We start from the raw sequence: 72,089 nt of genomic DNA, 5'->3' as shown, positions 1-72,089 counted from the left end.
CTCATGGATTGGAAAAATAAATATTGTCAAAATGTCAATACTACCCAAAGCTATCTACACATTCAATGCAATCCCAATCAAAATTGCACCAGCATTCTTCTCGAAACTAGAACAAGCCATCCTAAAATTCATATGGAACCACAAAAGGCCCCGAATAGCCAAAGGAATTTTGAAGAAGAAGACCAAAGCAGGAGGCATCACAATCCCAGACTTTAGCCTCTACTACAAAGCTGTCATCATCAAGACAGCATGGTATTGGCACCAAAACAGACACATAGACCAATGGAATAGAATAGAAACCCCAGAACTAGACCCACAAATGTATGGCCAACTCATCTTTGACAAAGCAGGAAAGAACATCCAATGGAAAAAAGACAGCCTCTTTAACAAATGGTGCTGGGAGAACTGGACAGCAACATGCAGAAGGTTGAAACTAGACCACTTTCTCACACCATTCACAAAAATAAACTCAAAATGGATAAAGGACCTGAATGTGAGACAGGAAACCATCAAAACCTTAGAGGAGAAAGCAGGAAAAGACCTCTCTGACCTCAGCCGTAGCAATCTCTTACTCGACACATCCCCAAAGGCAAGGGAATTAAAAGCAAAAGTGAATTACTGGGACCTTATGAAGATAAAAAGCTTCTGCACAGCAAAGGAAACAACCAACAAAACTAAAAGGCAACCAACGGAATGGGAAAAGATATTCGCAAATGACATATCGGACAAAGGGCTAGTATCCAAAATCTATAAAGAGCTCACCAAACTCCACACCCGAAAAACAAATAACCCAGTGAAGAAATGGGCAGAAAACATGAATAGACACTTCTCTAAAGAAGACATCCGGATGGCCAACAGGCACATGAAAAGATGTTCAGCGTCGCTCCTTATCAGGGAAATACAAATCAAAACCACACTCAGGTATCACCTCACGCCAGTCAGAGTGGCCAAAATGAACAAATCAGGAGACTATAGATGCTGGCGAGGATGTGGAGAAACGGGAACCCTCTTGCACTGTTTTGGGAATGAAAACTGGTATAGCCGCTCTGGAAAGCAGTGTGGAGGTTCCTCAGAAAATTAAAAATAGACCTACCCTATGACCCAGCAATAGCACTGCTAGGAATTTATCCAAGGGATACAGGAGCACTGATGCATAGGGCCACTTGTACCCCAATGTTCATAGCAGCACTCTCAACAATAGCCAAATTATGGAAAGAGCCTAAATGTCCATCAACTGATGAATGGATAAAGAAATTGTGGTTTATATACACAATGGAATATTACGTGGCAATGAGAAAAAATGAAATATGGCCTTTTGTAGCAACGTGGATGGAACTGGAGAGTGTGATGCTAAGTGAAATAAGCCATACAGAGAAAGACAGATACCATATGGTTTCACTCTTATGTGGATCCTGAGAAACTGAACAGGAACCCATGGGGGAGGGGAAGAAAAAAAAAAAAGAGGTTAGAATGGGAGAGAGCCAAAGCATAAGAGACTGTTAAAAACTGAGAACAAACTGAGGGTTGATGGGGGGTGGGAGGGAGGAGAGGGTGGGTGATGGGTATTGAGGAGGGCACCTTTTGGGATGAGCACTGGGTGTTGTATGGAAACCAATTTGTCAATAAATTTCATTAAAAAAAAAAAAGGAAGCTGGGCACTAAATGGTGAAAAAAAATAAATAAAAGTTAATGATAAAATAAAAAAAAAAACTTGATGAAAACATTGAAGAAACAACTAGAGTGGGACAAAAGGTTTAGGAATATGGTTTGTTGCAATATTTTTTAAGAGTTTTACTGAGATATATTCCCTAAAATGTTTCTGCACAGCAAAGGAAACAACAGAATGATAAGCCAACTGCAGAAATGAAAAAAGATATTTGCAAACCCTTTTTCTGATAAGAGGTTGATCTTCAAACATTCAAAGGACTCCTATAATTCAATAGCCAGGAAAACAACACTCTGATTAATATATGGGGAGAGGAACTGAGAGAATTATGTTTGTGACTCATGGATTTAATTAACCATCTCAGAAGAAACCAGGGATAGAGACGGCATTCCCCAGGAGAGTTCTTTGCAAGAGCATCTTATCTGATGGCTTGGATCCCCATAAACTGCACAGGAGACCAATAAGGATGTATAAAGTTTATTCAGTTCAAGAAGAAACTGTGCTAGCTTGGAAAGAAAAAAAAATGGTGACAGGGCAAAATAAAAGAAGACTGACTTTTAAAATCATATAGACAGAAAATGGGCTTATAAAAGTAATCAGCTATAAGCATGTGTTATTATTTTTCAAGTAAAAGGAATAGTGACTTCCTCTTGGAGGTGGTGTGGAGGTCAACAGGACCACTGAGGGTTCTCCAGTGGCAGGCAGGGATTCAAAAGGATGTGTGTATGAAAAAAAATTCACACACGTATGTGTATATATATTATATATTAATATATATGTGTAATTTACAACACACATATAAAGAAGTGTTTATTTTATGGATGCACCTCATATAATTGTGGGGTCCACCAAGTCTGAAACCTGCTACTAGAACAGGCCAGCCGACTGCAGCTGCAGGAAATTGTTGATATTTTAGCTCCAGTTGTAAAGGAATCTAGGAACAGGATTCCTTCTCCCTCAGGGCTTTTGAATCTTTTTCTCTTAACATCTTCAACTAATTGAATAAGGCCCACTCACATTGAAGGATGTCTGTTTTGCTCACAGTCTACTTATTTAAGTGTTAACCATATCTAAAAAATATTTTACTGACATCTGGACTGGTGTTAGACCAAACAACTGGGTCTAGCTAATTGACACATAAATTAGTCTAATTCACACATAAATTAACCATCACATACGGCTCCCTAACTTACCTGCCTGTGTGAAACCCAGGTCTTCCTTTCCTTGAGATATTCTTTATTGATGAGCATTCTCCTTAGTTCAGTAGCCTGATTTTATCATCTCCTTATTTGTCTGGGGGCGTTTTGTCTTTTACACCTTATTACGTGTTTCCTGAATCAGTAGTGTTGTCAATGAAAATTAAGGGAAAAAAGGGGGTGGATGGCTACTTTAATTCCCTGAGATTCCCTTTTAAAAGTGATTTTTTTCTCAGATATTTCAAAAAATTCTACGTACAGAAAATATATTTTCCTCTCCCAGTATCATAAATAATGTATTCTTTCCAGCATATTTAAGATTTTAAAATATTTAGCCTTTTATTTTGACATCTGCATTTACTTTTTTTAACGTTTATTTATTTATTTTGAGAGAGAGAGAGAGTGAGGGAGTGATCTGGGGAGGGGCAGAGAGACAGGCAGAGAATTCCAAGCAGGATCCACGCTTAGTGCAGAGTCCAACACAAGGCTCAATCTCATAAACATGGGATCAGGACCTGAGCTGAAATTGAGAGTTGGATGCTCAACTGACAGAGCCACCCAGGCGCCCCGGCATCTACAGTTATATTTATGCAAAAAGAAGTTTTTCTATTTATAACCCATTTTTCTACCCAACTCCTTGATTGATTGCCTATTAATTATTTAACAGTTACTTAAATCTTCTATTATCTATAGATTAATTTTCCTAAATTAATTTTTCTGTTACATTTTCCCCTTCTCTTGCAGTTATTACCTTTGGTGAAAAAGTCATATATTGCTATACCGATCATATTCTCAATATTCCATGCCTTATTAACAATTTATTAATTTTATTATTAGTTTTAATATTTTTATTCTGATATGGGTCTTATTAAATGCATGTTTTCTATACTTCATTTAAGGTAAATTTCTGATCTATTAATTATGCATAACATTTCCTGTCCTCTCACTTTGTTCCTAGGCAGATATATTTGGGTATCTGTTGGGGAGGATGTAATTGAGGGTAAATTTTTGGCAAATATGTTTTCTGGATTCTTTAAGCACTTTATTTGTATTCAAAACCTACATATTCTAGTTACTCCACTTATAGTATTAGTTATTATTGTATATTTTCTGAATATTTTATAGGATTCTAGTCTTTCTCCCAAGAGACTGGGTAGATTTTTCAGAAACCTTTGCAACTGTCTGATTTATCTAGAACTCACAGTGAAATCGTGACAGTACCCCTCTACTTTTAACAAAAGCAATGAGAAAGGGCTGAAATGCCTCCTGACCATTCTCCAAACTGGTTTATCAAAAAGCCACTCAAATGAACACATTTCCCAGAGAAACCAAGTTTTTTTATAAGAGCTATCCGGCACTGACATATTATTCAATAAAACTAAGTGCTTCTCAAGGCAACCTATCTAGAGCATTCTTCAAAAGAACTACATTACCAGCTGCTGAGAGAGCCCTGATTCTCAAGATAAACCAATTAAAAAATCAAGAATAGCATTGGGAACATATCTATTGGCACTTTGTTTTAGTGGCAGGATTAAATATAAAACAGGTTAGAAATTGCAAGTACACATTTATGTGTTCAGGTGTATATTATATTATGAGTTAGTTCCAATTGTTTTGTGAGTAGTTTAGGAATATGAACCACCATCGTTCCTACATTTATTCTTCAACTTTTTTCTGCTGCAAATGTTATTTGTTTAACATAATCATCCATTTTAAAATGTGTCTAATATTAATAATATCACTTAAAACAGATAAATAACTTTCTATGAAATGCTTTAAAATAATGTTTTAGACTAATAAAGGTTGATCTTTATTTACAGTTTAAAAAACGATCCCAGTAGTTGCAGTCCATTTTACTAATGGAGAAGAAAATGCATCAATAAATACGAAGTTGTATTTTAAATTTATTTTTGTAAGTCTATTTATTTATTTTGAGAGAGAGAGAAGGAAAAAGCAGAGGAGGGGCAGAGAGAGAAGGAGAGACAGAATCCCAAGCAGGCTCAATGTTGTCAGTGCACAGCCCGACTCAGGGCTCAAACTCATGGACCGTGAGGTCATGACCTGAGCTGAGATCAGGAGTTAGATGCCTAACTGACCAAGTCACCCAGCTGTCCCTAAAATTGTGTTTTAGATTTAGTGAAGAACATGAGTATGTGCAAATGTAATGTAGGCAGAGAATGGAGACAGAAAAGAAGAAAAAGTTGGTTGCAGAACTTAACAAAAACCTCGTGTTATTGATGGCTATTTTTGGTAACAGAATTGTAAATATGATAAACCCTAAAATGATTTCTAAATACTCTCATTGATAAAATGAAGTACTTTCTAGAATATTAATGATACACTGCATGTTCTTCCAAGAACCTGTAATTGAATATAATAGTTTGAATATTTATATTTCATAACTTTAACGTGGCATTAGTAAAATTTGATTTCTGTGGATATGTGTTTTTATATAAAACTCAATGTATCAAGGACTCTTGATGTCATCTAGTTATTTCTGTGTAGATTCTAGAACAGAGGAAAAGAGAGACGCTGTAAAGAGATAGCTTCTTTGATAATTGTTGAGGAAGTGTTTGAAATGGTTGTGCAGGCCCAAGCCACTGCTTCAACAGTACCCTCTCCCTACCAGCCCATCCCAGACCCTTAGTCTCTTCCAGCAGAAGAATAAGAAGAAATCCTCGGGATTATAAATTATCAATATGTGGAGAGTCAAAGGACTGAATTTTTCTTGTGTCTCCATTTTTGGTAAGTTAGGAGAAAGTCTTTCCTTTCCCCCAAACCAATTGAAATGGAGCAACTCCTTGGAAATCATGTGGGACAGCTGGGGGAGGGGGTGCTTTAGGAGAGGTGAGGCTGACTTCTGCCCAGGCAGCTGATGTGCTGGTAAGTGCCTATGCAGGTGTGAGCAGGCAAGAGCCAGGACAGGGATGGTGAACTTCTTGCTTTTTTCTTCATCTTCTTGCAAGTTAACCTGTCATTTCTACCAAATTCTATTCAGATTTATATTACCTTGTGGTAGTGACTTCCAAATTAACCAAAACCATGTATATATGATGATAAAGTATTGGAGCAAATGTGCTTGTCTAGTAATACTGAGATTTATTAAACCAGCCCAAATTATTTTTTTATTAAAAAAATTTTTTTTAACGTTTCTTTATTTTTGAGACAGAGAGAGACAGAGCATGAATGGGGGAGGGTCAGAGAGAGGGAGACACAGAATCTGAAACAGTCTCCAGGCTCTGAGCTGTCAGCACGGAGCCCGACGCAGGGCTCGAACTCATGGACTGCGAGATCATGACCTGAGCCGAAGTTGGCCACTTAACCGACTGAGCCACCCAGGCACCACTGAACCAGCCCAAATTATATAAAACAGATACCAATTAATAAAGCTTCTAAAGTTTAGACTTTCTTCTCTCTGCTCATTACTTGTTTCATTTTTTTGTCTTAAAAACACATTCTCTGAAACAAATATATGTAGAGGAGATGATCCTCAGTCTTCTCTGAATAAAAATATCAAGTGACAGTCCCACTATCAAGATAATTTGTCATCCAATTGTTATAGAATACTTATTAATACACTAATCTAGAACATTAACTTTATGACAAGCTATGGTATTTCCTACTAGAACATTACTAGAAAATATATTTTGAAACAATAATGTCCTAGCTTTCTGACCTTTGACATGAAAGGAATAAGAAGAAAAGGTATCTTTTTACATCCTACTTTTTTCTATTATTTTTTCTGAATGCACATGGTGCAGTCTTTCTCATTTTTTAGGATAGTAACTGAATTAAATATTTTAACATTTTTTTCAATTTAAATTTTATTTAAATAATGGTTAACATACCATGCAATATTTGTTTCAGAACTAGAATTCAGTGATTCATCACTTACCTATAACACCCTATGCTTATCACAATATGTGCCCTCTTTAGTATTCATCACCCATCTAGCCCATCTCCCACCCACCTCCATTGTCAACCCACAATTTGTTCTCTATCATTAAAAGTATCTTTTGTTTTGTTTCCTTTCTTCTCTTTCCACCTCCCTTCCCATAGTTCATCTGCTTTGTTTCTTTAATTCCACATATGAGTGAAATCTTATGGTATTTGTCTTTCTCTGATTGACTTACTTCACTTAGCATAATACATGCTACTTCCATCTATGTCATTGCAAATGGCAAGATTTCATCCTTTTTGATGGCCGAGTAATACTCCACTATATATATATATATATATATATATATATATATATATATACACACACACACACACACACACACCACATCTTCTTTATCCAATCATCAGTCGATGGTCATTGGGCTCTTTCCATACTTTGGCTATTGTTTTTTTTTAAGTTTATTTATTTATTTTGAGAGAAAGACAGAAAGCGAATGGGGGAGGGGAAGAAAGAAAGAAAGAGAGAGAATCCCAAGCAGTCTCCACACTATCAGCACAGAGCCCAATGCAGGGCTCGAACTCATGAACCATAATATCATGACCTGAACCAAAATTAAGAGTCAGATACTTAACCAACTGAACCATCCAGGCACCCCCATAGTTTTGCTGTTGTTCATTATGCTGCTGTAAACATTGGGGTACATGTACCCCTTCAAATCTGTATTTTTGTATCATTTGTGTAAATAACTAATAGTGTGATTGCTGGATCATAGGGTAATTCTATTTTTAGTTTCTTGAGGAACCTCCAAACTGTTCTCCAGAGTGGCTGCACCAGTTTCCATTCCTACTAACAGTACAAAAGGGTTCCCCTTTCTCCACATCCTCGCCAACACCTGTTGTTTCTTGTGTTGTTAATTTTAGCCATTCTGACAGGTGCAAGGTGGTATCTCACTGTGATTTTGATTTGTATTTCCCTAATGATGAGTGATGTTGAGCATCTTTTCATGTGTCTGTTAGGCATCTGTATGTCTTCTTTGGAAAACTATCTATTCATGTCTTCTGCCCATTTCTTAACTGGGTTGTTTGTTTTTTGGGTATTGAATTTGCTAAGTTCTTTATAGATTTCAGATATTAACCCTTTATCCTTCATGTCATTTGCAAATATCGTCTCCCATTCTGTAGGTTTCCTTTTAATTTTATTGATTGTTTTCTTCACTGTGCAAAAGCTTTTAATCTTGATGTGCTCCCAATAGTTCATGTCTGCTTTTGTTTCCCTTGCCTCCCGAAACCTGTCTGGTAAGGAGTTGCTGTGGCTGAGGTCATAGATGTTACTGCCTGTGTTCTCCTTTAGGATTTTGATAGTTTCCTGTCTCAAATTTAAGTCTTTCATTCATTTTGAATTTGTTTTCATGTATGATATAAGAAAGTGGTCCAGGTTCATTCTGCTGCATGTTGCTACCCAATTTTCCTAACACCATTTGTTGTCTTCTTTCCATTGCGTATTCATTCTGGCTTTGTTGAAGATGAGTTGATCATATAGTTGTGGGTTTTCTATTCTGTTGATTATGTGTCCGTTTTTTGTGTGAGTACCATACTGTCTTGATGACTATAGCTCTGTAATATAGATTGAAATCTGGAATCGTGATCCCTCCAGGTTGCTTTTTTTTCTTCTTCTGCTTCTTTAAGATTGCTTTTCCTATTTCAGGGTCTTTTGTGGTTCCATACAAATTGTAGGATTGAGTGAAATAAATTAATTTTGCACTATAATATGTAACTTTTTATCTCATACTTTTGAGATTCCTTTTTTCCCCTCTCAATTTAGGAACATACAACTTGGTATCTGTAAACATTGCTTAATGTGCAGCAGAAGAAATTGATTCCTGTGAATTGTCTCATATGCTTTGGTTTCTCTGGGGAAACTCAAGGTCTTCTCTGTAATTTGATTTTTCTATTGTCTCACAGTAAATATGGTAAGAGAAATGACATGACCCTTGCTGGGTTTGATGTTTTGTGTGTGTGTGTGTGTGTGTGTGCGTGTGTGTGTGTGTGTGTGATGTTTTTTAAAATAACATGTTACTAAACCTGAGAAAAAGCTTTGCCTTTTTCTAAATTTTATTTAACACTAAGCATGCTTTGAAAACACAACAGACAGTATACATCAACTCCTATAAATTGGAATCCTCATGTGGAAACAAGTGGCTAATCAGTATTGTGCATTGTGTGTATTGTTGCTGTAGCTGGTGGAGTCATATATGCTTTAGTTGATGATTATGATTAAGTAGACTTCTAAGTTTAAAAATGAAGTGAGGCTGGGGTGACTGGGTGGCTTAGTTTACTAAGCATCCGAGTCTTGATTTCAGCTCAGGTTATGGTCTCATGGTTCGTTGGATTGAGCCCCATGTAGGGCTTTGTGCTGACAGTGGGGAGCCTGCTCGTGATTCTCTCTCCCTCTCTTTCTGCCCCTCCCCCACTCTCTCGCACGCACTCTCTCTCTCTCTCTCTCAAAATAATTAAACTTAAAAAAATTAAAAAATAGAAATTGAATTAGGCCAAGAAGTATGTTGTGCTTTATAAAACCGTATATAGGACATCCCCTCCAGCATACATTTTACAAATAAGGGAAACAAGGCCCAGAATTTTGAAGCTTTTGCCTATTGTATTGTAGTTAGTGCCTCAGAGAGCCTGTAGGTTTGCCTCCCCATCTTTCACTTTGCTGCTCTGTCAAGTATATAGACATAAAAGCTAAATGGAGAAATAAAAACAAATGTAACCAATAAATTTTGTTTAATTTATATTTCAGAAAGGGCAGTTGGGTTAAAATCTAGACACAAATTATATGGGATTATCTTTCTTCTAATTTTACACAATAACAAAATCATTGGTTGGGAACGTCCTCAAATTTCTCATCAATCAGCTATTGTATCTGCATAATTATTATTCTCTCCTTCCTTTTGGTTAAAGTAGAAGCCGGTAAGCTAGGGCAAAGCAATGTCTTCCACCTATGCTCTGTATCTCACCTACTAGAAAAGAAACTTCCACAGAAAAGAAACTTCCCTGGAACCTCACTCTCCTTCCTGTATAGTATTCACCTTTCTCTGGAAAATTGCCCCTATGATCCTTTAAACATAATCAACCCTCTTTCACCTTATAGGAAGTCTTCTTTAAACAGCCTGCTGTTCACAACCACTGCTTTGACCAGCTCCTCCTCTCCACACTCATCAGGAAAGAATTGACTACATTTGCTATGCCTACATTTTCACCTCTCGCTCACCTCTTAAACTTTTAAAATGTGATTTAGAGTACTTAACTCAAATTGTTCTAAGGCTATCAGTGCCCTCTTGATTCTTATACCTAACAGAATTTGTTAGTACTTACCCCTGCCAAACTGGATCCATCTAGCATCCAACGGTCTTTATCATTTCTTCTTCAAAATTTCCTTTCTCACTGCCATAACTGATTCTGTAATTTTGTTTATCTACTTATTTTAGTTTCTTTTTCAACCTCATTTTTTTATGCTCCACTTCCTAAACATATGTGTGAAATATTGATCTTCAGAATTACTTTAAAAGTTTGTTGTCATCTTACCCTTTTTATGTGTGGTTGTTCATTATCATGGTGGCCTCAATAATCATCTGTACCCTGATGACTTCAAAGCAAATGGCTAGATCAGTGCTGATGTTTAAACCCATGAATCTAGCAACTTTTTGCCTTGTGCAGTTGTTTTACCAATGCCATGAATCATGATTATAAAAATAAATGCAATTTCCCTTTTCAGTGGTGCTTCTTTGCTTGAGTATAATTTTCTATCACTGTCATTCAGGCCAGCTCTTTTCATCACAGCCTATATCAATAAATTACAAAGCCCCACTTATTCACTTACTTACTTCATGTATACATATATTTTTGAAAACAGGCCACTCACTTAAATTCCCTGGATTAACCCAAAGGCTTTCTAATTAATCCCACTATCTCCAGTTTTCCTTCCATCTCAACCACACTTCACACTGACCCCAGATTGATCTTTGTAAATGCAAATGCAACCGTGTAGTTCTGCTCTGTAAAACCTTTGAAATGATTCCCCACTGTGCTTAAGGTAAAAGCTGCAGGTCCTAATAATAATTTGTAAGGTTTCCTCAACCCTTTTAATCTTTCCAGTTTAAGTCTAATCACTACCTACTCTACAAAGTGGAATCATGCAAAATGTTATTCAGATCTCTAAGTGAATTGCTCTTTCTCTCAAGTCCGCCCCATTACTCATGGGTTACTCCTGTCTACAATATCTACATCCCTTACTTTTACAGCCCATGCCCCACCCCCCTGTGTTACCTTAGCCAACTGTATTCCCTCTACTTTAGCAGGAAATGGAACATAGTGTAATTACTGATTTGCCCTTGAACACTAAAATATACAATTAGCTCCATGATATCATGACCATGCCTTTCTTTCCTTTCTTATTTATTTATTTATTTATCTATTTTTTAATCTATTTATTTATTTATTGAGAGAGAGAGAGAGAGAGAGAGAGAGAGCGCACAAGCACATGAGCTAGGGGAGAGAGAGAATCTTAAATAGGCTCCATGCTCAGTACATAGCCCAACATGGGCTCAATCCCATGACCTTCGGATCATGATCTGAGCCAAAATCAAGAGTTGGAAATGCAACCAACTGAGCTACCCTGGTGCCCTTCATGACCATGCCTTTCTTGCTGTTTATTCCTTACCCAAAAACTAGCATAATGTCTGGTTATACTAACAGCTAAGTAATTTTTTTTTTATTAAGACAAGGAATATTTAATCTTTGTATCAGAAGTCAGGTATTTTAATTATATATTTGTTTTTTATTTTATATTGTCTCATTGTCATGGAACGTCCTTGGGAAATGAATCTGTATGAGATCTATTTTCCATACCTCCATGTTTTGTTCTTTCTCCTGAGAAGCAAATAGGGCTACCTGGTTGTTGCTATTGTTTCTAGTCCAAGTGTGCTGGGATCTCTGAGCTCTAGCAAAAAGAAAGTTTACCTCTCTCTTGTGGGTAGAAGGAATGACCAGTACCTAAAGGGCTGGAGTTAAAAGTTTATTTTTATGTAACTATTATATCATGTCAAAAAAATGCTGTTTGTTCCAAGTTTCTCTTTGAACAGTTTACTAACTTCCTTTCTGATAGTAAATTAAGGAACAGCCTACATATAAACAACTGAAAAATGTAAATAAGGATGTGTGTGTGTGTGTGTATGTGTGTGTGTGTGTGTGTGTGTGTGTGTGTGTGTGGTGTCTGGTTACATGTCATGAACCCTTAATTCCCAACTTGAGCAAAACAGTAAAATATGAAAAGTCAATCCCAGACCCAACCTCCAACCTTCAGCTTCTAACAATGCCTGAGGTCACCTTATAGTAAATGGCAGACAAGACCTCTTCTCTGCCTTATCATTGAGTAAATATACCAATTCCAAAATTATGTACTGTTTAGAGATCACAGGTTCCCATTTGAAACAGAAGGCTAAGATTGAATGGAATACAAAGAGTAAAATGACTAACCTCATTTTTTTTCCTTTTTAATTCATTAATTTTTTTAAAGTCAAAAATTATTCTGATCCAGAAAAGAGAGAGAGAGACCCATTTTCATCATATCTCAGAGTGATGACGCAGATCTTCACTTTAAACTATCTTTTAGTTATATATTTCTATATTTCTATATATAGAAAACAATGTGTTTTCCCCAACCCCAATTTTAACCAGAGAAATTCCAGAATGTAACGAGTGCAGCAGTAGTTTAATAGCACACAATGTTATCTTTTTCTTATCGAATACCATTCAGCATATATTTATATAACACTTACCCATTTCCAGACACTATGCTGGACCCTTGTGTTGCCAATATAAAGAGACTATCGTTTGCCATTGTGGGGCATCTAGTATAGGGGAGAATTTGATATTAACAAATTGCAGAATCGCAACTTGAAAAAAAGTCAAGAAATGGTTTGATAATAATGAAAATAGATGCTTGTTGAAATCTTACTAGGCATTTTATAAAGTGTGGTTTCAGCTTTCACTTTCAAATTGTGGCCAGAGGTGGATAGTTATAAAATTCTCAAATATATGGTTCTATAATCACTGTGAATTCATAACCAGAGAAATATGCTTAGATGTGTCCAGTTATATTTCAGTTTGTGAATCAACAAACCAGAATTTTAGCCTGAGAAGATTTGCTTTAAAACCTCTATTAATCATCTAAAGTACTTAATATGTTAACTACTAAATTAATGTTCATCAGATCCCCCTTTTGTCGATAATTTGGAAGTTTTATCTCAAGTCCTGAACTCCCTTTATTTTTTCATCTTTAAATTCCTTTAACATAGCAATAACATTATTACATCATATTTGTCTGCAACAGACTTCCATATAAATTTTGAGATATCAGACAGAAGTATGTTTGTTTTATTTCAATAAGGCAGTCTTATGTCACCTGGGATAAAGAGGCTTCTCAATAAATGTGTGTTGGAAAATGAGTTTTATTTGAAATAGCTTCTTTAATTTTGTTTAAATCATCTTTCCCTATCCTGTTTTTTTTTCTTGCATAACATCAGATGAAATAAAAATAAAGGTAATCCTCTAAATATGAGGATCATTTGATAATGTCTAAAAGGATCTTGGAGTCTGCCAAAAAGAAAGAATAAAGAAAAAATTAAGGAAAAAATGGAGACATGTTGAAAGAGAATGATAGGATCTTTATAAACTCTGAAAATAGGAGTGATTGCTTTAATATTTTGAGTTTTGCAAGACTTCCTATATTGCAGCAACAAATGGATTGATAAAACAGGAACAGCAGAGTCTATTAAAACTACTAGAGGGTATTTTCAGTAAATGAGTAACTGAGAACTAATGTAAATACTTCTAAAATGTATACCCATTCTTTCTCATTGTGTGTGCTTGGTGGGGTGGGGGAAAGTTAATGGAATAGTTTTCATTTCACTAAATGCTAAAGCCTGCAGGAAAAAAGAGTAAAGAAAGTATTAGAAAACAAGGTATTACTGCATCTGTATGTTCTAATGTGTATATATTCAGTTAATTTCTGAACTCTATATACTTCTCTCAGAAGACCATTGATGGTGGAAACCACCCTTCCCAAGGGTAACAGTGAAAATGTGAATGTCTTCTCTTTTTTCTTTCCACATATCTGCTAACCTGATCTGATCTTCTCTTAATACCTATCAATTGCTCAAAATGAAGTCTCTGCTTCTTTTTTTTTTTTTTTTTTTTTTTTTGAGGGAGAGAGCAGGAGAGGGGAGAGGGAAAAGGAGAGAGAGAATCCTAAGCTGGCTCCATGACCAGTGCAGAGCCCCACACGATGCTCCGTCTCATGACCGTGAGATCATGATGTGAGCCAAAATCAAAAGTCAGACGCTCAACTCACTGAGCCATCCAGTTTCCCCACAATGCAGTCTCTGCTTCTTAATTTGCCCAGGACATACAAGAGTCAGGTCCTTCTGGTGAGGATGGATGATATCAGGGAGGAATGGGAAGAATGACATGAAGATACTATCATAGGACAAACTCATCTCTTTACCATCGCTGAGCCCATAATGTGTGTTCTTGGATCTCAGTTTACATGTCAGGTACACTCATTTCTGTTGTGTCTCCTCCCAGAACAGTGTTTTTGCACATAAGAGCCCTGACCACAAAGGACCAGAGTGGTCTTTCTGGAAGACCATGAAATACTCTTCTTTCTTAAAAAAACATCTTTTGTTATTATACAACAGTAGGGGTGTTCTGTGCAATAACTTATCTAACAGGATGTCAGTTAACTAAGCAGAAATGTGTCTCCAGTCCTATCCATAGTCACCAAAGTAAAGTAGAAAAAGGTGGGTTGGAACAAAACAAATAACTCCTCAATTACATGCAGTCTTTCAAAGAAAATATATAGTTCTTATTTTCTTCATTGTTACATTAGCTTATACATTTTTTAGAGAAAGAAAAATACTAGTATGGCCCCATTAAATATCTGGAGCTGTTTGTCATGTTCTCTTTAAAACATTTTGAAGCTTTATTCTGTCCATGACACTCTTGAAGTATTGCAAAAAATGTTCTCTCTCTCTCTCTCTCTTTTTTTTTTTTTTTTGCACATCTCCAGTTGAATAATTGGGGCCTGGTTTTCCATTAATACAAACATAAAAGTATTGATAATAAATACAAACTTAAAAATGAATCACTCACTTCTTATTTTTACCTTAATAATCTAAATTAATTCTCTGCAATGCAGTATATTAAGTAGTGTTATTGTTATTAAATCATTTTTTTAAATGTTTATTTTTGAGAGACAGAGAGAAAGAACAGGGGAGGGGCAGGGAGAGAGGGACAGAGGATCCCAAGCAGTCTCAGTGCCATCAGCACAGAGCCCAGCACAGGGCTTGAACACACAAACTGCAAGATCATCACCTGAGCTGAAATCAAGAGTGCGTGTTCAACCAACTGAGCCACCCAGGTGCCCCAATATTATTACATCATTTATACCCATTGGGCTATGTTTTCTTTTTATAATCATTTTAGAAGCTTTATTTTTTGAATGTATATATTTTGGCATATATACTTCACAGTGTTATAAATCAGTTTGAATATTGTAATAGGTTAGGAAAGCTTGAAGTGTTTTTGGTCAAAGAATTTTGTTTCGGTATCATTGTGATTCCCAGTATAACATTCTTGCTTATCTATGGTTTGGAAACAACAGTATGCATTTATCAATAAATTGATTAATTTAGGAAGATTATGTTCAAATTCACTTCTGTTTTTGCTATGGAGAATTAAATGCCCGTTAGGGACTAGCGATTCCTTTTATATTTATGCAGAGCCTGCATTTTTCATCTATTGTGCACTTGTGAGAATTTTGAACAGATGCAAATAGTGGGGTTTAGTAATTTCTAGGGTTGGTTCAATTATTCAATTAACTATACTTCTGAAGCTTTCTAATACACTGTTCTGGAGATTTGAGACCTTCATTCTGAAAAATTAACCACCTGTTTTAATTAGAGCTTAGCACAGAATGCATACTGTCACAAACAAAGAAATAACTCTAAAGGGAGAAAACAAAATATAGTTTACATTTTAAAGGACACATAAGTTAACAGTGATAAAAAATTTAGTACAAATATGAGTAGTCTTATGTTGACCTGGAACCACAGGAAAGAAATCGAAGCATATAGAAAGTACTTGCCATATGTGAAAAATGATTTCAGCAAGACATCCTTACAAAGATAGGAATATCCATTAACATAGTAAGTAAAAAGATGCACAAGAAGAAACATCATGTGGAGCAAAAAACTAATGAAAATTGAGTGTATGCTAATGACTGCATCAACGCAGCAATTGAAAGACTCATATTCCAAATTAATACTAGAGCCACAATTAGAACTGTTGGTAAATGAACAATTAAATCTGTTTCAAGGAAAATGAGTTGAGAATATATATATACATATATATGTGTGTGTGTGTATATATATATATATATATATATATATATATGATTGAAATGCCAGTTTTAATTGCAAAAGTAATTGGAAGCCCAAAGTAATATGCATAATTTCAAGGTAAGTTAATAAAGTACAATAATAACATATTGTTTTATACTAAGTAACTAAATGCAAACAAATAAGTAAAAGCCTAGCAATCTTCAGCAACAGAAAACAACAAAGAGCATGATCGTATATAAATCTGGCAGAGAAGAAGAGCTACTGCTTGGACCACTCATAATCCTGTCCTCACCACACTCCATGGCTCCCTCCAAAAGGATGCATTTTTTAAGTGGCAAAATTCTGCAAATTAATATGAATGCATTTATATTTGTAGAGAAGCTAAGAGATAAGAAAGCAGTTCAGTATGAAAATTGTAAAAACTCAAAGAGGAGATTTCTCCTCCTTTCAAGCTCATGCCATTTGGACCAATGAAAAATGCAAGGAAAATCGAACTACCCCTAGCAGGAAGGAAAACCTGAGCAAGATGAACCAATGGAAGAACAAAAGAGAAAATAAGAGAGAATCTTAAAGGAAGTAGAAAGTTAGGAAGAAAAAAGACATTGAAATCCCCCTTCCCATAGGTCCCTCTTCTCTGAAGCCAAACAAAAAGTCAGGGACCCAAAGCCACCGATATTAACTTCATGCTTTTCTTTTGAATTTGGGTGAGAATGACCGCTGACATACAAAAGATATTTAAAATCTGAGAAGCAAGAGCTGAAGCTGACACTTTCCCAGAATCCAAAGTCTAATGAGCTTCCCTGTAATAAAAAAAAATACTTCTTATTAGGTTGAATAAACCCTAGACAGTCTATTTAATAAAATTGGAGCTTGAAGAATATATCCCAAGCCCACCAAAGTTAATCTTTTTTAGCTGATTTTTTCTATCTTAACTATGCTTTTAGACTGCCTAACAATAAGTACAACATTTACTCTTTAACCTTCAAGCTATAGTTTTATAGAAAAGATAAACTGCTCTCAAAGTAGTAGGAAAGTCACCCAATGTCAAACAGTTACCCAAAATGAAATACTACTCTACGTAATTCCCTGGTTGAACAAACTGGAGGAAGAAAAAGGAAAAAGAAGGAAATACAGCAACATTAAAAGATAAACTCTGGAGGCGCCAGGGTGGCTTAGTCGGTTAAGCATCCCACTTCAGCTCAGGTCATGATCTCACGGTTTGTGAGTTCAAACCCCTGCATCAGGCTCTTTGCCGATAGCTCAGAGCCTGGAGCCTTCTTCGGATTCTGTGTCTCCCTCTCTCTGCCCCTCCCCCACTCATGCTCTGTCTCCCTCTCTCTCTCAAAAATAAATAAACAGTAAAAAAAAATAAACTTTGCATAGCAAAAGAAAAATAAGGGAAAAAAGAGTAAAACATATGAAGTACAATAAGAATATATTGTGGGAGTAAATTATCACCAGAAATAGAAAACATACACATGGATGCTCCATGCTTAGCTGACAATGAGACCATGAATCCATTCAGTACGTATGTATAATCATTGTGTATCAGTGTTACTACCAATCACACAAACGCACACACACACACGCACACTCAGTGGCAAGAAAATAGTAATCATGTATTTCTCATGTGTCTCCAGGTCATCTGCAGTGGTTTGGGTGATATAAATTGGCATTGGATGCACAGCTCTAGGCTACAGGCAGGGTCCTAGATGGCTTCCAATGCCTCTTTTACTCCTTGAACTACCAGGCTAGCCAGGCATGCTTTTTCATGACAGTGGCAAGAACACAAGAGAGAAGGTCCTAATGTGACCTTTCTTGGCATAATATCTACTAATATTCCACTTGAAAAACCAAATCACATAGCCAGAAAACACCAAGCATTTCAGAGTACACTGTGTGACTGTAAACCTAGAGCAAAGTCGTATAAGAAAAAGGGCTTGGAGACAGAAAGCGGTTAGAGAATTGGAGCCAATAAGTTCATCTACCATAACATCAAAGATAAAATGTTAAATCAAAATTATGAGCACTCAAGTAATAGATACAGGACAAAAATTACCATTACACAAGTAAAGAAATAGGGATAGAAAGAAATCAAATGGAGGATTGAAAGCTAAATTGTAAATAGAATAGCTTAAGATATGGTGAAATAAAAGTAAAAGGACAATGAAATAATTAGGGAAGATGATGTGGAGGAGAAAGATTATCTAACATAGATATAAATGATTTTCATATTGAGTTAAAGAGCAATATGAGGTATTGAGAAGGTATCAAAAGTTATATTAAAAGGAGAAATCCGTTTAATTAAGTAATCACAGAATAATAAATCCTGCAGATTGTAAAGCACCATTGTAAGGAGAAATTAATGCAAAAAATTAACAATAAATTATAATTTAATTTTGAAACTTTAATAATAAATATTTGTGTAGAGAGATTTTTAAAAATTCCTACAAAGAAGGGCACCTGTGTGGCTCAGTTAGTTAAATGTCTGGCTCTTAATTTCGACTCAGGTCATGATCTCACGATGTATGACTTCAAGCCCCACATCGACTCTGCAATGACAGTGCAGAACCTACTTGGGATTCTCTCTCTCTCTGCCTCTCCCCTGCTAGCTCATGCCTCTCTCTCTCTCAAAATAAATAAACAAATGTTAAAAAATTAAAAATTCCTACAAAGAATGCAGCTTGCTTCTAATATCTCAATAAAAACAGGAAATTCCAGAATTTAAAGAAATAACATTTGAAATTTGTGCCTTATTGTAGTGTTTATACATTCTCACTGTCTATTAAAAAAGTAAACTGGGAACTTTGATTCTGACTATGACAAGAAGTCATAGTTAAATTTACCCTTTTGTTAAAAACAAAACAATCTGAATAAGGTTTCCATTTTCAGGTAGATTGTAGAAAGACACAAGGGACTGTCATTCCCTAACTAACAAGAACCAACTGGTTAAACCAAAAAATAATAATTTTTAAAACTGTGCCCATCAGAAAGCTGAAGACACAAAGAAACCTAAGTCAATAAAATTACAGATATGGGAAGTCCAGAAAGGACAGGAAACATTAGTGACAAAGAAATAGAACTCAATCAGGTCACTGAAACTCTATAATATATGATACTTTTAAGTGTTAAATGACAGATTAGACCTCATTAGGTTCCTAAAACCTCTAAAAGTATATCTCAGAATGATTTGCTTAGTTACCAAATGGCCAATATTTTCCTTGTTTACTAAGTTATCATGTGTGTACTGTAACATATTTTTCTTTATAGCCTAAACATACATATTAAAATGTTTATGACAAAAACATGAAACTTCATGTTTTGACAGATGTGTATGTTAATTTTTTATTGGTATTGAATGATTTTAAAAGCATAGTTTTTCAAGACAGGAGATGAAAATAGAATAAAGGCTTTGCAGAATCCACCAAGATGTAAAATTTTCACTTCAATAAGTTAAATAAACAGTAACTTAACAAAGAGAAGCAGACTTAATAAAATTTCGGTAAAGTATATTTCTGGTTAAAGCATCATTACTCTTGCCAAATAAAATAGAATTAATAAAGTGAATTGGGTCTTCCAATCCTGTATTTTGAAATGAATTAGCATATTAAGGTTTTTTTAAGGTAATAATTTGCTGTGTCTTTTGGTTCATGATAGAATAAAACTCATCTCATAATTCTATAATATCATAAAATTAGAAAAACATTAGGTACTTAATGAAATAGCTACCTTTTGTCAAGTTTGAAGATCATTAACTTTTGGGTTAAGCTACAATTTTAATAATATAGACATTAGCTCATTAATCATACACTTGTCATTTCAACATGTTCATTACATCTAAATATCATTATCCATAAAATAGCAATATTTTGAAGGCTTATTTGCTACTTTCCAGTAAAAATGCTACTTTTTTTATTTTAAATAGTTTTTGATATTAAAATAAACTTGCTTATTTCTGTATGGTCTTCCATCCATGTATTGTGTTCTAAGCACCTTAACAATAAATACATGTTTTTCCAAGAACTTCAACTAATTGGAGATTTATAGAAACATATTCACTGATTAATTCCTTCAACTAGTATTGAATCCTTCACACATAGGATGATCTCAGAGACCTTATTTATAAAAGAATATGAATTATAAAAGGCTAATTTAATGATTTCTACCCCATATTTTAAATAAAACATTACAGAGTCAAACATGAATAGTTAATTTTCTGGCAGACAAAGCATATTTTATTCTTTATATTTACTCTTTTATTATGTTAAACCATGTGAAATTGCCATGTCTAGAAGTAAAAATGCTCAATATATCAATATTTTCTTACGGTTCACCCTAATATTTTTTACTGTGTCAATTCTAAGTCTGTAAAAGATAAATAGTATATACGATGTGTGTAAAAATGGGAAGGTAATAGGTAAGAATTTTAGCAATGACTGTGTCATATTATGGAACAAAGGCTAGTTTTTTAAAAATATTTTTACTTTGTGTAATTACCCATGTTTCTGATATAAATACACATTACTTTTGTAATCAGACTATTCACTTTTTACTTATAAAACATACTATTGCGTGTGAATCAAATAATGCAAAATATCACATATGGGTTCTCCCTTCAGCCACTGCTTGCTCTGAATTCGTAATTATTCCAGAACTCAGCATACATTTGAATGTATATTGTTTAGAATTGTGTGTTTATAAGAAATACCACATCATGTTTCCAAACCTCACTTAGCACTGTCTCTGTTACTTTACTTTTCTTCATTGTGGCGAGACTGCTGTTCCAAGAAACCATATTTGTTTTTCTTCCTGAGCATGGACACAGGCTACAGTTCCCAGTCTTATAGCTAGATATGACTATATGTACCAAGTTCTAACTAAAAGGATATTAGTGGAAGTGATATGAGCTTTCATAGGGCTTTTAATATATTTGTTTACTATCTATACATTCTCTTTGTCTATCACCTGCCATAACCTTATGATTATAAAACTCTAAGGGTTGGTAAAGCCATGTGAAGAAAGAAGCCTCAGTAAATGAGACACCACAGAAAGGGGAGTCAGCTGCCAATGAGAATCACCTGACTTAGGCAGTTAAATGATTGAGGAAACAAACTTGTGTTATGTTGGTGTCATTGTTATTACAGACTAGTCTACCCTCTCTGATGCAAACTTTAACCCAACACGTACTAGGGAAGGAAAAGATCTCTTCAGAAAAAGTCAACTATGAAATGTTAAAACATTATAGACACTACTGTGTCCTGAGAGCCCTGTGATTTGTCATATGATATCAAGATTCTCCATTTTGCAGCCAACAGAAGCTTTGAGAACAGTTTATCTTAGCAAATACAAAAGTATAGAGATCTGTGCTATCTTGATTACTCTCTATTATACAAATCCCCATTGTTCACCTCGCTCCCAGTTTGTGGGGCTTTAAATCAACTCTCCCTGTGACTCCTCTTTCTGAGAATGATGAAAAAGCTTTGGGCTGATCAAAACTTGTGATGAAAAAAATGTGAGATGATATAAGCACAAAATGTTCATGTATTATTTGAAGGCATGGGAAAAATGAGGCACAGTCCTCAAGAAAGAAAACCCAAGAGAAAGGACGTGCCAAGGAGAAGACAGTTTCATTTTGCAGCCACACACCCCCAAAAAAGAAACATACAAAGACAACAATAACAACAACAACAACAACAACAACAACAACAACAACTTGCCAGTTCTAGAATAAGGGCATAAGTTTGAGGATCCAGGAAAAAACCATCAGATGGCAACTACCATGAAGCAGAGACCTGTATTGCATTTGCTGGTTCACAGTAATAGATTCAAGAGGTTTGAGTCAATACTACCCAAAGCTATCTACACATTCAATGCAATCCCAATCAAAATTGCACCAGCATTCTTCTCGAAACTAGAACAAGCAATCCTAAAATTCATATGGAACCACAAAAGGCCCCGAATAGCCAAAGGAATTTTGAAGAAGAAGACCAAAGCAGGAGGCATCACAATCCCAGACTTTAGCCTCTACTACAAAGCTGTCATCATCAAGACAGCATGGTATTGGCACCAAAACAGACACATAGACCAATGGAATAGAATAGAAACCCCAGAACTAGACCCACAAACGTATGGCCAACTCATCTTTGACAAAGCAGGAAAGAACATCCAATGGAAAAAAGACAGCCTCTTTAACAAATGGTGCTGGGAGAACTGGACAGCAACATGCAGAAGGTTGAAACTAGACCACTTTCTCACACCATTCACAAAAATAAACTCAAAATGGATAAAGGACCTAAATGTGAGACAGGAAACCATCAAAACCTTAGAGGAGAAGGCAGGAAAAGACCTCTCTGACCTCAGCCGTAGCAATCTCTTACTCGACACATCCCCAAAGGCAAGGGAATTAAAAGCAAAAGTGAATTACTGGGACCTTATGAAGATAAAAAGCTTCTGCAGAGCAAAGGAAACAACCAACAAAACTAAAAGGCAACCAACGGAATGGGAAAAGATATTCGCAAATGACATATCGGACAAAGGGCTAGTATCCAAAATCTATAAAGAGCTCACCAAACTCCACACCCGAAAAACAAATAACCCAGTGAAGAAATGGGCAGAAAACATGAATAGACACTTCTCTAAAGAAGACATCCGGATGGCCAACAGGCACATGAAAAGATGTTCAGCGTCGCTCCTTATCAGGGAAATACAAATCAAAACCACACTCAGGTATCACCTCACGCCAGTCAGAGTGGCCCAAATGAACAAATCAGGAGACTATAGATGCTGGAGAGGATGTGGAGAAACGGGAACCCTCTTGCACTGTTGGTGGGAATGCAAATTGGTGCAGCCGCTCTGGAAAGCAGTGTGGAGGTTCCTCAGAAAATTAAAAATAGACCTACCCTATGACCCAGCAATAGCACTGCTAGGAATTTATCCAAGGGATACAGGAGTACTGATGCATAGGGCCACTTATACCCCAATGTTCATAGCAGCACTCTCAACAATAGCCAAATGATGGAAAGAGCCTAAATGTCCATCAACTGATGAATGGATAAAGAAATTGTGGTTTATATACACAATGGAATATTACGTGGCAATGAGAAAAAATGAAATATGGCCTTTTGTAGCAACGTGGATGGAACTGGAGAGTGTGATGCTAAGTGAAATAAGCCATACAGAGAAAGACAGATACCATATGGTCTCACTCTTATGTGGATCCTGAGAAACTTAACAGGAACCCATGGGGGAGGGGAAGGAAAAAAAAAAAAAAAGAGGTTAGAATGGGAGAGAGCCAAAGCATAAGAGACTGTTAAAAACTGAGAACAAACTGAGGGTTGATGGGGGGTGGGAGGGAGGAGAGGGTGGGTGATGGGTATTGAGGAGGGCACCTTTTGGGATGAGCACTGGGTGTTGTATGGAAACCAATTTGTCAATAAATTTCAGAAAAAAAAAAAAAAAGAGGTTTGAGGGGCAGGTGATCCTATAGGAAGAGAGGGGTGGAGAACTAAGCTCTATATAGGCAAAAAAATGAATGAAATATACACATACACATACACATAAACACACACACACACATACACACACACACACACACACACGCACACACACACATTTAGAACCTAACTAGTGAGACGCCCAGTGACTATGGTAGGATCTCAGCTGAAATCCTTGAAAGGCTTTTCCTTAGGAACAAACCAGAAGCAAACATTATGGCTAAATCTACTACTCAGCCTGGAGTAGACCCAACCCTAGAATAGGATTAAGGTGGTCAGTTCCCACTCTATCTGCTTAGCAAAGGAAAGAGGGAACATTCTCTGGAGGAAGTTAATAAGAACATCCCAGCAAAAGAAAGCGTATTAAAAACAGCCACAAAAAATAGGTGTGCTACCTTCAGACTGCAGCAATAGATTGGCATTTTAATAAAATGAAATCTATGTAGGGCTAAAAAAACAAAAAAACAAAAAAACTTCTGGATTTAGATACTGAATTAAAATATCTTGCAACAATTATGTAAAAATAGGTTTACAAATAAATATAGAGACGAGTTGCCAACATATCTACACTAAAAAAAGGTTAAAGTTCTTCAGACTAAAGAAATCTAAGGGCACTTCATGGCTCAGTTAACCATCTGATAATTGATTCCAACTCAGGTCATGATCTCAGGGTTCCATTTTGAGCCCTATGTCGGGCTCCACACTATCAGTGCAGATCCTACTTGTGATTTTCTCTCTCTGCATCTCTCTCTCAAAATAAATAAACTTAAAAAAATAAATCTATGATTGACAGAATAATAAAGGCACAGGTGTAGATAAATTTAAATCAATGTTGCCTGTACAAAATAAATATTTTTTTCTTGTTAAAATATATTTAGAGTTAAATTGCATGGCAAGGCTACCACAATGGTAAATGAGCTTATATAGATTTTTAAGGTTTTATCTTCACAGGAAACTGATAAAAGTAATATTTTATAGTATACTGTAATAAAACAAGATAAGTGTTTTTAAACTCTGATAGTTTTAATACATACTAACAATGTGAAATAGATGGAAAATACATCTCAAAAGTTGAATAATCCAAAAGAAGAGAGAAAGAAAGGAAAATGCAAATTGTGAATTAGTAGACTTAAACTGGAAAATGAAAGTAATCACATTAGTGTAAATGGACTAAAAAATTCAAATGCACAGACAAAAATGTTTAGACAGCCTTGAAAAAGATTTTTAGACAGCCTTAGACAACCATAAACTCCTTCCTAGAAACACGTCTTAAATATGAGAACACAAAGTAAATGTATTGAAGAGATATATAATGCAAGCAGTACCCAAAGGAAAGCTGATAGCTAGGTTAAAATCAGATATATAGACATTACTTAATAAAATGACCTGTGCATATTCAATAAAGAGAATATTTATCGTAGCAGTATCATCTATAATAGACAAAAATTAGAAACCCAAAACAGTCAAATGGTTAAACCATGCTATATGCAAACAATGGAATATTGCCAATTTCTAAGAATAAATAAACTATTTACAATGCAACAATCAGGCTGAATCTCACAAATGTAAGGCTGAACAAAAGACACTAGACACCATAGGGTACAAACTGTATGATTCCATTTATATTTGTCTTCAAAAAATAGACAAAAGATAGGACAGTAATTACTTTCCACAGCCGTAGTGAAAGGAAAAAGGCTTAATGAGGATTGTAGGATACAGGTAAAATATATTTCATTATCTGATTGCTGGTTACATAGATATGTTCACTTTGTGAAAGTTCATTGAGTTTTATACTTATGAGTTGTACTCTCTTCTATACGTAAAATATATAGAGCATATTTATTTCTATTGGTGAATTCATAAAGATCAGTATTAGAATATTTATTAAAATTTGTGCTTTTATACTTAGGTTCCATGAGTAAAATAAAAGCAGGGTTCTAAGGATAGACATACCCTTTTCCATGTGGGTTAAATTTATTTTAGTTGCTCTCAAATTCTTTCCTTCCATTCCTTTTTCCCCCCTCACTTTTATAATGAACTAATTGTGAAATTTCTAATAAAGCATTATTATTTTTTAAATCGCCTCTACTTATCTGGCCACTTATAAAGCTAATGTGGCCAAAGTGTGAGTAAGTGAAGATCTCTCAAATCCCCCTTGGAAAAAACATAACTGTGTTCACACGCACATACATATATAGAGTTAGTCTGTGCTACTCATATTAGCTAAATTTAACAGAATTGCTGTTAGAGAAATAATTCCTATATTAAGTAAAATTAGAAAAAGTATTTCCAGGATTAAAATTAATTTACACATGTAGCTTTGTTCTTAGGCATTTTTGTTGTTGTTGTTCTCAGTCACATTTGAGACCTTTCACATCGTTGAAATGATAATTGGAAACTTTGTGTCATATATTTTAAATGAGTAGGTGAAAATCATTGCCATATATAATCTATAATCTTTTTAGAATATAGAGGCATACTGGTTCTTGTAGTTTTGTCCAAAGGCTATAGGAAGGCCACATGAAAATGAGTTATTAAAGTAATTAAGGGATTCTTTTTCCTCCAATAATTAAAGATAGGAATTGGAGTCTTCAACTGAACCTCAGATTGAGCTGCCACAGAGCCTAGAGAACAAGAAAATAAAGGTGAAAGACTTTGGCAATACATTCTATCCCATAAGTCAATCTTGAATTTTGCCCCATGACTCTGTGCGCCTGAGTAACTGCATGTTAAAGTAACCTATTGAAGGCAAAGCAGGGTAAGAGATAAAAACCAGTTATATGCTATATATCATTGCAAATAATGATAAATCAAAAATCTTATGAAGTAGATTTTAGTAATCATTTTTTACATAGGGTTGCTAAGCCTTTTGGTATCAAAGATCAAAAAAAATTATGAAATGCCCTAGTTGCCATTCAAACTCAGCCTTCAGTCTTTCAATCTCCAGGGACTTTGTCCTTTTAATTCTGCTAAATATGCATGAAAATGATGTATTGTCACCCTCACCACAAAAGACAAGTTAAGTTCTGACCTAAGGAGATGTTTTGGTGAAAAATAAAGTACTTTGTACTCTCCCCTTCCTCATAAAGACACCAGTCATTGGACTTGGGGCACACCCTAATCCAGTAACTTGATTGTATCTACAAAGAACTTTTTTCCAAATAAGATCATTTTCATAGGCACCACGGGTTATGACTTCAACATACATTTTGAAGGGGGACACAATTCACTCACTATACTGAGTCATCTTGGGCTTGGATATTCCCAAGGGAAAAAAAAAATACAGCAATAAACATATTTTGTGGAGATCTCTCAGTATCAGCCCTGTCTTGAACTGTGATCTGTATGACACACAGCAAAGATCATTTCCAGGACACCTTAGCTTAAGACCGTGTTTCTAAACCTGCTTCAATTAATGTTACAGCCTCAGGTTTTGTGTTGAGTCAAGATGATGTACGTATATAGTTGAAATAGTACAATAGATGCATAAGATAGGGAGCCATTGATACCAAAATATACACTTATTTTCTAGGAAGAAAAGACAATCCTGAACTGAGTCACTAACATGTATTCTATTGTCCATTAGTGAATGGATCTCTATTAGATATCCTAGATCTATATAGTCTGCAAAGATTTTTCTAAAATAGTTAAAGTTCAATTTTAAACACTCAACTTTTTTTTTACATTTGTGTTCCTCCCTTTCTTAGAATCCTGAATTCTGTGATTAAGGGAACCCCATGTACCTTTTCTTTTATTGGCTTCCACTAATGCAACACTTTTTCAACTTATTTTTTAAGTTTATTTATTCATTTTGAAAGAGACAGCCAGTAGGGAGGGACAGAGGGAGAGAGAGCCCAAGCAAGCTCCATGCTGCCAGCGCAAAGCCTGATACTGGGCTCCAACTCATGAAACATGAGATCATGACCTGAGCCAAAACCGAGTCAGATGCTTACCCAACTGAGCCACCCAGGAACCCCTTAAGTTTTTAATTAAAAGCTTGATATATCCAGATTGCTTCGTGCTTATACATTTCAAACTTACCCCAATTGCATGTATTTTCAAATATTACATTATTCATTCATATTGGTACTTAAAGTTATCTATAAGAAAGATATCTTAGTGATTCCACCTTGTTATATTTTATTAAAATTTAAAGTAGTTTTAAATTGTTTATTACCAGTACTTAGTATTTGCTATTTGTTTTTGAACTTTCAAAAAACAAAAGTCAGAAGTATATGTGTAAGCATTCTGTTACTCACCCATTTGAGTAATCTAGAATCCTTATGGTGCCATTAATCTCACTTTGGTGTACTCTCACTGCAGCTGAATATTACTTATAAGTGTTTCACTGACTCTTTTATTCAATTTATTCCTACAAGTGAAAAAAAAATTATTATAAATTAATGTTTTCTTCCTATCCCTTTTCCCATCATGGATGATATTGTATTTTAATAAATTATTTCCCCAGACTTCATAGTTTCTTTATAGTATTCACATGCTCATTTTTAAGCACTAAAAATTAGTATTAACAATTTAAACATATGGGGTGTGTTATGCTAATTGCTGAGTGAGGTATTCTACGAATGAAACTGGCATTTATCTATTCAGAGTGTCCCAGCAGTTCATACATGGGGAGAGGCACTGATGGTGACCAAGCAAACATTTAGGGAAGGACATTTGCCTTGTTTGGATGCTCCACAGTAGTAGGAAAGGGGAAGGCAAGGACTAAAGTACAAAGAAACAATCAAGTTTGGCATTAGGAGTTTCAAATCAATAGGATAGGAATACAATACAGTTTGCCTTAGGAAATAGGACTTAAGTGGAACACAAATAAGCAGAGGATGGTCACAATACAAGGAATGTAAATGTTGAAGGGGTGTTGGGGTAGGATACAAAGAACGAAAATGATAGAATGAGGTGTCCTTTACAGATGAGTAGTCCCTGCCATTCAAAACACAATATTATGCCTTTGGCCATAATATTCAGGAGAATTCTTCTGTATTAATCTTAAATCCCTCCTGAGAGGACAGTCTTAAAAGGGTTACACTTGGAGGAAGGGTTCACTGAAGGGTCTAGTGAGAGGTTAGAAAAGCTACTAAAGCAGAGCAATGGATCTGGCATCAGATCCATGGAAACTTCATCATCACTTGCATAGAACCTGTAGACTCTACCTGCCCAAAGTATTCCATTTCATTTGGTTCATATATTTTAGATTTTGTTCTTTCATTCTAGCATTCATCCTCCAATGTGTTCTGAGGCTCTTTGAATGTATACCAACAGCCCATTCTCTTACAAACCATGTGTGCCCTCAATTCAGAAATAGACCTAGAGGTATTATGCCAAGTGAAATAAGTCAGAGAAAGACAAATATCATATGGTTTCACTGATGTGTAGAATCTAAAACAAAACAAAACAAATGAACACACAAAAAATGATGTTAGCATTGTTTTCATATTGAGCATCACATGCTTCAAACTCTAGAAAAAATCCACATTGTGAAAGTCTTCTCTCCTTTTGCAAACTCATTTTCTTTTCCCTATTTGTTTGCTGATAACTGCCCCATTCTGAGAAATGTAGCTTGGCCTTTATGCTCCTCTGACTTCCCTCTTTGCCAGGACCTTGACCCATTCACCAACGCAGCTACCTACTCTGATGGCTTATCTGGTGGCTCACCATAAGCCCATCCTCAGTGGGTATTGGTCCCCATTTGAAACATTTAACTAGAATATAATTCATGGAGGGAGGTCAGATGGCGAGTGGTTACAAGATTTGACTCTGGAACCAGAACACAATTTCCTTAACTCTTTGTGCTCTATTTTCTTGTTTTAATTTTTCATCTGGAAAATGAAAAAAAACATCTAAAAATATAGAGGGTTAACAATTTAATACATCAAAAATGCTCGGATGATGTGTGCTACCTAGTATATACCAAAATTATCACTGTTTTTTTTTCTTTTTACTTCATTCTCATTGTTTCCCTTCCAAGTGTCTCAAATCTTTAATTTCATTTTTACCTAAGAGTTCATCATGCTATAACATTTTTCTGTATGCTTTAGATTTCAGTCTTTTTTTTTTTTTAACATTTATTTATTTATTTTTTTGGGGGCAGAGAGAGACAGAACATGAATGGGGGAGGGGCAGAGAGAGAGGGAGACACAGAATCGGAAACAGGCTCCAGGCTCCGAGCCATCAGCCCAGAGCCTGACGCGGGGCTTGAACTCACGGACAGCGAGATCGTGACCTGGCTGAAGTCAGACGCTTAACCGACTGCGCCATCCAGGCGCCCCTAGATTTCAGTCTTTCTATATGCTCAGATCCCTCTACTGTATCTGCAAGATTTCATTCTCAACACTCTACACATTCTCCCTTTGTAATGCCCGAAGTTCCAAAACCTCCCACAAAAGTCCACCAGAGTCGTAAGTCAAAGCCAAGCGGCAAGGGTCGTTTATTGCAGGTTCGAACCTGGTCCTCCGCGTACTCGTCGCCGGTGACGCAAGAGGCCCTGATCAGAGTTGGTACAGCGTTTTTATAGACAGAGACAAGTAGCACAGGGGAGGTTTTAAATTATGAGGTGCCTGATTGGTTGAATTTAAAGTAAGGACATTTGTTGTTCTCTGATTGGGCGTCCTTTGTCTGTCCTTTGGCGGGAAGGCTTTGTCCGTTACTTGTGGCGGGAGGAAAAAGGGGGAAGAGGGAAGAGGGTAGGATAGGTGAGGAATGTGCTAAGCAAGCAGGTTTACAGAAGCGAGAAATGCCGGTTAGTTTATGTACAATTATTCATTCTATTACATATCAGACTACATTTTGGAAGGTTTACAACCCATTCTGTTACACAGCGGATTACATTCAGGAAAGGCCTCATAATGCTCGTAGCAAACAGCAAGCAAAACAGACTTCTCAGCAATTGTATATTATTTTTTATCAAAAATTTATAATTAAGCAGAAAGGAGACCTTAGTTTTAAACTAAGGCAGGGCTGTTATTTGAATTTAAAGTTGTTCTTTTCACCTTAATATGTAACAGATACCCTCACGTTTTCCCCAGCTTAATCTGTCTCTTTGGCTCTTGATTCCCTTTCCATCTATTATCATAATTGCTCATCTCTCTTGCCCCGTGACAGTCTGGGTTCTGCCTTATCCCATGTTTGCAACTTCCTCTTATCAACTTTACCAATGATGCCTCTTAGCAGATGCTGCCATTGCTCTCTCTATATGCCCTAGATAGGATGTTCTTGCCCACTGGGCTTCTGTTGTGCTTTCACTTCTGGTTGCCAGTCCCAGCATGACTTTAATAAGAGCTTGTCCTCCCAGGTTACTGGAAGGCTTGTTGCCTTCGAGCTCGCAAACCTGGAATTGTCTGAGAATTTACATATCTGCAACAGTCTTGACCCAAGGCTCATGAATCTGGGAGTATAATTATTCCAGATCCATTACCCCCTTGGTTGTGTAGAAAGTTCTATAAATGTCAAGTCCATATATTTGATACTGTTCAAGTCTAGTGTATTCTTACCAATTTTAGGGTCTTTTTCCCCATTAATTTTGAAGAATTTTCAGAATTCTGAAATCTTCTACTGTAATTGTGTACATATTTATGTATATTTTCTGTTTTAGAAGTTTTTGCTTTATTTTGAATGTCTATTGTTAGACACACAGAAATGTAAGACTCTCATGTCTTCTTGATGACTTGAAACCTCTTTCTTTTAAACAATTTACCAATTTATCCATGATTCTTCTGATATTAATATAGCCATTGTAGCTCTCTTATATTTAGTTTTACATTGTATATAATTTTTATACTTTACACCTATCATTATTTTTATATTTAAATTGTGGTTTTTTTGTATAGACCCTATATTTGGATGTTGATTTTTTTTCATTCTTTTAAATTTATTGGAGTATAACTGGAGTATAATTTCTACATAATCTCACCTTTTTGGTGTATATAATTCATTGAGTTTTATTAAATTATACAATCATGTAATTACCAACATAATTAATATTTCAAGCATTTCCACTACTTTAAAAAGTCCCTAATACTCTTCTATAGTTAATAATTTCCTTCCATCCTAGGTCTCTGGGAAACCACTGATCTATTGTCCATCCCCTGTAGTTTTGTATTGTTTAGGATTCCAGGTAAGTAGCCATGTATTTAGCCATTTATATATATTTTTTTCAATTAGCATAATGGTTTTGAGATTTATCCACGGTGTTGCATATACCACCACCCTTTCTTCATTATTGCTAAGTTGTAGAAATATTATCTAGTCTGATAATCAGTCTTTTACTTGAAATTGTTAGCCATATATATTTAATAAATGTATTGATATGGATGAGTTTACATCTACCATCTTGCTGTTTGTTTTCTATTTGTCTATTTATTCCTTTATTTAATCCTTTTTGGATTGAATATCTTTTATATGCCATTGTATCTCCACTATTTGTTTTTTTAGTAATCTCTCTTTGATTTACTCTGTTACTTGTTATCCTAGTGTTAAAAAATGTGTCTTCTACTTAACACATTCTACCATCTGGTGATGTTACACATATGAGACTTACTATATCATATGTAATTTCAGATTATTGCAGTAGTATACGTCTATTTTACCCCATTCATGTGTGCTAATGATATATTTTACTTGTATCTATGTTATGAATCCCACAGTATTTTGTTATATGTATAAAGCAAGGCACTATATTAACTTTTAGTAAAATAAAAGAAATAGATAAAACAAAGTTCCTGTATTACAGTTATCTCTTTCCAGTCCCCTTTATTCTTTTTGTAAATCTAATTTCACATGTAATATTTTTCAGATGAATAATTTTTGGTAGCATTTCTAATAATGATGGTCTTACGCAAAAAAAAAAATCAATAAAGATCTCAAGCTTTTGTTAGTCTGACCTAGTTTCTTATTTAATTTTATTTTTGAAGGATATTTTAAATGTTTATTTTTGAGAGAAAGAGAAAGAGAGAAGGGGAGGGGCAGAGAAGGAGGGGACAGAGGATCCAAAGTGAGCTCTATGCTGATAGCAGAGAGCCCAATGCAGGGCTCAAGCTCACAAATCATGAGATCATGACCTGAGCCAAAGTTGGACGTTTAACCAACTGTGCCACCCACAGGCCCCTGAAAAATAGTGTAAAGAAAATTCCAGGTTGACTTTTCTTTTTCTTTTGACACTTCCAAGATGCCGTGTATAGTTTCTGAGGAAAAAATGGGGTAGTCGCTTTTTTTCCCTCTATACATAATGCAGCTTTTTTTTTTCTCACTAGTTTTCAGATTTTCTGTTTATTACCATGTTTTAAATACTCAGTAATTATGATGTGACTTGGTGTGGTTTATTTTATTTTGTTTGTTTTGTTGAATTTCTTGGACCTGTGGGTTATTATCATAATGAATGCCATTTTTAAACCATTTTTTGCAACACATTTTTTATTCTTTGACATTTGGAATTCTAATTAATGTGGATGTAGGGTTTTTTCCTCCCCTTCACACAGTACCTGCCTACATTCTGGAGGGAGATTTTGTTACTGCATCCTTTAAAATTTGTTTTTATACTTTGTAAGGGTGAATTAACAGAGATTTGTGAGATTCATAGTCTTGCTCTAGAGCTTGTCCATCTCTGCTCCCAAGGGATGACTGTCCTGGAGCATCTGTTATATGCCCTGCTATTTACTCAACAAGCTCTCTGCACTCTGGTTGAAGCTTAACATTTGTCTGGCTTGTTTGAGCTTTGGAAATTGTTTAGATATACACATCTCAATAATTTTTTTTGTTTGTTTTTTGTTTGGTTGGGTTTTGTTTTGTTTTGTTTTGCCTGACCTAGTAGATTTCAGTCCTATTTGTATTCTTCTTAGGATTCATCCCAATACTCAAGGACCCCTATGCAGATTTCCAGAGCATGTTATCTGCATAGATTTTTTTTTATTAGTAGTACTTTGCTCCTAAGACTCCACATGCTTTGTCCTCCCCAAACTTGAATATTTGTTCCTCAATCCAACAAGACTCCCATGCTCTGCTTGGGTTTCTCCTACCTGTGTCATGATCTGAAGAGGCAGATCATGCCTATCTAGGCAGAATGCCAGGGCAATTGTAGTCTCACCTTAACTGTTTATTCTCTCTCTCTCAAAGATCACAGTACTGTGATGTCTTATGTCAAATATCTGAAAGACAGCTGTTTTATATATTTTGTCAAGTTCATAGTTGTTGATATTAGGAGAGTAAGTCAAGTACCAAGTACTCTATCGTGTTTCAAGTATTCTGTAATAGTGTTTTGTTTCATCTTGTTTTGTTTTGATTTTCTCACCTTGAAGGCCATTAGCTTTTAGGATGTGTTTCTGTATTCATTGGAAATAAGTGTATTTTGTCATTGCTTTTTTCTGGCGAGAAAGACCATAGCTTTCTTCCTTTGTGGAGATCCTAGTGCATGTTTGCTTTGTGATTTCTAACTGATTCTTTGATGGTGACTATACAAGACACTAACATGATGGTTAATTTACTGAAACCACTGTTCAGTGATAGTGAATAAAATGTTCCAGTGGTACATACAAAATAAATTTAAAAATTTTATAGCATTAGACTATAAATTAATAGAGTGTAGTGGTATGTGTATGGAATAATTAATTTGTTCATAGTTCTGGAAAGATAGAAAATGTTCAATAAATATTTAACAAACATATATTGCACTTGAACTGTGGATAGAAGGTATTGGTACAGGTGGTCGTACAAATAGAGATAATTGGGGTGCTTCCTCTTCAGTGATCACATACTAGATTTGGTTGATGTTATTCAATCTGTTTTCATCATCAGTGCTATATGTAGAAATGACAGTATGACATGTAAAGTACACTTCTTTTACGGGTTGTATTTCTACCTATAGAAATACATGTCTATACATCTTTCATACATGTATACATATCTTTTACATGTGTGTCTATGTAGCCCATAGACATAAGTCCTAAAAACACTTACTTTAAACACAATTTTCAGTGTTATAATAACAATAACTGTAGTTAAGTTACATTAGGGATACCTCTTCCATATGATGTTTAAAGATTACAGTAACTCAGACTTTATATATTTACTGATAAATGACTAAAAATAGAGAATATTTTTAATATTAGGAAAAAGCACTTTATTTTTTTAATTTTATTTATTTTTGAGAAATAGTGTGCACATGTGAATGGGGGAGGAGCACAGAGAGACGGAGAGAGAGAGAATCCCAAGCAGGCTCCACACTGTCAGCACAGAGCCCAATGCAAGGCTCCACCTCATGAATGGTGAGATCATGACCTGAGCCAAAATTGAAACTCAGATGCTTACCCAACTGAGCCACCCAGACACCCCTTTCAAAAGGGACTTTAAAACCAATTTTTAAAAAGTATTTAGCAGTATAAATACTTCTTTTTAAGTTCTGAGTTTTAAGGAGTAGCTTTGAATGCCAATTTTATTAAAAATAACAGAAATATTTAGAGAATAAATATGGTTTATACTGGTGTGATTTGAATATTTATTAGTTTGAACATTGATAAACCTGTGAATATTATCTACTCTTGCACTGGCTTATTTTTGCTGCATCACAAATATTTACACCATCTTCATGACAAATGTGATTTAACATGATTTTCCAGCCAGTAGACAAAAATGAAACCTGACCATTCAAACTTGTCATTTACTGAGGGTTTGATACATTGGTCATCCACTTTTAAGTCATTAAAGAGTAAAATGTTAATAATCTAGATTTTTGAATTCTTATTTCGTAGGAATAAAAGGACAATTGTTCCTTGCAGATTTAAGGAAACACCTATACTTACTGCAAAATTTTGGTATGTTCAAAATGAAGAAACTGAAAAGAAAATTTCACAGTCCCAATTTTTAAATATAAAGCATTATAACTTCATTTTCTAAGCTTCTTAAGTAAAATGTCACTGTAACTCAGCTCATATCTACCTCTTACACTCTATTATCATTCTATGTGAAGGTTCTTTTCAAAATTAAAATATTTTATTTGAGTATACTCCTGACAGTCCTCTAGCAAGAGGCATGAAAGAGGCATATATCTGCAGATCAGTTACAGTATCTTACTAATTGTAGGGCCCCTGGCACCTTAGAAACCATTCATTTTAAGAAATAGGACATTAGGGGGCGCCTGGGTGGCTCAGTCAGTTGAGCGTCCGACTTCGGCTCAGGTCATGATCTCGCGTTCCGTGAGTTTGAGCCCCGCGTCCGGCTCTGTGCTGACAGCTCAGAGCTTGGAGCCTGTTTCAGGTTCTGTGTCTCCCTCTCTCTCTCACCCTCCCCTGTTCATGCTCTTTCTCTGTCTCAAAAATAAATAAAATGTTAAAAAAAATTAAAAAAAATAGGACATTAGCAATATAGGTTGTGTATAAAGGATACAGAAATTACAATATCATAGTTGTTCTACAATAAGGGATGATTGTATTCATTCATGTATCTTCTACAAGCTCTGCTGAAACAGCAACATTTTCAAACTGGCTGTGACATTAGATTTATTTAAGCATCAACAATGAAATCTGTCATCAGTATCCTCTCTAAAGGGAGAAAAACTGTGTCATCATGATTTATTTCTATCTCCCATTAATATTTCCTCTACTCATAAGATGCAAAGGGTAGTGTACAAATTCAAATTGACTTTTGTGTATTTAGGGATTTTTAGAAAGAGTTGAGCTCTGGAAATTTCTCTCTTCTGGCAACATTTTATGAAATATGAGCCTATTAAAAAATAGATGATTCTTAAATAAAAAACTAAACAACATCCTATATTGTCACAACAGTTTATATCCTTTCCCCCAAATTTTTAATTTGTTATTGGTTGAAGTGACTACTATGGGGCTTTCTAGACTAATTGTACTTTCGGATTAGACAAAGTAATATGCAAGCACTCTGCTCACTGTGTCTTGTTTATTATTTTAGTGTTTAGTATTGATACAAGCTCATCACTTACCTCTGTAAATCATGGTTCAGGCCTTGAAGGTAGACAAAAATTTAGTTCTAAGTTTGATTTTGTGCCCCATAGGTTGTTACTAGGCAGGTTACATGAACTCCCAAAGCTACTGCATTCTCTTTAAAGCCAAGATAATTATAGTTCTTTACTGTTAGGACTGTTTTGAAGATTAAATAAAATAATTTACATGTATTCTGTAGAAGAGTATGGCTACTTGCTTTATAGTTATTGATTATTTAAATGTCTTTTTATTCTTTATGGTGGGCTAAAACAGACAATGCTATGCTATGGTTGTTCGAAAGACCAAAGCAGATGTTCTTAGGCATATCCTGACCTGAGTGACTAAACCTGGGTCACACAAAAAATAATCTTGGAGAATCTGAAAAGTGACAACAACCTTGGAATAGAACTTGTATGTTAGAAATAGTCCAAAGAAACAAAAGGTTTAAAAAATCCTTTGAAGAATTTAAAATTGTATTTCTCTGGAAACAATTGGCATCTGTTTTCTGAACTTCTCATTAAAATAACTGTAAAGACATACATAAGAGGGAGTAAATCCAAGAAAAATACCAGATTACTAATAGAAATGCCAGAATCTGGACAAAATATTTTCTATCTATAAAACTGATAGAATGGCTTTACAAAGAGCAGGGTACCTCTGTCACCAGAACAGTGGGGCAGTGTCTGGAGAAGTAGCAGAAAACCACTTAGTTCCTCACCCGAATGTCTTCTCTCCCTGTTGAGGAATTGTGAGCTAAGCGTCAATCCAGAATTGGAGCAGTGAGCAGTAAGCACAATCACTCCTACTATGTGATTGACTTTGGGGCACTCTTATGTGTAGACTTGATGGGGGAGCACATTGCTCCCCATTAGTCCCCCTCCTATTAGTACTCTTCTTTCTAGATCTAGTCTGAGACCCAAACTACCAGAAAACAGCTAAAGGAAACAATTTAGTATGCAGATTAAAGTGCACAATACATTCATGGAAAAATCCTTGAAAAGTGACCACACCTTGTTAGAGTCTAGGCTCTCTAGAGATATCTTTTTAATTAAAAATATAAAGAAATCTCCATGCTTTCATTTTTTAAATTCTTTCAAAGTTTATTTTTGAGAGAGAGAATGTGAACAGGGGAGGGGCAGAGAGAGAGGGAGACACAGAATCTGAAGCAGGCTCCAGGCTCCGAGCTGTCAGCACAGAGCCCAACGTGGGGCTTGAACTCACAGACCGTGAGATCATGACCTGAGCTGAAGTCAGACATTTAACCGACTGAGCCACCCAGGCACCCCTTGAAATCTCCCTGCTTTCAAGCAGTGGGCGGAAGAGAGAAAGTGGCAGGGGTTAACACTAGAGAGACAAAAATATGGCTTCTCCTAGACATCCTTGTGATACTAAGTACTGGAAGAAAATAGAGGAAGGTGTACTTAGTTTTGAAGATAATAACTCAGTAATTTGGCAGTGAGTCCAGTTTTATGTGTTTGACAACAAAGGAAGTATTATTTTCTACATTAAATTGTAAAAAAAAAAAACTTTATTATAATAAAGCTCTCAGGGGATTACACTCACTATGTGAAATTATGCAAAAGATTAAATCATAGTTTCCATATAAATTTATCAGGCTAGTAGCTTAATGTCTTTGTTTTGTCATAATTAATATATTATTATAGGTTTTCATGAAGCAGATGCTATAACATGATTACTTACCATGATTTGGCAGTGATATTGGCAGCATTAATTACTGATTACAAACTCTGAAGAGAACAAGAGTTCATAGATCACCTAAGAAGAAATCCACTTTTGACCGCTATGCCTTGAGCATCTGTTCCTTTTCTGACCTCTGATATCAATTATTTTCTTACCAATAAGGTGATGGGAGTTTTAGCTCCGAACTCACATTACCTGGATTCACATTCATATTCATATTTACCAGCTGTAGGACACTACAAATGTGTTTGTTTATTTGTTTGTTTGTTTCTGGGCCTTGCTTTCCTTTTCTGAATGAGAGAAAAATAGCACTCACATCATAGAAATAATATGGTAAAGTGTTGAGAATAATGTCCATTACATGGTAAGGATTCAGGTAGGTATATATTATGTAGTGTATATATAATTATAATATGTTTGTAATATAATTACATATTAACATAATGCTCAGAAGAGAGTAAATGTTCAGTGAATGATAATGTGTACCATTACTGTTATCATTATTGCCTCATTTGATAACAAAAAGCATGTTTGTGTATATAGGATACGAAATTCTGGTGATATATTAAACGACTTGAAAGCAAAACTCTTCTTTTTTTCCTCAACATAGTAGGTGATCTTTAACCTATGAGATGTGCTAGATTCAGCTCGCACCATCTTCAGGACTGATGGGGCATATCTCTTCCCATTCTCAACTGTTTGTTCAGTCACATCATATTATTAGCTTGAAATTAGCAGTGGTGGGATTATTAACATGACAGAAATGGACAAATGCCACACACCAAGGGTTCCCCCTACTCCCGAAAGCGGGCTGTTAACCATTTGCTAGCACATCGTTGATTAAATGTTTGTCACTAATGATATTAAATCAAGTCTCTATACCCACACAGTTTTAATGAAATGGATATATAAATTTTTATTGAAATAGAATTCATCCCTTACACCCTGGTTACCACAGCTTCTCCATGGGTTAAACATTTGGCTCATAGGAAGCCCCTGTTCTGTTGAGAGGAAAAAAAACTATACACACACACACACACACACATACACACACACACACACACACACACACACACACATATATATATAGATAGACTCTCTAACACAGATATATATGTGTGTGTGTATATAGATATAGATATAGGTATAGATATAGATACTCTCTATAATATCTAGAGAGACAAAAAAGGTATTGTTCTAGTGAATTTGGGGGGAGTTTAAAAACTAAATACATGAGAAAAGAGCAGAGGGGTCCCTGTTGAAATACAATCAATGAAGTCTTCTAGGTATAAACATCAGTCCTGCTTTTTAGTAAGAGACTGAAGGTAGAATGTTCAAATGGGCTCCACATTTTCAGCATTTTTACTCAGCAACCTGATTCCACCAATAACATATCCATCCCTGTATCCAAAATTAAAGTATATAACATATCTTTTTTTTTTTTTGGTCTAATTCGCAGATTGAGTCATGTATTACTTGTAATTAACTATTATTTTGAAGTTACAGAGTTGTTTCCATTTTCTCTTTATACATATATAAAATCAGTATTATTTGAATTTTTCATGATTCTGAAGTATATCTAGAGTTAGCATTTATGATAAATGACTTGCTTCATTCAGGAAGATATGGGGCAGAAAATATTAGCCTTGCGATGCCGGAGACTGGTTTAGTATTTTAGGCTGTTTCCACATGATCTCCTTTCAGTGATATTATGTATATAAAATTACTTTTAAGTGCTCTGATATTTTCATTGGTTCCTACTGAATCTCTATAATAATGACAATACTGTTTAAATCATAGATATTACATATCTTGAGAGCTTTTGTTCCCAAGAAAGTAACAGAAGGCCATGCATTTGAACTGAAAAATTGCAGAACACAATATAAAATGAATATATTAGATTTGTTAAGGGAAGCATTAAAAGGCAATGGATATAAATTGAGAAACATGACCATTTCATTCTACTAAAGCCAACAAACAAATGAGTATGTTTTTTTCAAATAAAACTACAAATAATGTTGTAATAGAGCCTTCTACTCTTGGAAAGCCCTCAAACATGTGCAGGTATCAAAACAAGCTTAAGAAGCAACGTTAATATGGGAAAGAAAGGAAAACACTAGGCAAAGGAAATTGAGTGTTTGAGACACAGCCAGTTGAGGATTGTAGAAATATGTTCAGGCCATGATTTGGGGTTAAACCTATTTCCTTGCTCATGGTTGTCTCATTTTTTTTGCATCCATATGATTCATAGAAACAGTTCAACACATTGGGGATTTCCCAGGCTTGGTAGAACACTGTCCTAGTGCCTCTAAAGGTACTCTTTGAATGTCCTATTAAACTGGAAGTCTAGAAGTGTCTAAATTCCAACAAATACTGCAAATGACAAAATAGCAAAGCTGCCCTTATCAAAGTTTGGAAAAATGACTTTGTTTTTACGAGTGTTTGGTAACTCAAATTTGCAGATATACTCTAATATGTCTCTTTATGTACTTCATGGCTTGGCTTTTTTTCTCACCCAGTATATTAGCATTTGAATACTGCCTTGAATACTGCCTACTAGTTTTGAGACTTCATTTTCTCAATTATAAAAGTGCTTAATAATGTACCCCATGATAGGACTGGTACACAAATTAGTTTGTTAAAATAAATTAAAGACTTAAATGCAAGATCTAAACCATAAAATGCCTGGAATTAAGGGAAAAGTTCCTTGGCATTGATCTTGGCAGTGCTTCTTTTTTTTTTTTTTTTGGATATGATCCCAAAAGCACAAGCAACAAAAGTAAAACAATAAATAGGAGTGCCTCAAACTGAAAATCCTCTATATGGCCAAAGAAACAAGCAACAAAATGGAAAGGTAACTTCAGGAATGGGAGAAATTACTTACAAAGCATATATCTGATAAGGACTTCATATCCAAAATATATGAGGAACTCCTACAACTCAACAACAATAACAACAAATAATAATAATAATAATAACAATAACACAATAATAAAATAGATAAATAAAAATGGGCAGAACAGACATGTTTTCAAAAACACGCTTACCAATAGCCAATAGCACATGAAAATGTACAGCCATTACAGAACATAATAGAGTTTTCTTATGAAATTAAACATAGATTTAGAGTATGACCCATCAATCCCACTTCAGGGTATATATCCAAAAGAAACGAAATTGTTATCTGGAAAAAATATCTATATTCCCATGGTCCTTGAAGCATTCTTCACAGTAGTTAAGATATAGAAACAACCTAAAAATCCACCAACAAATAAAGGGATAAAGAAGGTATAGATGTAGTGTATAAATGGATTATATTATTTAACCATGAGAAAGAAGGAAGTCCTGCCATTTGGAACAACATAGATGATCCTTGAGGGTGTTATGCAAAGTGAAATAAGTTGGACAGAGAAAGACAAATACAATATGATTTCATCCATGTGTGGGATTGAATAAGGGTCAAAAAATGTCATTGTGGAAGGTTTTTCATTAAATCATAAATTTCAAAATGGGCCAATTTTTCCTTTGTATTAACAGGATCCCAAATCACAGAAGATACATCCACCAATATTATCTTGCTTCTTTAAGAAAAACAACTTTATACCTTGCATTAGAATTGTACATGGGGAGCCTGGGTGGCTCAGTTGGTTAAGCAACCACTTTGGCCCAGGTCATGATCTCATGGTTTGTAGGTATGAGCCCCACATCAGGCTCTGTGCCGACAGCTCAGAGCCTGGAGCCTGCTTCAGATTGTCTCCCTCTCGCGCTGCCCCTCCCCCACTCATGCTCGCTCACTCACTCACTCTCAAAAAAAAAAATGAACATTTCAAAAGATTTAAAAAAAAAGGAATTGCAGAATGACCATTTCACTTAAAAGCAGGTTAATGATTGTGTCATTTTATTCCAAAAAGCAATTCTCTTTTTTATATACCAAAAGACATTGAATATACAGATCTTCACTACTTTTTAATCACCATAATCTTCTGAATGGGACACAATATATTGTTCAGGACATATTATTTACTACTTTTTGCAAAGAGCTGATGGTTTTATCCTATCGATATGTGAAAATATTGGTCATGATATTAAAGAGTGTATGAGTAGAAGCAGTTCCTAAGGGATATTCATCCATTCCTGACATATGTAGTAAAAGAAACACTTCCTAAACAAGACACCAATTTTCTTCTTCAAAGAAAAAAACGGGGTAAAGGTATATAACCAACTTCATTCTCATTCCCTGTTATTATGAAAACATTTTTAATATTCCCCTGTAGTCTGTATTCTTTTGTATAAATACAAAGCATTGGACATTAATGGATGGAGAGGGGTGACTGGCTGGATGTCTAATTAAAGGCTGGCTTTCTCCATCAAGAACGTTGCTAACTATTCCTTGGATTCTGGAACACTATAATAATGTCAACAACTGCACAGATGATAAAAATAAATTATATATATTTTGACATCTAAAAAAAAGTATATTTATGTCTGGACAATCAGCCCCTTGGCTGTAACTTTTTTATGTCAATTACATGCGAGTATCAGAAACATTAATCTTTCTATTTATAAGAAATTTGTTCACTAATTTGTTCTGTGCATATTTACTGGCTGTCTCATATATTGCCTGTCTGCTTCCTATTTTGCTCCTCCCGCAGTGTTCTTCACACAGCACCCATGTGAACATGTTAACATATTAAACCGCAAATTATATTATTACATTATTCCTGTATCTAAAGCCCTCTAATGCCTATCAATTGTAATTACAGTAAAATCAGAACTCTTCTGATTCTTATTTTATAGTTTTTTTTAATTTAAATTCCAGTTAGTTAATACACAGTAATATTAGTTTCAGATGTACAATATAGTGATTCAACACTTCCATACATCACTCCGTGCTCATCACAAGAAATACATGCTACATGATTACAAGTGATCTGGCCATCACCTATCTTTCCAATCCCATTTTTGGTCCCCCACGGGGAGGGTCCTTATTATGGAGGTTCTGTTCCTCTGCCCCAGGCCCTATAGCCAATATCCCATCTTAATTTTTTCAAAGTACTTATTACTCCCTGAAATTATTTTAATTATGTAGGTGTTTATGTGTTCATTTCTGTCCCTTGAACCCTTAGTCCCAACTCCCTCTGGGACTAAATAATAGTTATTTTTTTAATTACCTGTTATAACCACAGGGTACAGAAAAATAATATGAACCTGATAGCACTCAATAAGAAGTCATGTTTTCAAGTGATTGACATAGTTGGCTGTATATAAGACATTGGGATTACAGAGAGGAATATTACATAGCCTTCTGATTTTTGGTAATTTCATATCCTCTTACATACAATAAGAATTTATGGTATAAATACTCTAACATTTTAAAATTATGAACCAAAGCATATCAACTCTTAATTATGTGTTGAGATGAGAGGAAAAGATTCACAGAGGAGGTAATATTTTAGATATGTTTTGAAAAAAAGAATAGGAGTTTCCCAGTAGAGAAGGAGAAAAGGGAATTAAGGCAAAGCTTTCTAGACAATGAGAATACCAGAAAAGATCATAAAAGGACTTAATATAAGTAGAAAATGGTGGAAATATAATGTAATAAATCAGATGTGTGAGATAAGCCTAGAGAAATAAATTGTAATGTAATTAGAATTTCATATTCCCTTTCTTTTTTCTTATCTTTTTTTCATGTGTATTGATCCTTTCAGTACTTTGTTATTCTATCTTAGCTTTGTACCTATCTTTTCATCTGGGTTCTGACACACTTCTTTATGCAACACTTTCTTCCAACATATTCTCTTAATTCCTTCTCTAGTCCTCATTATTATCTCTCACGCAGATTCCATAAAACTGGTTTTTGTGTTTCGATACCAGGTGTGGATTTAAGGAATTCAGTTCTAGTAAGTTAAGAAAAAAGACCCATACTTCCCATTTCTAAAATAAAGGAAAAGCAAGAAGGAAATGTGTGAAACACTTTACTTTTTCACTTCAAATTCTAATTTAAAATACAACTTTAAAACATTTTTGAACTTTACTGCTTTCCAAAGCAGTCGCTGAAGTGACATGATTGTATAAGCTCCTGGGACCATCAGAGCTCTGCTTGCACTAGAATACTTTCTGCAGGCTTATCTTCTCTTCCCACCGTTACTTTCATCCAATCATTTTTTAATGACATGTCCCTTTATTTTCCTTTCTTGTGACCGTTTTTTCTTCATCATTAAATTTATATCCCAAGTTGATGTTAAAAGGAGCTGAAGTAAGGGGAACAAGAAGATATGATTAAATGGTTGCCCATCTCTTTGCTGCAGGAAACTTTAAGTGAACTCTTTAAACTCTGATCATTTCCAGATGAAAGGGCAATTATCCTTTTCAAAAGGATTGACCCAGTCATACAACAAGCACTTACTAAGCACCTGAGTGCTGTTCAGCATGTTGACACACAGAAGACTAAACAAGATGAGTATAATCTCTGCCCCAGTGGAATTGCATATGCAATGGCTCCTCTTTAGTAAGCGTGCTGGAGTTCTGATCTGACTGGGATTGCTAAAAAAAAAAAAAAATCACCTGTCAGTGAATACTTTCCTGTAAACCAACTGTTCTTTAAGAGAAGGAAATGGTGGTTCCAAATTAATTGAATTGTGAGTAGTTTTTCTTAAGAAATACTGACAATTGTTGAAGTTGTAAATTTAAGAAACCGGGTTGTCTTTGCTGGAGAGAGAAAAAATTAAGAGTTTCAGAATAATTTCCTGTCAAATACGAGCTTATTGAAATGTGATCAACAGAAAATGCAAGTGCTCTTAAATCTACAAAACACAAACAAACAAACAAACAAAAACCTCACAAAACAAAACAACACCCGAAAATTTAAAAAAAGAAAGAAAAAGTGAGTCATCCAAAGGACTTTATTGGGTCCTTTTTTTCCCCCCCATACTGCCTATCATATGGGTTTTAAGTATAGCTTTATCCCAATAATTTCATAAGAAGCAACTACTCATCTATATCAGTGCATTCTAGGATTTGGAAATGCATTTAGCATGATTTCTGCAAATATTTGGAATTAATGCTCACCCAAGTCTTCCTGGTGTTTCTCAATCAAATCCTTGTTCACTTTATTGCTTTTCACACATTTTTCACACATTGCAGTTCCAGTCAGCTCATTTGTCAGTTTCAATTTAAGAGAAATCATATCTAAATCTCTGTTCATTTAGTTTTCTTTTTTTAAGAGGAAAAAACTATTTTTAATTTTCCTAATTGTCAAGATGTTTTGCTTTTTAACAGTTCTTTTTAAAGCCATGAAAAAGTAAAATTGCAAAGAAGAAAATGTATTTATCTGCATTTATTTATATTGTATTATTTACATAATAGTAATATCTCATCTGATCTGCAACACTATATCGACCAGAGTTCAATTACAGAAACAGAAACAGGATCAATCAATAGGAGGTATTCAACATTTTTGCAAATTTTTAATTGAAAGTTTAATATGTCCAGATGGATTCATGCTTCTAATTTTCAACATTATCCTGTAATGTATGTAATTTTCAAGTAGTATATTATTCATTCATCTTAATGTTTAAATTTAGCTGCAGGAATAATACCTTGGGGATTTTACTTTGTTATATTTAATTAGAATTTAAAGTAATTTTAAATTGATAAGTATACATTATTAATAATTTGCTATTTTTAAACTTCAAATAAAAGTAGAATATCATTTAAATAAAAACTTAAAAAAGAGATGTTATATGAAAAAAAAGTAGACTATCTGGAGAAATAGAAAGCTTGCAAGCACTTGTGCAAGACAGAAAGTGGAGGAGGAGGGGGCAAGAGAGGGGCGCAGAGAGAGAAAGGGAAAGGGATTCTGATTGGCTTATCATAAGAAGTTAGCTTATAAGATAGTGGGGCTGTCTAAGGAAATATGAAATTTGTAAGCTAGGCAGTCACGATGGGACTTCCAGGAGCAGGATGGAACTCCATAAGCCATAGTTGTCCACTTGTGGAATTTCTTCTTTCTCGGCAAAACTTCACCTCAAATTTGTATTTTCCAAAGAACATAGACATATAGATTGATTTGCTTATATGTTTATTGGAACATTCCATACTTATTTTATTTCTAATGTGTCTCAGAATTAACCAAAGATAACCTCTCTTTTCTTTCTTTCTCTCCTCTCCAGTGTTGTGACTTTCAAATTTGTTCCACTTTCATCTGCACCCCCATCTTTGCTTCCTTGTAATTTGAACACACATAAACACACACCATACAACAGAATTAACTGGAGACAGGAAATGTGAAGGTGGAGATGTTTTATAAACTTAATATAAAATTTATTATCAAATAGACTGATTACTTGATATACTACTACTAGGATACAAACATTCTGGTATTGCAGAAGAAGGACTTGCCTAGGAAGCAGGAAATCAGTGTCTTAAATATTGATTCAGTATTATATCAATTTAAATTTTAACAGTCTAATAACTTACTAGCATTTGTCAATAGTCAGACTTACAGTTCATTTATTACCCTGTCATTTAATCATTGTGTTTTGGATATACAACAAAATTTATTCTTCTAACCTTTAGTATAGAAGTGGAAAATATAGTAAAGAATACAAAAATTTTTAAGTCTTGTATTTTATTTTATTTATTTTATTTTATTTATTTTATTTTATTTTATTTTATTTTATTTTATTTTATTTTTAACATTTATTTATTTCTGAGACATAGAGAGATAGAACATGAATGCGGGAGGGTCAAAGAGAGAGGGAGACACAGAATCCAAAACAGGCTCTAGGCTCTGAGCTGTCAGCACAGAGCCTGACGCAGGGCTCGAACTCACGGACCGAGAGATCATGACCTGAGCCGAAGTTGGCCGCTTAACCAACTGAGCCACCCAGGTGCCCCAAGTCTTGTATTTTAGAATTTAATAGCCCTCACATAAGATGGACCTGACTTTGTCTGTTCTTCGGTATTTTATACTCTACTATCTGTAGTCCTTTTTTATTGAAATGATGATGAAAAGGTTACATAAATGTCCCACATGTACATTAAATGATCATCCTGGGATTACTCAGTTAAGGACATACCACAGGGAACCAGAAAGAAGAGAACAGATGATGAGATTAGATTGCAGAGGTACAACAAATTAGCTTCAGTCATACTTTTCTCTGAACAGGGATTTTAAGAGACTAAAGGTCAATTGAAAGAATATACATCTGTTGAAAGGACTTTGGTTTTCAGTCTGGTAATAATTACTATCATAAAGAAATGCAAACCTAGAGTTTTGGTCGCATGGGCCATTACACACAGTTTTTTATAACTTCATATTGAAGACAAGTGGAACATATGGGAAGCAGATGTACCTGGACAGTAGTTATCAGGCATTGCCAAGAGTTGACAGTAGAAAGGTTGCAGAAGGTGATTTTCCCTTTTATACATTAAGATGTTCGGGGTAAGGTTAGAAACTTATTTGCATTAGCACTTTGAGTGTGGATCCATTGTTAGAAGTAGACTCATATCCCTGAAGATTAAACTTTAAATTGTTATAAAAGCAATATAGGTATCAGATGTAAATATAGATACACAGATATACACATCAACCCCTCACAGTCTTAGCTCTCTTTTTTCTAAACACTAGGGGTGACAACTGCAGAAGATAGCAACAGCATTATGCCCAGTGCATCCTTTACCCAAAACAGAGCGCCTAGCCCTCAGTAAGCACTCCAAACATTTTTCCATTCTTATTGCAGAATTCCTGGTTAAAAAAAAGTATCATTCAATGCAGTGATTATACCTTACAACAAACTAGAAACTAGGAACAAAATATTTTAGTTAACCTTACTGTACAATTTAATTGCATAATTAGTAGATTGATCACATGATTTGAAAATTATACTGGGATTCTTTCTCCCATAACATTTTGTTAGTAGAGAAAAACGGGAAGTAGGTATACTCAAAACCCATCATAACTACATTTATGATGTCTTTTCTGGGCCATCCTCATGGAATCCTAGAACAATCAGTTTCCATAGAAGGGAAGAAAAATAGAAATAACGATTGACCATTTTCAGACTACAATCTACTGTTTTCTTCATTGGCAGTAAATTAGACTTCCTTAGAAAGTGAAAGCCCAGTGGCTAACACTGACAAACGGTCCTCTTGATATGGGAGTAGAAAGGAGGTATCCCATGGCCACTTGTCTAGATTTCCTGTTTTCAGAGGATACACATATCCTCTTCCATCTTTGTTTGCCATTTGGAAGTGCAAAGACCTGCACACCTTCACTAGAAGTTCCCTTTCTCAACCTAGGAGGTAGCAATTATGAGATTTATCTCTGGCCTCAGCTGCCTGGATTCTTACTATTTCCTCAAAATGTACACATGATAAATCATAATGAGAAAAAAAATGTATTTAAAATAATTTTAAGGGTGCTTGGATGGTTCAGTCGGTTGAGTGTCAGACTTTGGCCCAGGTCATGATCTCATGGTTGGTGGATTCAAACCCGGCATGAGGCTCTGCTCACAGCTCAGAACCTGGAGCCTGCTTCTGATTCTGTGTCTCCCTCTCTCTGCTCCTTCCTCGCTTGCACTCTATCTGTCTCAAAAATAAATAAAAAATTAAAAAATTAAAATAATTTTAATTTAAAAAAATTTAAGTAAAATTCAGGGCTCCTGGGTGGCTCAGTCAGTTGAGTATCCAACTCTTGATTTCAGCTCAGGTCATGATCCCAAGGTCATGGGATCTAGCCCCACATGGGGTTCTGTGTTGAGCATTGTCTATGTTTAAGATTCTCTCCCTCTGCCCCTCTGCCCCTCTCCCCCACCTGCACTCTTTCTCTCTAAAAATATAAATAAATAAATAAATAAATAAATAAATAAATAAATAAATAAATAAAAAATGTAAAATTCATTCATCATATGAATATAATCCAAAGAAACAAAAAAATTAAAAAAAATCTGTACTATATATAGGAAGTGTACTTTAATGGAAGCTAAAAAAAAAACCTCTTCCAGGTGCCTGGGTGGTTCAGTTGGTTGGGTGTCCTACTTTGGCTCAGGTCATGATCTCACAGTTCACGGGTTTGAGCCCTGCATTGGGCTTTGTGCTGACAGCTCGGAGCCTGGAGTGTGCTTCGGATTCTGTGTATCCCTTTCGCTCTACCCACTCACACTCTGTTTCTCTCTCAAAAATAAACATTAAAAAATAATTTAAAAACCTATTCAAGGCTTTTAATAGGAAAATTTGTTTTAAACTGGGTTTCCGAGTGTACCATAAAAAATCATTTCTATGCCTTTCTTCAGTGATATTCTCAATTTGAAATAGCATGGCTATTTAAAACAATTATATCTTCAAGTCGCTAAAGGTCACATAACAAAGGTTAGTGGCAGCATTTCAAGTAAATATGAAATAGTGGACTAGCCTTTTATGTCCCCCAAACAGAAAACAAAACAAATTAACAAAATCACCATTACCAAATGTACAAAGCACTGAATTAACAAACATAATCATAGGTTTCATGTAGTTACCATTAAATTTGATAATTCTATACTTAATACAAAAGGAATCAGATTTCTCTGCTAGAGAAAAAACTTAGACTCTTTGAGTTAATTAGAGTTATAGGAAATCAAAAAGAATGAACATATAAAGTCAAGAAGCCTCCTTACAGAGAGCTGTATGTCTAATATCCTCGTTATTTTGCTGACCTGATATTTCAAAATCTTGTCATGAGACAAGAAAAAGGATCAGAAAAGGAAAGGAGGAGAAGAGGACTGAGTTCTTCATATTTGTCAAGAAATGTACAACTCTATTTCACTGAATCATTCTGTTGTTAATTGTGATTGTTCATTTGTTTATTCAGCCTTGTAGATTTAGTGGGATTTGAGTCAGAAGACCGGTATTCAGAGGAGGGGATGAACACCAGCTTCCCCCACATGTGTCACCTCCATCAGCAAGAGTGAAAAGGAAGCTGCAGAAAACCACTTCTATTCACTTCTTCAACCCCAAGTCTTCACAGTTTCACCCCTCCTATGCGAATGCACAGGGACTACCCTCTGTGAACATCATTCTCTGAGAAAAGGCTTTCAATCCCATCAGAAATGCCCCCATTTCTCCGATTCCCTTAATATGGTTGTCTGTATTTAAGTCCCTATTTCTCCTCTGTTTTCCCATATGCTTGCACCAATCAGGCTTTTGTTTATGACTCCACCTGCCTGTTTTTATCAAAGTCACGGGACCCCAATGATTACTTATTAGCCCTCATCTTCATTGACATATCAGCAACATTTGACAGACTTTACTATTGTTTCTTACAAAAATATTTTAACCCGGCTTGCTGGTCACCAGGTTCTCTTAGTTATTTCTACATCTCATGGGCCCGGCCCTAACCGTCTCCTCCTTTTACAGATCTCTTAAAATTGGCAATACTGGGCCCTGCTTTGTCCTCTTCTCTACCCACATTCACTCTCATGGTCATCTCCTCTCTCATGGCTGTATCCTAAAGTGTGGAAGCCTCCTCTACACTTCAGATCCTATAGCCCTGTGAATGTAGTTCCACCTAGATGTCCAATAACGATCTCAAGCATGACAGCCTGACAGTGAATTTGTAATTCTGTCACTCAACCCCTGTCTGACTCCACTTAAAGCTTCCTGTTTTTTTTTTGTGTGTGTTTTGTTTTGTTTTTTTTGTTTTTGTTTGTTTTTTTTTTTTTTTTTTTAGGGAGAGAGGGAGAGGAGAGAGAACATGTGAGTATGTGCCTGGGGGAGGCAAAAGGAGAGAAAGAGAGAAAATCTTAAACAGGCTCCATGCCCAGCATGGACCCCGACACTGGAGTTCTCCCCATTTGTACCAATTCCATATTATCACAAAATCCTCTCAGTTTTCTTTGTAAAATCTTTTAGAAAACATGACTCCTTTCACCACCTTGATTGTTATTACTGCTTTATCTGTTTTCATTTTAAAAACTTCCATAATTAAAATTAATAAAACATGTTCTTTGACCAACTATGTGCCAAGATAAATATAAAAACCAGGCAATAATGTCTGTGGCACTAGTTTATGTGAATATCAGTTTGACAAAGTAATGGAACCTAATTAACTAATATCATCTACTATTGTGACAACCAAAGTTTGTTTTTTCCAATTTTTTTCAAAAATTTTATTAATGCATTTCAAAATTATAAATCTATTTCTTGTTTTCTGTTTGGCACTGTAATGCTTATTTTATTATTTTTTTATTTAAAAAATATTTAATGGCACCAATATAGAGAATGTCCCAAAAGTCTAATACAGTTTTAACCTTTAATTACTTTTAAACACTTTAAACTTACACATACTATAGTTGAAAGGGTAATTATTCACTGTTTCTTTTCTGGTCATTATTAATCGCTTTATGTTACGATTATTATCAAGAATTATTTTCTTGTAAAGAAGACGATGTTAAAACGACTGAGTAGTAAGTATGCACCACTGTTCTAGGTACTCTCCTTTGCTATTTCTGCTCCATGATGCAGACCCATTGCATGTTCTTTGAAATTAGAGGCAAACTCCTAATTTAGCACCTCTGCTCCTATCTGTTCCCTCTGCCTTCATGCTCTTCCTAATGTCAACACTGCTCATCCCCTCTGCGTTTCAGGTTTTTGCTTGAATATCGCCTTCTCATTGAGACCTAACCTGATCACCCTATGCAAGGCTACTACTGCCTCCAACCAAGAAGCTGTCCATTTGCCTTACCTTGCTTTATTTGTTGGTCTTTTTACAGTTGGAATTGCCACTTTCTAAATTACAATTCTATTTATTATTTTATTTGTTGGGTTTTTGTTTCTTACTCTTTTTTTCTTCCTGATTAGAAGATAAGGTACATAGCTGGGAACCTTGGAACTTTTCTTTCTTTGTTGTCATGGATACGTCACATTCCTAGAAACCTTGTGCAGAGCACTTCTCAGTATTATATTTTGAAATATTTGTTGTAAGAAGAAATGAAGGTGTACCAGATTTTATACTCTGTGATACTACACAATTTTGTAAATACAGGCGATGCTTACCCTTATGGAATTTATACTCCCGGGAAAGAGGCAGACATTTAACAGATCCTCATAAAATGAATGCATAAATTGAATATTTTGACAGATACTGCATTGGAATGGTTCAGAGTTCTATGAAAAGTTTACAAAGTGCTCCCAGCCTATCCCTAGTGGGAGAAGATATAGGGAGTGGAGACCTTAGTGCTGAAAACATGATCTGAAAAATAAGGATGACTTATATGTGGATGTGGATAGTGGCCAGGGGAGAGGGTATTCCTGCAGAGATAACAACAAGGTCCTTGTGGGAGAAAAGATTAACAAGTGAGATTAGCTTAAGGAACTGAATGAAAGCTGAAGTGTCTGGAGGGTAGGGAATGAGAGGACAAGGCATATAAAATAAAGCTGGAGAGTTAGTAGCTACACCACAAAGAGCTAGGGAGAGCAAAAGAAGTATTTTCTATGTTTGTTTGTTTATTTCTTTTTCCTAACAGTGACGTTAACTATGGAAGAGTTTCATGTTGTGGAGATTGAGAGTAAGAGAATCAGTGTGTATTTTCAAAAGAACAACCTGTCTCATATGTGAAAAAGAACGTGGTACAAAAATGTTCTTTATAGAGTTTTACTATAGAACAATGACAGCATAAACTGTGTTCTAGAAAAAAATGTGGACGATCACTTCTGATCATCTTCACTAACTCTTTGCCCCCCCCTTCAATAATTCATATGGGTCTACCTTTTAGTTCTCCTTTTTTTTTTCTTTTTCTTTTGAATGTTTATTTTTACTTTGGACATTTACTCCAATGTATATTTGCTATATTACTAATATAGTAAATACTTCCAATTACAATCTACAATCAGGACTGGCTACCTAATTCGTGGAAGCCAGTACAAAATACTAAAGCAGAGCTCCTTGTTCAGATATCATTAATAACGAGGGCAGTGGTGGCAGAGCATAGTGTGAATCCTTTTTGGCATGAGGCCCTGTGCAACTGCATAGGATGCCTGCCTGTGAAGCTGGTCCTGTCTACAGCCTCCATTTCTCCTCTAAGCCCAAGATAAAATTAAATTGGACACTGTACTTGACATCTATAGCTAGATGTCTCCCAGATGCATGAACCTAAATATACTTGAAATAGAGTTTAGATTGCCTCCTTAATAGAGGCCTCCTTGTGTTTTTGTTTTGTTTTTGTTTTGTCTCCTTTTGTCTCTTTTGTCTCATTTTCTCTGTCATCTGGTTGAGATCCTGAATAATATCTTTAATTTTACCATCATGCCATGAATCCAATTAATCAAAGAGTCCCACTAATTAAAATTGCAAACTATCTCTGTAATCTTCTCAGTGTGTTAACAGACCCATCTCCTACCACAACTACCCCCTTACTCTTACTCTAGTGACTCGAGTTATCTCTTGGTCTCATTCCTAAAGCTATTAATATTGCTTCTGTAAGCTGGATGACACTATTTTTGCCTAACTTAAAGATCTTCTGTTTTTTTGATGACTTTTTCTGTTTTTGCAGAAAGAACAAACTAAATTAGCAAAATATTCGATTAGTCCCTAAACAGTCCCTAAACTGTCACTAACTCACATTTTGTCCAAACTACTATACCTAGATTTTCCTATATATCCATCTTTCCCTCAGCATTTCCATCTTTCACTAAAGAAGCTGCTCGTATTTCCACCACAATACCTTTGCTGTAGTTTTACTGATATCTTTCTTATAACACCCTTCTGTATGGTTTTATATCTACCTCGCTGTCCAGAGCCAGCTCAAGTGTTAATGTGTTAGGATTAAATTATCCTGTCTGCTGTCTGGTTAGAAGGATTAATTCCCTTTTCTTTATTTCATTTCTGTTGGAAGATGTTTCAACAGGGGCTCCTCATATTTCTGCACATCTTACAAGCAGAACGATTGTTTTTTAAGGGTATTTGTATAGCCAAAGCCTTGTTAGACCATGATAGTTTCTTCCTTTGGAGTAAAGGACAAGCATGGTTACTTTACATTATAAAAGATTTGTGTTCCCTAAGCTCAGTTTTCCTCTTCTGTAGTGCAACCTACTGCATGTATGACTGTCACATGGCTCACATAGCGTCACTCTGGTATAGATAGGGCTTGAGGAATCAGTGTAAGGAAACGTGGATATTCTGGCTACTGTTGCTGCTGTGAGTAATGAACTGTCCTTTATCTCTGACCCAGGATTTTTGTTTATTCTGTCAGCATCAATGAAATTATAGTACGTTGTCATAATAGTGTGGAATTAGGGTAAAATTTCAAATACTCATGTTTTAAAATATCTACTAGTAAAATGTATTTATCCATTATCAGTTGTGTATGTTCTTGCCTCTCATACTTTTCCTACAGGGGATGCATCAAATTCAATTTCTGTTCAAGTTTTTAACATTTACTGTGTTTAGGGGACTACTAAGCAGGTCTCAAAACTCAATAAATGTTTGCTGAATAAATGGATAACTAATTAGATAGCAATATGAATATAATGCTCAAAGAACACTCATTCAGTTCTCAAAGTTTTATAGCTAGGTGTTTTCAGAGAACTGTTTTGGTGGAAAAGGAACATATTAGCAATTATATTTAGCTATAATAAACTTGTTTAAATTTATTTTATAAAATCAGCCACTTCCTGTCTACATATTTTGATCACAGTGTTCCTTCTACTTCAGTTGCTTTTCCTTCCCTTTAAAATGTCTATGCATCTTTCATGGTCTATACTCAGTAAATTATTTACAAATTATCCAGTCACATGCAATTTCTCCCATTCCTTTGTTTAATTTACTCTTTGCCTGTAGCTCAATTACAGTGCTTATTAGAATTGACCTGGTTCCATATACTTTTTTTCTCTCTCTCTCTGTCGGTAGATTGAGGTCTAACAACACAGCAGTCATGTCGAATTGATCTTTGGATCACCTACTGTGCCAAGCACAGTGTTTAATAGGAGATCGATAAATATCAATTTAATTCAATGAAGTAATATATTACACATTGTACCACTAACTGGTTCTCATTTCTTTTGCAACTGCATTCCTGATCTCTTCCCATTTAGAACTTGTGTTCAATTCCATTATTTCTGAGGTGACTTAAAGCCAATTGAGTTCTTTCCAGGAAATGATTTCTTACAGGCATCTAGACAATCTAGACAGCTGGGATGCTACCTTTGTTGTATTTGAGCAAAAAAAGAAAAGGGAGGGGTATATAACTTTGTCATTTGACTCTCCGTGAGGACAATGACATCCAACAACTTTTCAACCAGTTTGAATATGCATACGGAAAAGAGTGAATGCCAAATCTTTTTGCCTTCCACAGATGGAAACACTATCTGTGTAAAACTACTAGAGGTAGGCAATTCAATCTCTTTGGAAAAGTGGGGGAGAAATGAAAATAGAAACTTTTACTAATTGAAATTGTTTCAGATGAGCATGCAGTGTATGAACATTTAAAACATTACTGGAGTGACAAGAATAATTGTGGGTGTTTGTTTTTTTAGTGCCACCAAATGTACACCTTACATTTGGTCCTTAAGAAAATAACATAGGAATCCACTTAAGTGTCCTTTCTTTCATCAGTAAATATGTTGATTAGCCTGAATTTTCCTGTTTTCTTATAACTGAGATGTTGGCATTTCAATATTTTGACTGATTAGAATGGCAGCTGTCAAATCAAGTGTAGTGTTAAGTTGCATTTTTAGAAAGTAATTATCGAAGGCTTGTTTAACATAGTGTATACATGATTTACAAATTACTTTAGTAACCATCATTTCTTTTATTTCTCTTTATAAAATCAACTAAATGTTCTCAATACAATTTAAAGAAACTACATGCTAATTTGGCACCAGTTAAGTAAAGACTAGGGAAAAACAACAACAAACAAACACTAAAAATGGGGATTATTGTTTCCTGGGAAATTTCTCTACATTGGTAAACTCTCAAAAGAGAGATGACAACATAACAATTTGGGGTAATTTTGAATAAACTACAAAACTTCATAGAATATCCTTTCAGAATCTAAGAATATAAAATAATAAAATGTTTATTCATTATAATATTAATACTATGCATAGATTTGTCTCATTCTTGAAAATCTTAAATAGAAATGGAGGCAAGATGGCGGCTTAGGAGGACGCTGGGCTCACCGCACGTCCTGCTGAGCACTTAGATTCCATCTACACCTGCCCAAATAACCCAGAAAACCGCCAGAGGATTAGCAGAACGGAGTCGCCGGAGCCAAACGCAGACGAGAGGCCCACGGAAGAGGGTAGGAAGGGCGGCAAGGCGGTGCGCGCTCCACGGACTGGCGGGAGGGCGGAGGGGTGGCTCGCCAGCCAAGCAGAGCCCCCGAGTCTGGCTTGCAAAAGCGGAGGGGCTGGGAGGACTGTGTTCCCACAACAAGCACGACTTAGCGTCTGGAAGGTCATAAGTTAACAGCTCTGCTCGGAAAGCGGGAAGGCTGGAGGACAAAGGGAGGGAGAGATGCTGAGCCCCCTGACAACAGCGCTCAGTTTGGTGGGGAACAAAGGCGCTCTCCAGTGCCATCTCCCCCGCCCATCCCCCAGCCAAAATCCCAAAGAGAACCAGTTCCTGCCAGGGAACTTGCTCGCTCCACGCAAACACCCAACTCTGCGCTTCTGCGGAGCCAAACCTCCGGCAGTGGATCTGACTCCCTCCTGCTGCCACAGGGCCCCTCCTGAAGTGGATCACCTAAGGAGAAGCGATCTAAGCCTGCCCCTCCTGCCCCCGTGCACCTTGCCTACCCACCCCAGCTAATACGCCAGATCCCCAGCATCACAAGCCTGACAGGGTGCAAGTAGCCCAGACAAGCCAAACCACCCCACAGTGAATCCCGCCCCTAGGAGAAGGGAAGAGAAGGCACACACCAGTCTGACTGTGGCCCCAGCGGTGGGCTGGGGACAGACATCAGGTCTGACTGCGGCCCTGCCCACCAACTCCAGTTATACACCACAGCACAGGGGAAGTGCCCTGCAGGTCCTCACCACGCCAGGGACTATCCAAAATGACCAAGCAGAAGAATTCCCCTCAGAAGAATCTCCAGGAAATAACAACAGCTAATGAGCTGATCAAAAAGGACTTAAATAACATAACAGAAAGTGAATTTAGAATAATAGTCATAAAATTAATCGCTGGGCTTGAAAACAGTATACAGGACAGCAGAGAATCTCTTGCTACAGAGATCAAGGGACTAAGGAACAGTCACGAGGAGCTGAAAAATGCTTTAAATGAAATGCATAACAAAATGGAAACCACCACAGCTCGGCTTGAAGAGGCAGAGGAGAGAATAGGTGAACTAGAAGATAAAGTTATGGAAAAAGAGGAAGCTGAGAAAAAGAGAGATAAAAAAATCCAGGAGTATGAGGGGAAAATTAGAGAACTAAGTGATACACTAAAAAGAAATAATATACGCATAATTGGTATCCCAGAGGAGGAAGAGAGAGGGAAAGGTGCTGACTGTGTACTTGAAGAAATCATAGCTGAGAACTTCCCTGAACTGGGGAAGGAAAAAGGCATTGAAATCCAAGAGGCACAGAGAACTCCCTTCAGACGTAACTTGAATCGATCTTCTGCACGACATATCATAGTGAAACTGGCAAAGTACAAGGATAAAGAGAAAATTCTGAAAGCAGCGAGGGGTAAACGTGCCCTCACATATAAAGGGAGACCTATAAGACTCGTGACTGATCTCTCTTTTGAAACTTGGCAGGCCAGAAAGAATTGGCACGAGATTTTCAGGGTGCTAGACAGAAAAAATATGCAGCCAAGAATCCTTTATCCAGCAAGTCTGTCATTTAGAATAGAAGGAGAGATAAAGGTCTTCCCAAACAAACAAAAACTGAAGGAATTTGTCACCACTAAACCAGCCCTACAAGAGATCCTAAGGGGGATCCTGTGAGACAAAGTCCCAGAGACATCACTACAAGCATAAAACATACAGACATCACAATGACTCTAAACCCGTATCTTTCTATAATAACACTGAATGTAAATGGATTAAATGCGCCAACCAAAAGACATAGGGTATCAGAATGGATAAAAAAACAAGACCCATCTATTTGCTGTCTACAAGAGACTCATTTTAGACCTGAGGACACCTTTAGATTGAGAGTGAGGGGATGGAGAACTATTTATCATGCGACTGGAAGCCAAAAGAAAGCTGGAGTAGCCACACTTATATCAGACAAACTAGACTTTAAATTAAAGGCTGTAACAAGAGATGAAGAAGGACATTATATAATAGTTACAGGGTCTATCCATCAGGAAGAGCTAACAATTATAAATGTCTATGCGCCGAATACCGGAACCCCAAATATATAAAACAATTACTCATAAACATAAGCAACCTTATTGATAAGAATGTGGTAATTGCAGGGGACTTTAACACCCCACTTACAGAAATGGATAGATCATCTAGACACACGGTCAATAAAGAAACAAGGGCCCTGAATGAGACATTGGAGCAGATGGACTTGACAGATATATTTAGAACTCTGCATCCCGAAAGCAAGAGAATATACTTTCTTCTCGAGTGCACATGGAACATTCTCCAAGATAGATCATATACTGGGTCACAAAACAGCCCTTCCTAAGTTTACAAGAATTGAAATTATACCATGCTTACTTTCAGACCACAATGCTATGAAGCTTGAAATCAACCACAGAAAAAAGTCTGGAAAACCTCCAAAAGCATGGAGGTTAAAGAACACCCTACTAACGAATGAGTGGGTCAACCAGACAATTAGAGAAGAAATTAAAAAATATATGGAAACAAACGAAAATGAAAATACAACAATCCAAACGCTTTGGGACGCAGCAAAGGCAGTCCTGAGAGGAAAATACATTGCAATCCAGGCCTATCTCAAGAAACAAGAAAAATCCCAAATACAAAATCTAACAGCACACCTAAAGGAACTAGAAGCAGAACAGCAAAGGCAGCCTAAACCCAGCAGAAGAAGAGAAATAATAAAGATCAGAGCAGAAATAAACAATATAGAATCTAAAAAAACTGTAGAGCAGATCAACGAAACCAAGAGTTGGTTTTTTGAAAAAATAAACAAAATTGACAAACCTCTAGCCAGGCTTCTCAAAAAGAAAAGGGAGATGGCCCAAATAGATAAAATCATGAATGAAAATGGAATGATTACAACCAATCCCTCAGAGATACAAACAATTATCAGGGAATACTATGAAAACTTATATGCCAACAAATTGGACAACCTGGAAGAAATGGACAAATTCCTGAACACCCACACTCTTCCAAAACTCAATCAGGAGGAAATAGAAAGCTTGAACAGGCCCATAACCAGTGAAGAAATTGAATCGGTTATCAAAAATCTCCCAACAAATAAGAGTCCAGGACCAGATGGCTTCCCAGGGGAGTTCTACCAGACGTTTAAAGCAGAGATAATACCTATCCTTCTCAAGCTATTCCAAGAAATAGAAAGGGAAGGAAAACTTCCAGACTCATTCTATGAAGCCAGTATGACTTTGATTCCTAAACCAGACAGAGACCCAGTCAAAAAAAGAGAACTACAGGCCAATATCCCTGATGAATATGGATGCAAAAATTCTCAATAAGATACTAGCAAATCGAATTCAACGGCATATAAAAAGAATTATTCACCATGATCAAGTGGGATTCATTCCTGGGATGCAGGGCTGGTTCAACATTCGCAAATCAATCAACGTGATACATCACATTAACAAAAAAAAAAGAGAAGAACCATATGATCCTGTCAATCGATGCAGAAAAGGCCTTCGACAAAATCCAGCACCCTTTCTTAATAAAAACCCTTGAGAAAGTCGGGATAGAAGGAACATACTTAAAGATCATAAAAGCCATTTATGAAAAGCCCACAGCTAACATCATCCTCAACGGGGAAAAACTGAGAGCTTTTTCCCTGAGATCAGGAACACGACAAGGATGCCCACTCTCACCGCTGCTGTTTAACATAGTGCTGGAAGTTCTAGCATCAGCAATCAGACAACAAAAGGAAATCAAAGGCATCCAAATTGGCAAAGATGAAGTCAAGCTTTCGCTTTTTGCAGATGACATGATATTATACATGGAAAATCCGATAGACTCCACCAAAAGTCTGCTAGAACTGATACATGAATTCAGCAAAGTTGCAGGATACAAAATCAATGTACAGAAATCAGTTGCATTCTTATACACTAACAATGAAGCAACAGAAAGACAAATAAAGAAACTGATCCCATTCACAATTGCACCAAGAAGCATAAAATACCTAGGAATAAATCTAACCAAAGATGTAAAGGATCTGTATGCTGAAAACTATAGAAAGCTTATGAAGGAAATTGAAGAAGATTTAAAGAAATGGAAAGACATTCCCTGCTCATGGATTGGAAAAATAAACATTGTCAAAATGTCAATACTACCCAAAGCTATCTACACATTCAATGCAATCCCAATCAAAACTTGCACCAGCATTCTTCTCGAAACTAGAACAAGCAATCCTAAAATTCATATGGAACCACAAAAGGCCCCAAATAGCCAAAGGAATTTTGAAGAAGAAGACCAAAGCAGGAGGCATCACAATCCCAGACTTTAGCCTCTACTACAAAGCTTGTCATCATCAAGACAGCATGGTATTGGCACCAAAACAGACACATAGACCAATGGAACAGAATAGAAACCCCAGAACTAGACCCACAAACGTATGGCCAACTCATCTTTGACAAAGCAGGAAAGAACATCCAATGGAAAAAAGACAGCCTCTTTAACAAATGGTGCTGGGAGAAATGGACAGCAACATGCAGAAGGTTGAAACTAGACCACTTTCTCACACCATTCACAAAAATAAACTCAAAATGGATAAAGGACCTAAATGTGAGACAGGAAACCATCAAAACCTTAGAGGAGAAAGCAGGAAAAGACCTCTCTGACCTCAGCCGTAGCAATCTCTTACTCGACACATCCCCAAAGGCAAGGGAATTAAAAGCAAAAGTGAATTACTGGGACCTTATGAAGATAAAAAGCTTCTGCACAGCAAAGGAAACAACCAACAAAACTAAAAGGCAACCAACGGAATGGGAAAAGATATTCGCAAATGACATATCGGACAAAGGGCTAGTATCCAAAATCTATAAAGAGCTCACCAAACTCCACACCCGAAAAACAAATAACCCAGTGAAGAAATGGGCAGAAAACATGAATAGACACTTCTCTAAAGAATACATCCGGATGGCCAACAGGCACATGAAAAGATGTTCAGCGTCGCTCCTTATCAGGGAAATACAAATCAAAACCACACACAGGTATCACCTCACGCCCGTCAGAGTGGCCAATAGAACAAATCAGGAGACTATAGATGCTGGAGAGGATGTGGAGAAACGGGAACCCTCTTGCACTGTTGGTGGGAATGCAAATTGGTGCAGCTGCTCTGGAAAGCAGTGTGGAGGTTCCTCAGAAAATTAAAAATAGACCTACCCTATGACCCAGCAATAGCACTGCTAGGAATTTATCCAAGGGATACAGGAGCACTGATGCATAGGGCCACTTGTACCCCAATGTTCATAGCAGCACTCTCAACAATAGCCAAATTATGGAAAGAGCCTAAATGTCCATCAACTGATGAATGGATAAAGAAATTGTGGTTTATATACACAATGGAATATTACGTGGCAATGAGAAAAAATGAAATATGGCCCTTTGTAGCAACGTGGATGGAACTGGAGAGTGTGATGCTAAGTGAAATAAGCCATACAGAGAAAGACAGATCCCATATGTTTTCACTCTTATGTGGATCCTGAGAAACTTAACAGGAACCCATGGGGGAGGGGAAGGAAAAAAAAAAGAGGTTAGAATGGGAGAGAGCCAAAGCATAAGAGACTGTTAAAAACTGAGAACAAACTGAGGGTTGATGGGGGGTGGGAGGGAGGAGAGGGTGGGTGATGGGTATTGAGAAGGGCACCTTTTGGGTTGAGCACTGGGTGTTGTATGGAAACCAATTTGTCAATAGATTTCATAAAAAAAAAATAAAAAAAATAAAATGAAAAAAAAAAAAAAAGAAAATCTTAAATATGCCAAACGGAGGACATTGCAGGTTATATGTATAGGAAGTACTTGGCATTATATTATTATCTTCGAATCAACAACCCTATGTTTTTTAGAACAATTTTAGTTTTACATAAAAATGAGTGGAAAGAACAGACTTTGCATATACCTCACTACTGCCACCCTAACCAGTTTACCCCATTAACGTTTTGTATTAGTGACAAATACATGTGTTACCTTTATTATAAATTATGAAATGCTTTGATTTTTAACTTGAATTTTGGGAGGAAGTCTTAACACTGTATCCAATAGTGGGCATGTTACTCAAATGTTATTTTAAAACAATGAAACCAAGGGGCGCCTGGGTGGCGCAGTCGGTTGAGCGTCCGACTTCAGCCAGGTCATGATCTCGCGGTCCGTGAGTTCGAGCCCCGCATCAGGCTCTGGGCTGATGGCCCAGAGCCTGGAGCCTGTTTCCAATTCTGTGTCTCCCTCTCTCTCTGCCCCTCCCCCGTTCATGCTCTGTCTCTCTCTGTCCCAAAAATAAATAAACGTTGAAAAAAAAATTAAAAAAAAATAAATAAATTAAAATAAAATAATGAAACCAAGCAGGGTGGTTAGTAATACTGTCTAGAAGATGATTTCTGATAACCATGTTTTCCTTCTACGATTTTTTTCATTTGTTTTTGTTGTTGTTGTTGTTAATCATAAAGGAGGACCTATTACTACTTTGGGTTCTATTATACGTTTTCTTTTAGACTTTCCCTGATATTATGATCCTGTGTCTCTATTCCTTATGCCCTATTATGTCACTGATATAGAATATTGGTAGCAAAACAGAAATAAAAAGAAAACTACAATTTTGAATTGAATAAAAAGATATGACGGTGAATATTGACAAACCATACTCTCATGGACAATGAAAAGCAGGACATTTGTATAAAAGTAAGGCCTACTTAGGAATCCCATCAACATTTCATTTTATGTATAATTTGAATGAATACATATTGATAAAAAGCTTCTGCAATTAGTTATAAAGGCCTTCATAGAAGAAACATGGCCTGTTGCACACAAATGAAAAAACTGAATGCACAAGACAGATCTTAACTGGACCAGAAAAGATGCACTTCCTTATTCATTCATAACTGAAGGTTATACTCCAGTTTCTAGAATGGAAGAACTGGAAACTTCTATAATAAGCTTATATCCCGTTACTTGTAGATTTTTTTTTGTAAAATCGTACATGCCAACTATATAGTCAGCACTTATAGCTATTACTCTAACAATGTTTATTTGATCATTCTCAATGCTTCAGGTTATCTTCATAAATCTCTTTAACAATTACTGTAGGTTGCTAGAGTCATAAATGGATATCTAAACCTGGCAGAATCCTATTCAGTCTTACAGACTAGATTCTGTTTCTTTGGGCGACAGACTGTGTGATGTGAAATTCTGCTTTAAAAATCTTATGCTTATTTGAATATAGTACAAATTACATGTGCACCATGAAATCACATTTACCGTCTTTAAATTTTCTAGTCTTATAATTGAAGAACACTATAATGTTCTAAACAACAATAATTTCTCAGCAAACAGTTAATTCTTATGACTCCCAATGTCCTAATAGTGGTGTAAGTGAAGATCTTATTTTATTTGTAAATGTTATTAATGCCCATTAGGAGTTTTGAATCCAGATTGTCTCATATATTGTAATGACTTTTTTCTTTGCTGAACTCAATTTATATTGACTTTACCTTTATAAAAATCCCATTTTCAAAGTTTATGTAATCTAATTGGTTGCAAATAATTAACTAAAGGCATTATATAGCATATAAATATGCTTAGTAATTGGATGCTTTGATTGTAATGTATATTCCAAGAAGAGTTACAATTACACTATACTCATAGACCTTTTTTTTTCTTGTTTAATACCTTAAAAATATCTCTTAGACCTAGAATTGAACTTAAAATTCCACTTATTTTAGGGACTGGGTGTCGGGATTTTGATGGCAAAGTTTACTTTGTAAATTTTCCCTGCTCAATTTCCTCTACTTATTTTTATATTGATGTGTATGTTTAGGAACACATGAATTTCACTCACGCCATCCCCCTAGCTTGCCTTTATTCATGTCTCATTGGCACATTGCTAGGGAAACTTTTTGCAATTCTGTACAAGCTCAGATTCCTGAAATATTTACATGAAGTGATGTGTTAAGCAGTTATGAGCATTTCTCAGCAAGCTGTGGACTATCAGCATCAAGCAGGAAGGGCTCAAGATATCCATCTCTAATCTCCTAGCAGTGACTAGTTTCTTCTTTGGATGAAAGAGTATTGTTAGGTAATAATCTAATCCAATAAATTAATTAGTGAACTTCTGACTCTGGTTATTAGAATGTTAGTAATATGTTAATTAGAAATTGGGAGAGGTGGAGACTGGGCATTACTATTTGCATCGGCATCCTATTTCTGCTTGTTATGTGTATGACCATAAACCTCTTAGCATTTATGTCCTCGTACCTTTTTTTAAAAAGAGATAAAAGGAAATAGCAATAATACTGATGTGTGCCTTCCCTACTTGAGTTACAGAGGGGAAAAAAATGATTCTCTCAGGAAAACTAAAACACTGTGGAGCACAAGATAATCATTAACTTGTCAATAACTGATTCAGTTGTTTGCCCATTAGTGCAACTGGCAGAAATGGAATATTTGTGATGTTATCCTGATTAACTGTCAGAAAACTATGTCTTAATCAGGCATAATTCATTAGAGCTTGTGTTGACCCTTCTACAGACACCCATTTTTCAAAGTGTTAGTCATTCTGAGGGAGCACACTAGAGAGTTGCTAAATCTGGCAATTTTAAAAGCGTGAAAAAGGAGAGACCACATTCTTTTTATTTGCGGGCACTGATTTCCTCTTTGCCCTTCCTTTTGGACATAGTCTGCTCTAGGCAACCAGAGTGGACGCCTGTAAGTATAGGATTCTTTTTGCTAATGAGCACCAATGCCTTCATGGCAAACAAATGATGTCTGCAGATGCTTAGTCCCCTGCAACCTCCTCAGCTGTTTAATCCTCGCAAATTTCTATACAAATGTACTCTATCTTAACACAGTTCAACACAAACTTCTTGTATTTCCAGTAAAAGCTCACCTGAAACTGTTTCTCCCCCTCACTTGAAAAAGCCTTTTCCATTTAAATGTTTACCTTGACAGGGTTGTAATTAAAAAGGTGTGGGTGTGGGTGTGGGTGTGGGTGTGGGTGTGGGTGTGGGGTCTGCTAAATGCACCAATCATAGTTAATGCATTTCAGCCCCATTTTCTTTCTAAGATTGCACTACATACAGCCACCCTTTTTGCTTATATCAGGATAGATATGACCAAAAAAAAATGACAACATTTTGTATCTTTCACAAGAACCTTCGAATTTTCAGGAATAGCTCACAAACGTATACACAGAAGGACAAGGAATCAGAGTTTCTCATCAACTGCTACAATTAAAAAGGCGGGGGCAGGGAGTATTTTCTGAATTTCAGCATTTACACTGCCAAATGCTAATTTATTGGACTGTATTGGAAACCAGGTGTCTTTTCTTTATTTTTTTTTCATTAGAAAAGAGTAAATAACAGTAAACTAACTTTTTTAATGGTTACCCGAAAGAAAAACGTGGCATTGTCCTTTGTTTTCACTTTTAAGCTGCTCTGAAGGACAATATTTGCTTTCTGTCAAGCTGAATATGTCTAATATATTTGTTGTATCACTGCTAGCGAAGCCCAATGTCTTGGATCTTCCTGAAACAAAAGGTTATGTAGGTGTCAATCATTTGTTTGTCCTGTCTGACATACGATAAAATCTGATTTGGCGATAGCGGACGTAAAACTCCTTGGCAACCTGTAACGGGACCAGAAAAGATGAAAGGCAAAAGCAACTGAGTGAAGTTAAGTGGAGGTTAAATGAGCTGCTCTTGGAGTGTCTGAAACCCTGATTACTGATGTGAGCCACGTAATAATTCCTGACATTAAGAGAGATATAGTGGTTGCCCAGTGGTCTACAGTGGTCAGCTGTACTTACTAAAAGAATCATTCATTTCTGAGGTTCTTTATATACATTGAAAATTAACCTTAGACTTTTTAAGGAAAAAGCAAAGAGGAAACATTATGAAGTCTATCTTTTCTTCTTAGGAAATGTTCTTTCCAAGTGAAAACTGTTTACTTTTATCTTGGTTAAGCTTCATTATACTTGGAGCCTACAGGTTTGCTTACTGTGTAAGGCAGACTAATGTATTCTACTGTTTGTCATTGAATATATAAACTCTCAACTTCCCAGCGTATTTCTCTTCGCCTCTATTAGATTATGATGAATTCAGCCTTCCAAATGTCTACAGTTTTGCAGTGTATCCAACTCATGAGGCAGAAGTCTTAATCAAAAAGATGATAGATGATAGATAGATAGATAGATAGATAGATGGTTAGATAAACTACTGTCAATCCCTCCCTCCTTATTCTTTTTTTCTGCTTATTTCGGCCTTTGAGTAGCATTTTTTTTTCAGGTATGGAAATTTCTTCCAGAGTTTATTTTCTCTTTCACTCAAGTACAATAGTTTCAATTTAAAATCTAAATTGAGCATAAGATTTTGCTGTGGATCTAAGCAAATGATTCTTCTCTAATGCCTAGGATTTATTCCCAAACATAAACAGCTAAGGATTTTTTTATCTTGAACTTCACCTTATAGTAAACTGTATTCCTAAAAATAAGAATCAGAAAATCTTGCTATGTCCCACCTAAAAATTATTTTTTAAAAAGAAAAACAAAAACACCCTAATGTCTTCCAGTGGATACTCCAGCTTAATTTAAGTAGGATAAAAGCTGTAACTCATTTCAATTATTGTAGACTAGTATCTCAGAACAGTTGCAGATATCTATTTAAAGTTCAAGTAAGCTACTAAGTGGGTAATTGGATATACATTTCTGGCATTTAGGGGAGAAATCTGGGCTGAAATTTTAATTGGGTGGCTTCTAGCTTGTAACCTTCTAGGCTCATAGAGGATGAGATCAAAGAATGACAGTAGACTGAAAGCAGATCTCATCCCTGAGCTTCAGAACGCCTGATGAAGCAGCGTTTAGGACTGGTAATATAAGTAACTGGTCAATTCCAAATCTCTTTGTATCAAATATTAAATACTAAAAAAAATATGTTGTAGACCAGCTTATTTCCTCAGGAACATTATTTTGCCAGATGGAAAGTGGTTCAGAGGTAATGCGATGGTGATTACAGATAAGAGAAGAAAACTCTTTTGGAATAGATAAAGGAACCGAAATCAGTGAATACTTCCTTTAGGTTAATTATATTTTAATCCCAGATTTCTCCTCTAAATAATAGACTCACATATCTAAATATCCACTCACATCCTTACCTGAACCTCAAACAAACATCTCAAATTTAGCATCCAGACCTCCCTCAAGCACTTGATTTACCCCACAACTTTTCCTTTCTCAGTTAATGGTAATTTTATTTTCCTACTTGCTCAAAATAAATATATTTTAATATATTCATGCTTCTTTTTTCTCTTCTGCTTGCACATTTTTCTGCCAGAAAATTCCCTGGATTCTCCTTTCTAAATAAAACCTGAATCTGGATGTTTCTCTTCACCCTCACTGCTACAAGCCTTGCCCAACTGCAAACGTTCCCTACATGTTTAGCACTACTCTTCTTACTGCACTCATAGATTCTAAACTCGTCCTTCTCTCTCTCCTTCCCCACATCCTCAAAAAAAAAATCTGATGTAGCCTCAATCTAGCAACTAAAGCGACCATTTCAAAATATAACTTATTCCTCTGTACAAATGTTAAATGAGGACAATCATTTGTTTAAAAATTCAAATAGTTGGGGCACCTGGGTGGTTCAGTTGGTTACAAGTCCGACTTCAGCTTGGGTCATAATCTCATGGCGTGTGGGTTCAAGCCCTGACTTGGGCTCTGTGCTGACAGCTCAGAGGCTGGAGCTTTCTTCGAATTCTGTGTCTCCCTCTCTCTCTCTGCCCCTCCCCTGCTCATGCTCTGTCTCTCTCTCTCCCAAAAATAAAGGTTAAAAATAAATTAAAAAAAAATTCATATAGTGTCCCCAACATTCTTGATTATTTTTCCCTAATTCAGTTTTTACACTATTCTAATATAATTTATAATTTATTTGTATGTAATGTATATAGTATTCATTGGTCTCTACTTAATAGAAGTTAAGCTCCAGATATATAAGTACTCTTTTAATGATTGTCCATCTTCATATAATAAATATATACTCATTCCATATTTGTTGAATGCATAAATTAGTAACTTTAATGTATATTTTGAGGGATTTCAGTGTCTTTTGGGAAACTGTTCATCTGCTGTTAGTCTGACACTACCAACTAAACTACACTGGCCATCTCCATAGAGTCTTGATTTCTATTGATTAGGCAATAAAGTAGGTAACTTAAGATGAAAGGGATGTTTAAAGTAATTCTCAGGAAATTATAGGTACCCATGAAATAGCTGATAACAACAGATTGTAGGGAATGATTATGAAAAAAAGTTTCTGGTTGACATTAGGTGAATATATAAACTTTGAAATGTATGTCAAATGAACGTTTCTCCAAATAGCTGACCAACCATCTTGAATTAACTAAGCTTCATAGTAAAGGTATTGCATGCCTTCAAGTGGCAACATAAGAGGGTGAACTCTACAATTCTCAGTTAATTTTATGGGATAATATAATCAATAAATGGTATTTGTTCTTAAATTCTCTTTAATGTATACAGAGTTGAGCTTCATCATTGAATAACTAGGAAAAATGAACTTGTGTGGTGGTATGAATTTATCTAATTTAAACACCTTGCAGAGTTTCATACATGCAAAGTTGCTATTTAGTGTATTTCACAAAAGAAGTGTTGAATAACTATTTTTGCCTCAATTGGAACATAAAAGTCTATGAGATTTATCTAAATACATATGTTTCTTTTCATTTCAAAGCTTATGATTTATTATGTTACATAAAGTACTCAAAAATGGCTGAGCATAAATTAATACACGGTGCCTAATACAAATATAATTTATTATGAAATTTAATTTGGTCAAACTCTCTAGAATTCTCGATAAAAAGAAGTTTTTGTTTTGTTTTGTTGTTTTCAAGTTACGTGCTTTCAAGTACAAAGATTGGATCTTATGTGCACACATTTTTAGCCTGGATCTTCATCTTTTAGAAAATCTGGTTTGCTCTTGGAGAAAAGACATATCCAATTATAAAACCATCTGGTATTTAGATTTTTAGCTGTAAATTGAAGACTTTAATTTCTTACCTCTGCATATAGTTAAGCAAATGAAAGAAAGCACAGGTTTTCAATTGAGCTACAACCTTTTATTGTTCCTTTCAATAAACTGCAAGAAAGAAAAGAAAGAAAGAAAGAAAGAGAAAGAAAGAAAGAAAGAGGTAGCGAACCTCTGTGTCTTCCAGCTGCTAGAATGTAGAGGAGATAATGCAATTCCTGTATATTGATATGTTTTTGTTCCTCCAGTGGAAGTTGTGGCATCTTGAACCGTTCTGTCATGGCGTGTCTGCTTCCCTAAATGAGAGAATTAAAGCCAGTAGACAGTGGAGGGGTTGTCTGCCCCAGAGTAATGCATGTCTTTGAAAGATTCTCATGGAGATGTATAGTTTTACTGAATTACCTTTATAGTGTTTTATAATTTACATTTTTAAGTTCTGTGAAATAGAAAATTAAAACAGATTCAAACTAATCTAATGTTGTTATTACCACAAGCCATGCTCATTTACTGAGCATATATTTGCATGTACATTTACAGAACAATTTTCTTCATGCCATAATTTGAGGGGGAATATCTCACAATCTGGCAGTTTTATCCAAAACATGTTGAAGGTTTTTTTTGTTGTTGTTGTTTTTTGTTTTATCTCTATGTCATTTTTTCATGGATTAAAATAATCATTATTATGTAATTATTAAAAAACTATAAAGTGTAGCATTGTTGTAATATACACCAAAACTATGATTATATAATTTTGAACATTGATGGGCAAAGGAGTGCCACTCATAAATTAAATTTATGTATTTTTCTCCTTTAGCAGAGAACATTGCCCATTATTTCACAAAACAGTAATGAAAAGGAAATAACTTTAATGCAAAACACTTTTTAAAATTAACTTCTACAGAAGTTTCCTCACGGTTCTGAGAAGAGAATGTTGAAATAATTTATCTGTATTTTTAAGAGTTTCAAAAGACCGTACTTGCTTTTGGATGGTAACAATTTATTATAAGGAAGAAAGGGAAATGTAGGCTCTTGGGCCTAACGGTTCTGGGCCCTTCTAGGGATTAATGATGCCTATGTTTCTAAACATGAAAAGTGACAACTAGGTCTGTGGATCAAATAGAGTAGGACAGAAAATCTTCTGCACTTACTAAACCGTGAGGGGTGGCTTTTACTTATGTAATGTTGCTAAATATCTTTCTTCTTCATTCTACAATTATAATCTGAGCAAAAGCTTCAGCCATCACCACTGAATACTACATTTACCGAAAGATTTCTTTTGCATAAGTGACTTCCATGTTTTCCTTCATTACAGAAAGTTACAAATCTACAAGAAAAGCACAGCATTATCTTGCCTCTGAGTAGTCAGGTACAATAAGCAAAAAGCATGCATTGAAGAAATTTCTCTAAATGAAGAAAGAGATGAAAATCAGCAAAACTATCAAACATATTACAGGTAAATAGCAACAATGCCAAAGAATAAAGGAAAATTATGTCTTCTCGAAAACATATTTAATGAAGCGTACCACAAATACATGGAAATTGAGACCAATTAGTCAACGCCAAGACATATTCTAGTTATAGTATTTGATTCCAATTACAAAGATTTTTTTTCCTTTTCTTGATGTTTTTGATGATTTTTCTTGGGGATGGGGAAAAATATTTGTTAGGGTAAAAGAATTAAACTAGCATAAGACATCTTAAATTGTCAAAGAAAGCAGAGCAACAGTGGGACAATCTTCTTAAAAACACACAACAAATGAAAGCTTGCAGGCATGATCTAAAATGTTTTACCCTCAAAGAGAAAGCAGATAAAAACTGTGACCTCGGTCACAGCAACTTCTTACTCAACACGTCTCCAGAGGCAAGAGAAAGAAAAGCAAAAATGAACCACTGGGACCTCATCAAAGCAAAAAGATTCTGCACAGCAAAGGAAACAATCAGCAAAACTAAAAGGCAACCAACAGAATGGTAGAAGATATTTGTAAATGACATATCAGATAAAGGGTTAGTATCTAAAATCTATAAAGAACTTATCAAACTCAACACCCAAAAAACAAATAATCCAGTGAAAAAATGGGCAAAAGACATGAATAGACACTTCTCCAAAGAAGACATCCAGATGGCCGACACATGAAAAAATGCTCAACATCACTCATCACCAAGGAAATACAAATCAAAACCACAATGAGATACCACCTGACACCTGTCAGAATGGCTAACATTAACAACTCAGGCAACGACAGATGTTGGCGAGGATGTGGAGAAAGAGGATCTCTTTTGTACTGCTGGTGGGAATGCAAACTGGTGTAGCCACTCTGGAAAACAGTGTGGAGGTTCCTCAAAAAATTAAAAATAGAACTACTCTATGA

This window comes from Prionailurus bengalensis, chromosome D4 (assembly GCF_016509475.1).
Source record: "Prionailurus bengalensis isolate Pbe53 chromosome D4, Fcat_Pben_1.1_paternal_pri, whole genome shotgun sequence".
NCBI classification, from domain to species: domain Eukaryota; kingdom Metazoa; phylum Chordata; class Mammalia; order Carnivora; family Felidae; genus Prionailurus; species Prionailurus bengalensis.
This window is presented reverse-complemented; position numbering follows the sequence as displayed.